The sequence below is a fragment of the Leopardus geoffroyi genome, chromosome D3, assembly GCF_018350155.1.
Source record: "Leopardus geoffroyi isolate Oge1 chromosome D3, O.geoffroyi_Oge1_pat1.0, whole genome shotgun sequence".
Lineage (NCBI taxonomy): Eukaryota > Metazoa > Chordata > Mammalia > Carnivora > Felidae > Leopardus > Leopardus geoffroyi.
Window position 1 is genome coordinate 1,423,191 of NC_059339.1, and position 70,391 is coordinate 1,493,581.

Below are 70,391 nucleotides of genomic sequence, written 5' to 3' on the forward strand. Positions count from 1 at the left end.
CACACGCACATGCACAATAAAAACACCTCTACAGGGGTGCCTGGGTTGGTTAAGGGTCCGACTTCGCGCTCAGGTCCGACTTTGCGCTCAGGTCATGATCGCACAGTTTGTGAGTTTGAGCCCTGAGTCTGGCTCTGTGCTGACGGCTCAGAGCCTGGAGCCTGCTTCAGATTCTATGTCTTCCTCTCTCTCTGCCCTTCCCCCACTCGTGGTCTATCTCTCTTTCTCTTAAAAATAAACATTAAAAAAAATATTAAAAAATTAAAAAAAAGCAAACACCTCTACAAACGAGCAGCTTTGTCATCAGCAAAACCGGAAATAACCGAACGTCCATCCCCAGCTCACTGGCACCTGCTCAGCACCAGAGGGGTGAGCCACAGACATGCAAATCCATGGACAAGGTCAAAACCATTATTTTGAGGAAGAGAAGCCAAAGTGAGTACCAATAGCAGGACTCTGTTCACATAACATTCTAGGAAGTCGAAGTACATCATGGCGACCTCACGCAGAGCACCCACCAGAGCCAGTGGGTGACAAAAGGGAACGAGGGAAGTTGAGGGGTGCTGAATGTGCTCATCACTTTTTTTTTGTTATTTTATAAGCATCGTTTTATTTTTTTATTTTATCTTTTATGAATGTAATTTATTGTCAAATTGGCTTGCATAAACACCCAGTGCTCATCCTCATAAGTTCCCTCCCTCAGTGCCCATCACCCACTTTCCCCTCTCCCCCACCCCCCATCCACCCTCAGTTTGTTCTCTGTATTTAAGAGTCTCTTGTGGTCTGCCTCCCTCCCTCTGTTTGTAACTATTTTTCCCTTTCCTTTCTTCCATGGTCTTCTGTTATGTTTCTCAAGATCCACATATGAGTGAAAAAATATGTGTGTCTTTCTCTGGCTGACTGATTTCACTCAGCATAATACCTCTGGTTCCATCCATGTTGCTGCAAATGGCAGGATTTCATTCTTATTGCCAAATAGTATTCCATTGTATATATCAACCACATCTTCTTTATCCATTCATCAGTTGATGGAAATTTATGCTCTCTCCATAATCTGTCTATTATTTATTTATTTTTTATTTATTTTTTTTTTTTAAATTCAGCGTTTATTTATTTTTGGGACAGAGAGAGACAGAGCATGAACGGGGGAGGGGCAGAGAGAGAGGGAGACACAGAATCGGAAACAGGCTCCAGGCTCTGAGCCATCAGCCCAGAGCCCGACGCGGGGCTCGAACTCACGGACCGCGAGATCGTGACCTGGCTGAAGTCGGACGCTTAACCGACTGCGCCACCCAGGCGCCCCTCTGTCTATTATTTAAAGCATTGCTATAAACATTGGGGTACATGTGCCCCTATGCATCAGCACTCCTGTATCCCTTGGGTAAATTCCTAGCAGTGCTATTGCTCGGTCATATGGTAGTTCTAGTTTTAATTTTTTAAGGAAACTCCACAGTGTTTTCTACAGCAGCTGCGCCAGTTTGCATTCCTACCAACAGTGCAAGAGGGTTCCCATTTCTCCACATCCTCGCCAGCATCTGTTGTTTCCTGAGTTGTTCATTTTAGCCACTCTGACCAGTGTGAGATGGTATCTCAGTGTGGCTTTGATTTGTATTTCCCTGATGATGAGTAATGTTGAGCATCTTTTCATATGCCTGTTGGCCATCTGGATGTCTTCTTTGGAAAAGTGTCTATTCATCTCTTCTCATTTTTTTACTAGATTATTTGTTTTTCAGGTGTTGAGTCTGGTTAAGTTCTTTATAGATTTTTCATACTAACCCTTTATCTGGTATGTCATTTGCAAATATCTTTTCCCATTCCATTGGTTGCCTTTTAGTTTTGTTGACTGTTTCCTTCACTCTGCAGAAGCTTTTTATCTTGATGAGGTCCCAATAGTTCATTTTGCTTTTGTTTCCCTTGCCTCCGGAGATATATTAAGAAGTTGCTGCGGCCAAGGTCAAAGAGGTTGTTGCCTGCTTTCTCCTCTAGGGTTTTGATGGTCTCCTGTCTCACATTTAGGTCTTTCACCCATTTTGTTTATCTTTGTGTATGGTGTAAGAAACTGATCTAGTTTCATTCTTTTGCATGTTGCTGTCCAGTTCTCCCAGGACCATTTGCTAAAGAGACTGTATTTTTTCCATTGGATGCTCTTTCCTGCTTTGTCAAAGAGTAGTTGGCCATACATTTCTGGGTCCAATTCTGGGTTCTATATTCTATTCCATTGGTCTATGTGTCTGTTTTTGTGCCAATACCATACTGTCTTGATGATTACAGCTTTGTAGTAGAGACTAAAGTCTGGGATTGTGATGCCTCCCAGTTCGGTTTTCTTCTTCAATTATTACTTTGGTTTTTCGGGTCTTTTGTAGTTCCATACAAATTTTAGGATTGTTTGTTCTAGCTTTGAGAAGAATGCCGGTGCAATTTTGATTGGGATTGCATTGAATGTGTAGATTGCTTTGGGTAGTACTGACATTTTAACAATATTTATTCTTCTAACCCATGAGCATGGAATGTTTTTCCATTTCTGTGTGTCTTCTTCAATTTCCTTCATAAGCTTTCTATAGTTGTCAGCATACAGATCTTTTACATCTTTGGTTAGGTTTATTCCTAGGTATTTTATAGTTCTTGGTGCAACTGTAAGTGGGATCAGTTTCTTTATTTCTATTTCTGTTGCTTCATTATTGGTGTATAAAAATGCAGCTGATTTCTGTACATTGATTTTGTTCCCTGTGACTTTGCTGAATTCATATATCAGTTAGAGCAGCCTTTTGGTGGAGTCTTTCGGGTTTTCCATGTAGAGTACCACGTTGCCTGCGGAAAGTGAAAGCTTCACTTCTTTGCCAATTTTGATGCCTTTTATTTCATTTTGTTGTCTGATTGCTGATGCTAGGACTTCCAACACTATGTTAAACAACAGTGGTGAGAGTAGATATCCCTGTCGTGTTCCTGATCTCAGGGGGAAAGCTCTCAGTTGTTCCCTATTGAGGATGATATTAGCTGTGGGCTTTCCATGTATGGCTTTTATAATGTTTATGTTCTTTCTATCCCAACTTTCTTGAGGGTTTTTATTAAGAAAGAATGCTGTATTTTGTCAAATGCTTTTTCTGCATCTGTTGACAAGATCGTATGGTTCTTATCCTTTCTTCTATTAATGTGACAGATCACATTGATTGATTTGTGAATACTGAATGAGCCCTGCAGCCCAGGAATGAATCCCACTTGATCATGGTGAATAATTCTTTTTATATGCTATTCAATTTGATTTCCTAGTATCTTGTTGAGAATTTTTGCATCCATGTTAATCAGGGATATTGGCCTGTAGTTCTCCTCTTTTTGTGGGGTCTCTGTCTGGTTTAGGAATCAAGGTAATGCTGGCTTCAAAGAATGAGTCTGGAAGTTTGCCTACCATCTCTACTTTTTGGAACAGCTTGAGAAGAATAGGTATTAACTCTGCTTTAAATGTCTGGTAAAATTCCCCAGGGAAGCCATCTGGTCCAGGACTCTTATTTGTTGGGAGAATTTTGATAACTGATTAAATTGCTTCACTAGTTATGGGTGTGTTCAAATTTTCTATTTCTTCCTGTTGGTGTTTTGGTAGTGTGTGGGTGTCTAGGAATTTTCCATTTATTCCAGGTTGTCCAGTTTGTTGGCATATACTTTTTCATATATTCTCTGATAATTGCTTGTATTTTGGAGGGAGTGGTTGTGATAAATCCATTTTCATTTGTGATTTCATCTGTCTGAGCCCTCTCTCTTTGTCTTTTGAGAAGTCTGGCTAGGGCTTATCAATTTTATTTGTTTCAAAAAGCCAACTCTTAGTTTCATTGACCTGTTCTACTGCTTTTTGTTTTTTGTTTGGATTCTATATTGTTTATTTCTGCTCTGATCTTTATTATTTATCTTCTTCTGCTGGGTTTGGTGTTTCTTTCTTGTTGTGCTTCTAGTTCCTTTATGAGTGCTATTAGATTTTGTATTTGGGATTTTTCTTATTTCTTGAGATAGGCCTGGGTTGCAACGTATTTTCCTCTTAGGACTGCCTTTGCTGCATCCCAAAGGGTTTGGATTGTTTTGTTTTCATTTTCATTTTTTTCCATATATTTTTAAATTTCTTCTCTAGTTGCCTGGTTGACCCATTCAATCTTTAGTAGGATGTTTTTTAACCTCCATGCATTTGGAGGTTTTCCAAACTTTTTCCCGTGGTTGCTTTCAAGTTTCATAGCATTGTGATCTGAAAGTGTGCATGGTATGATCTCAATTCTTTTGTATTTACTGAGGGCTGTTTTGTGACCCAGTATGTGATCTATCTTGGAGAATGTTACATGTGCACTTGGGAAGAATATATATTCTGCTGTGTTACGATGAAAAGTTCTAAATATATCTGTCAAGTCCATCTGGTCCAGTGCATCATTCAGGGCCATTGTCTCATTATTGATTTTCTGTCTAGATGATCTGTCCATTGTTGTAACTGGAGTATTAAAGTCCCCTGCAATTACCACATTCTTACCAATAAGATTGCTTATGTTTGTGATTGTTTTACAGATTTGGGTGCTTCTGAATTCGGTGCATAAACATTCACAATTATTAGCTCTCTTGATGGGTAGATCTCATAATTATGATACAATGCCCTTCTTCATCTCTTGTTACAGCTTTTAGTTTAAAATCTAGTTTGTCTGATATAAGCATGGCTACTCCAGCTTTCTTTTGACTTCCGGTAGCATGATAGATAGTTCTCCATCCCCTCACTTTCAATCTGAAAGTGTCCTCAGGTCTAAAATGGGTCTCTTATAGACAGCAAATAGATGGGTCTTGTTTTTTTTTTTGTTTTTTTTTTATCCATTCTGATACCCTATGTCTTTTGGTTGGAGCATTTAGTCCATTTATATTCAATGTTATTATTGAGAGATATGGGTTTAGAGTCATTGTGATGTCTGTAGGTTTCATGCTTGTAGTGATGTCTCTGATTCTTTGTAGTCTTTGCAACACTCATGGAGTCCCCCTTAGGATCTCTTGTAGGGCTGGTTTAGTGGTGATGAATTCCTTCAGTTTTTGCTTGTTTGGGAAAACCTTTATCTCTCCTTCTATTCTGAGTGACAGGCTTTCTGGATAAAGGATTCTTGGTTGCATATTTTTTGTACTCATCACATGAAAAATTTCCTGCCACTCCTTTCCGGCCTGCCAAGTTTCAGTAGATAGGTCTGCTACTACCCTTATGTGTCTACCCTTGTAGGTTAAGGCCCGTTTGTCCCTAGCTGCTTTCAGAATTCTCTCTTTATCTTTTTATTTTTCCAGTTTCACTATGACATACCATGCAGTTCAATTCAAGTTACATCTGAAGGGAGTTCTCTGTGCCTCTTGGATTTCAATGCCTGTTTCCTTCCCCAGATCAGAGAAGTTCTCAGCTATGATTTGTTCAAGCACACCTTTGGCCCCTTTCTCTCTCTCTTCTTCTGGAACTATGATACAGATATTGTTCCATTTCATGAATCACTTAGTCCTCTAATTCTCCCCTCGTGGTCCAGAATTTATCTTTTTCTCAGCTTCATATTTTTCCATATTTTTATCTTCTGTTACACCTATACTCTGCCTCTTCAATTCTTGCTGTCAACACCTCTAGTTTATTTTGCACCTCATTTACAGCATTTTTAAATTCATCATGACTATTTTTTAGTTCCTTGATCTCTGAAGCAATAGATTCTCTGCTGTCTTCCATGCTTTGTTCAAGCCCAGCGATTAATCTTATGATTATTGTCTAAATTCTTGTTCAGTTATATTATTTATATCTGTTTTGAGCAATTCTTTAGCTGTCATTTATTCCTGGAATTTCTTTTGAAGAGAATTCTTTTGTTTCAACATTTTGGCTAGTCTTCTGTCCCTTATGTGTTTTAAAAGCTTGTTAAGTGCCCGGAGCCTGCGAGCACTGCCATATTAATGAGAGGTCATACATACGCTCATCACTTTGACTGTGTGATGGTTTCATAAGGATACACACTTGCCCAATTTATCAGCACACGCCTTCTCTTTTACGTGCATGGTAACTCAGCAGAGCAGGTAGAAACAGAGAACAGAAGCAAAGTGGGAATTTCACGGCATTTCTCAGAAAGGCCAGGTACCCACAGGTCTAGCCCGTGTGAACTGAACAAGCCCACGCCAAGCATGGTCGTTCTGACCCGTGATCTCAAGGAAAGTGTTGGGGACAAAAGGGCCGAATTAGGGAGCACGGGGGCCTGCCCAAGCCCCTGGATTCCCCGTGAGTGATGTCAGAGGGTGCGGTGCTGCCCTCGGGAACAGGCTGTTGGGGGCACATACCCTGCTGTGCAGGTGGCCCAGAGAACCTGCTGTGCCTGAGCTTCTGGAAGCGGGACGAGCAAACCCATGGTTCGCAAACCTGATCTTAAAACTGTAGATTGTGGGGCGCCTGGGTGGCGCAGTCGGTTAAGCGTCCGACTTCAGCCAGGTCACGATCTCGCGGTCCGTGAGTTCGAGCCCCGCGTCAGGCTCTGGGCTGATGGCTCAGAGCCTGGAGCCTGTTTCCGATTCTGTGTCTCCCTCTCTCTCTGCCCCTCCCCCGTTCATGCTCTGTCTCTCTCTGTCCCAAAAATAAATAAACGTTGGAAAAAAAAAAAAAATTAAAAAAAAAAAAAAAAAAAACAAAAAAAAAAAACTGTAGATTGTGCTAAGTGCCCGCCCTCAGGAGGAAAGCCTGTGGAAGAGAGACTGGTTTTATTGTATGTGGGAGGCTTAGTTTATCCGTGTCGTCGTGCTAGACAGCCATCACTCAGGGCGTTCTCCCTGGCAGGGCAGCAGGTAGACCTGCTCTCAAAGGCCATTTCTGGCTCAGCCCAGACAGCTCATCAGCCTGAAGCCAGGTGCTCTGCACCAGGAGCAGGGGGCCCTCTGTGCAGTGGTGGCGGGGAAGATGTAGCTGGAGGGGCACAGGCTGGCGGTGCTCAGGGAGCACAGTGGGGCTCACCCAGGGGAGGGGGGTGGAAGCGGCTAAGCCAGGTGAGGCTCCTGCTGAGCCGCAGGCCTGGGGTCAGATCCTGTGACTCCTGTCCTCCTGGGTTAGGGGGCTGGCCGGCAGGCTGTTCTCAGGGCTCACCACGGAGTGCTTTTCTAACTGTGGTGGCATCCCTCTGCAACGGGCCCAAACACATCACGTGGCTGCACCCGATGTCAGGCCCATGCCTGTGGGAGCACGGACAGGGTACTTCTGAATGCTTCCCAAAAGTCCTGTAACGTCCTCCAGAACACAGCGCATGCGGGCCCGGGGCCTCCAGGCAGCTCTCCCAGCCCAGACCCGCCTGTGTCCTCGGCTGGCTGGGGGGTCCCGGCCCTCACTGCCCCATCATGGGGACTTGATGACGTGGTAGGCTGTGTTGCCGCCCTCCTAGGACGACTGGATAAGCACGAAGATTCTCACCAGGTCCGTACAACCTGCCGCAGGCTCTGTGGCCTCGGGGTCCCCACATCAGTCCAGCGCTGGCGAGGAGGGTTAGAAGTCTCTTCCCCAGGAACGGGGACGACTTCTCACCATGTGACGTGTTACCTGCTTGATCGTCCACCCACTGGGGAGGGTTTTCACGGGGGAGGGTGGGGAGTCCTGCGTCTGAACATAAAAGCCCGTTGCGATCCGATCCCCTGCTGTGGATAAACACGCTGCACGTCACCATCCAGGAGGAGGCTTGGTTGGGGACAGTATTTTTTCGCACTAACTCCTGAGCAAAGATAGATCATTCCCATAATGCAGTCCTAAAACCTTCATAAGCAATAATTACGTGTTTATTACAGGAGGTGTAAATTGCCCGTTAAGCGTCTGGAAAGCAGTGGAGCCCGACAGCGCCTGGTATCCTCACTGATGCGGTAGGGAGGAGGCTCCCCCAACTTTTCCAGAGCTGCTGCCTCAGTGGGGTGAGCGGCCAGGCACTTGTAGGACCGGGACGCCCACGTACTCCTGGCTGCCCGGACTGGAAGGGGACCCTGTCGGTCAGCTATTGCCACGGAGTACGGCATGACTCTCCCCGAAACAGGCCCTGAAACAGCAGCCATCTGTCTTCACGGGCCTGCAGATCTGCTGAGGTCGGCTAACCCGGGCCTTCCTCGCAGGGGTTTCCAGTGGTCTGGCGGGACCCACTCACGGGTCAGCAGTGGGGCACCTCTGGCCTGGTCTGAACCCACACCACGTGCCTCGTCTCCCCAGGACCGGCGGGCTAGCCTAGGCCTGTCCTTCTCAGGACAAGAGCAGAGCTGTAAGAGGACCCAGGACACATCCAAGGCGTCTTCAGTCTCAGCGTGGAATCGGCCCCATCTCATCTGACTCGGTCCATCGGCCAAAGCGAGTCGCGTGTCCAAACCCAAAGTCTGGGACGAGTGAGGACGCGGGAGGGACGAAGACCCGGGAACAGCACACAACTGCCCACATTCGACCCTAAACCGTCAACCTTCTCCTCAAATGAGCTTGAGTCTCAGTCACAGGGGACGCGGGCAGGACTGAAGGAGAGGAGGTTCAAAGTCCAGACGTGTAAAATCCCGCGCCATTCTGAGCTGTGCCGGCTACCCCACGCTGCTAGTGAGCGTGTGTGCACATGTGCGTGCAAGACGCCCGCAGTCTTCCTGATTTCATCGTACTCTTGAGGAGTGAGTGACTCTCAGGGGTCACTAAGGGAAGGAAAGAGTTTTTGGTTTTTCTGGCCTGCATGTAAGTCGTGAGAGCAACATTTTCCCTATAGACAACATCATCATGTTTACAAAAGTTTATAACATCCCCAGTCTGACACCCAGATTATATTCTAATTCTCCCAAACATTCTCAATAACCGTTTTCTGTGTCCGTGTGTTATAGGCAAGTCCTAGCCAGGACCACCGTTACTTTGTACACTGATGATTCCAGAGACGGGACTCAGCCACTCCTGCCTCCCAATGGCTCTGCTTCGCAGGAGAATGGCAGCCAACAGAGGTGGCAAACAGGTATGACCAGATGCCACTGTTTCACAGCCCTCAGGGGAGCTGAGTCACTGACCCCAGACGGTGTTTCAACTGGGGAGGAACCACCAGGTGAGATGTGGACGGACAGGACACTCACGTGTGCCCATTTTCCCTGACCCTGCGTTTCCTTCTGGCAGGGGTTCCCCTCCCCTTCTGCCCAGTCTGTGTCCCAATGGCCGCGGATCCCACGGCAACCTCCAGCCGCCCAGCCTGTCTGGGAAGGTCATTCTGATTCCCTCCTGTGACCGGTGGCCCCAGGCTGCATCTCCAGCCCGGTAGGCTTCCCAGACTCCGTTCGGGTCCCACCTCTTCCCAGCCCTGCCTTCTTCCGCACCTGTTTCTCCTCCAAATTGGGTTGGGGGTATCGGTATTGTGACCAGGAAGCTCCCACGCCTGCTGGACGTGCTGGCCAGAGGCAGGAAGACACTGGGTGCTCAGGCGGGGTTCGGTCAGAGGCCACGCCCAGGCACGACCAAGGCTACTGCGCACGCTGGGTCCAAGTGCCCATTCCATTCTAGGCAATAAACACTGACTTTCGTCCTGGACACAAAACGACAGGATATAGGATCAATACCCAAGAGGGGGTGTAGACACCCCAGATGAGGCATAGAAGGACCCTGCCCAGGTGTTGGCAGGAAATGAGGCGGCCAGAGCTCTGTCACCACCGAGTCAGAGCGGGAAGGAGCAGGTCCATCCTGGGGCTGGCGGAGCGTGGGACAGCGTGACCTCAGGGTCACACCTGTGACCTCGGCAGGAACAAGGGTCATCGTGGGGCCATGTCTGTGCCAGACTCCCACCTGAGCCGGCTCCTTCCATCCCAGGGGCCACCGCCGTCTTCTAGCCGAGGAGCCCCGAGAGGGCAAACTCGCCTTCGTAAAATTACAGACCCCCACGCTGGCAGCAGACCGGACTGCAGTCGCTTGTGTGAAGTTGTCTCCCTCATGAAATTCTGCTTACCAGGCGTCTCCCGAGGCCCAGCAATTTCTAGCACCGAGATCAGCAGCAAATCCACCGAAACCGGCGTGTATGGGATGTGGCAGGTGTGGTTTCCGGGCGCTAATCCCAAGTAAACCGACTCGAGCCCACAGAGCAGTCCAGCCTCCTCCACCTGCCGCAGGAAGGCCCCTCTGGCAGAAGCCTCCTTCTCAGCAGGCGCCTCCCCAAGACGCCCCCACTTTCCACCCCAACCCTGCCTGACTTGGAGACACGCAGGGCCCCCAAACAGGACCCAAGGACAGATACCACTCAGGTATGAATACATTGAGTGCACTGACCTCCAGGAACGAGGGCCCCGCAGGGGAGGGTGGACGGAAACGGGACGGCGCTGGGGCAGGGGGAGCTCCCGCTGGTGACAGAGGCCTCCTTTAGGACCGTGTCCCATGGGAGGAGGAGACGGTTCCTGAGGGACGTGCCTCCTGCCTGACGGGACACCAGGTATGTCTGCAGCCGAGCAAATACTACAGTGGAACCCTGGCCCTTTCTGACCTCAGGGAACATTCCAGCAGCCAGTGCCCGATTTCTCCCAGAATTGTAGAGACAGACGAAATCAGAACACTGATGACGGGCATTTGTTTCCTTCCTGTGTCCATGTGAGGCCAGCTCCCCAGCGACGTTCTCTAGGCGGCTCTCCCCACACGCCCGGCTCAGAGGCCCCGAGGGGAGCTGATCGGAGCCAGACTCATTCCCACCGTTAAGCAGGATGAGCCGGAGCTCACCGAGCACCCGCTGGGACACGCGGGGACCTTGCAGGTACTTCAGGCTGGAGCCAGGAGGCAAGAGCTCGGGGGACGTTACCGAGAAAGCAACCAGCTCAGAGACCAGGCAAACAGGAGTGACGGGCACAGCCGATGGGCGGCCAGCAGTCAACACGCATTTGTCCCCGTGTGGACCCGGCTCCGCGTGAGAAACGGGACACAAAAATGCCGGATCCACACCCTCAGCGGCCCCACGTTACGGGGGCCGGTAGGGCCGGACGTTGTGTTGTGCTGGAATATCATTTACAGTGATCCAGGGAGGGAGTGACGGAAGACGCACGCTCTCTGCCAGTCACGGAGCCGACGTCACACCAGGTAAGAGACACTCCCCTTCGGACAAAGGCAGGCTGCCTCCGTGGTTTCCACGTTAGACGTTAACTTTCAGGTGACACACGGACCCCTTCCTAGTCTGCCATCCTGGCGGGGGGGGTGGTTCTCGAGGAAAACGTCTATGGTAGTCATCAGTCGCACAGACGAGCCTGAACACCTTCTCCTTATAAAGCCAAAGCTTAACTACTGTGGCTCTGACGACGTCCCCAGGCAACCCGCGCCTCGAAGGACCCTGTCACCTGCACCTTCAGGGAAGGCCTTGCCGATCGGCGCTGTGCCCTCCCACCAGAGACCCCCACAGACGCACAGGGCACACGGGGAATACACAGCCGAGAAGTGTCCTGGACGCCTGGTGCAGGACGACCACCACCTTTCCCTCCACCTGACTGGGCCTCACTGTCAGTTCCCCGGTGGTGACGTCGTTGTGCTACACTTTTTCGCAGATGTCACCGCTGGGGAAAACTGGGAAACCAGTGCCTACCATCTCTCCGCATCACAATAGCGCAAGCCTACAACGGTCTTGAATCAAAACCTCCACCAATATGCACGTCCAGACTCTTTCCTGTGGTCTCAGTTCTGTGCCTGGTCTCTTTGGGCCTGTGTCTCAGGCACCCGGTGCACAATGCCACGCGTGCCTGGTAACAAGCCATGCTTCAAGGATGGATGCATGACCACGGGGACACCAGGAAACTGAATTCTGAAACTCTCCGTGGACCCAGCGGACAAGTCAAGCACTTCTGCCGGGGTTTCCGAGACTACGCTATAAGCCTCGCAACCTTCCAAGGGGTCTTGACACTACGTGAAAAGCGTCCGTCCGAGGATGCAGCGAACACAGAGGCAGGCTGAGGACCGAGGAGAGAGAATCCCCAGAGACGCCGACGGGTCTCCTAGATCCATCCGTGCCTGCAGCTAATTACCCACGGACGGGTCAGTTACCTGCATCAGTGAACATTTCTGTGTTTAAGCCAATTCTCGTCAGAGTTTCTGTCACTTACAACCGGAAGTTCTCATGCCCTGTTGCACCTCCAGCACCCACACGGAGGAAAGCAGAGCCAAGAGGGGTAAAGAGACAGCATTCTGATACCGTAAGCTGATGTCCTAGATCTAGCCGTGCCTGAAGCTAACAAACGATGGAGAGCTAGCTCATGTCAGTCAACACAGTCTCTGTCTTGAGCCAGTCTGAGCTGACATTTCCGCACTTACAGCTGCGGAAGTCCAGACTGTCCTGCTCCACTGCAGCTGGGAACACTGGTCAGCATCAATGAACACTTGGGGGGAAACCGATGGAAACAAGAATGAACGTGAACGTGTGTGACAAGACCACCACGTGCTCTTGCTGAGCACCCAGAGGGGACAGACGAGGGCTCTGGGAGGACCCGGCACATCTCATCTCTGCACCTGGGAGGCTCAAGACTGGTGACCTGTGGAGACCACACCTGGGCTGGGACTTCAAAGAGGAGTAGGGTTTGCAGGGAGGACTCCTGAAAACAGACAGCATGAACAAAAGTCCTGGGGCCTGCTTGGAGGGTGATGAGAGCCTGTAGGGGTGGGGGTGGAAGAGGAGGAGAAGGATTTAGAGGCCTGAGTCCTGGTGAGGAGCACGCACACCAGGGTCCAACCAGGTAAACAGCAATCACTGCGGGGGCTCCAACCCGGGGAGGGTTAATGCAGGGGTCAGTGTGGAAAAGCCAAGAAGCCAAAGGTCAGTCAGCGCAGCGACCTGCCACCAAGCACCGGGGTTAGAGAGACCGAGAGAGGGGTGGGGTTCCCTGCGCTTGGCCACAGCGCCCACCCCAGCCCTGGCGGAGATGCAGCCCCTGCAGGAACAGGTGCAGGCAGAGGGGATACTCCGGGTTCTCCGCCCTGACCCTCCACCACTGCCTCTGATGGACTAGTCCAGGCAGAGACCAGCCCAGCCCAGGGCCTGGGAAATGCAGGGGGAAAGGAACGGGGCCTGGGGACCCAGAACGACGCCCTGGGCAAACGCTGAGACGCGAGAGATTTCTGGAAGCCCCCAAGCGCGCAGCTCTGAAAACATCACTCTGAACGAATGGGGCAGACCGCCTTTAGAAGAACAGCCATCTCCTTAGAGCAACAGGAAATGTAGTTAAATAATCAAAATTCAATTCCTTTTAGTCTAGACGTAATGAGATTTCGTAGAATTATAATTTCAAGTGCAGTATACTACATAATGACTCTCTCAAATGTGATTTTCTTCCCCAGAAATGGATTACTGGGAGAGACTTGGCCCGGCTACAAACGGTACTCAAAGCCGATCAGGAACACGCCAGGTCTACTCCTCTCGGTACCGAGGCCCCTGCCGACGCACGAATGGCACACGCTGTGTCACCTCCTGGGGTCCCAGCCCGCTCTGCTCTGTGCAGGCCCACCCCCCCCCCAAACATCCTGCGCGGATAATAGGATAATAACCTATTAGCGTTTGATACTTAGCGACGTGCGGCCAGTGGAGCTGAGCCCAGTGACCCTCCCCCTTCCCCTGAGGCAGGAACTAGGACATTCCACCCGGCCTGGGGCTGGGGCTGGGGCCGCTCCTTACAGTACCCTCCCCCCAACACCCCGCCCCGTGGACTTGTGGGTGTCCAACGTCAGTGCAAAGGTCGGACCAGGGGCATGAGGGGCGGAAGTCCGGCAGGCTCGGTTCACTCAGCAGTTCCAGGGAGGCGGGGGGCCACGTCACCCCAGCCCGTGTCTCTGTAGCTCTGCCCGTGTGTGTAAGTGAGTGAATGTTCCTGGATTGGCGCGCCTGAGTCGTGTACGTGCTCGGGTCTAAGTGTGCAGGGGTGTGGCCCCCGGAGTCCAGCCGCAGGAGGGACGCACGCAGGGAACACCGGGTCCCTCTCCCCGGCGGGGTCCCGCCCGCGGCTCCTCCGTCATCAGGGTCTTACCTGTAGCGACAGGAGCGCCGACAGCGGGACCGGGCACGGCGCAGGGCAGATGCTCCCACAGGTCAAGGCGCACACGCGGCCCCTGCGCCTGGGGGACACGTGGCCTGGGACGCAGGCAGTGTGGGCGGGTCTGAGCCCGCGCATTTCAACTCGCCCCGGGGAGGTGGCCCTGGGCGGCCGCTGGGGACGTCGGGACGCTCCCGGGCCCGTCGTGGGCAGAGACTCGGGGGCCGCATGCACAGGCTCCTCGACGGACCCCACGCTGCCGTTCGGCCCCCGCCCCCCGGGGACACCGTCTCCTCAGGCTACGCGGCCTCACAGACCCCGGCGCCATCTTTCTCTCCGGCTCTCTTCCCGCGCGGAGGCTCACGGGAGGCTTCTGGTTGGCGGGTGCGGGTCACGTGGGGCAGGGCGGCTGCAAGGGACTTCGGGAGAGCGGCGTGGCTTCCACCCTGGACGTGTCCACGTGGGAAGGGAGTGCCGGGAGGCGCGCGGGCTCGTCCCCGTCCGCGCAGGCTTCTCCTCGAGCCCGAGCCCGGGGACGGGACCTGTGGGCCCCCCTCTGCGCCCACCACGCATGGTCCCCTCCCCGTCCTAGTGCACCAGGCCCGGCCCCACCTGCGTTTCTGGAACTCTCTCCCTACAGCCCCATCCAGGACTAGCTCCCGTGCCGCCCCCCCAGAGAGGCTCCCGCCAGTCCCGTGCTGGCACCCGCACCCCCGCCATTGCCGGACACCACACCAGGCCCCGAGCGCTGACCACGCTGCACACGGGGTTCACCACGCCCTCCCTCTTCCAACGCAAGATCAAAACGGGGCACGTCCTCGCTCTCGCAGACGTCAGGACCCCAGCAGACGCCCGCCACGGATGCTCAGGGGCAGCTTCCCAACAGACCAGGGCTCCTCCCAGCAGGGCTCCTCCCCAGGCTGGGCCTGGGGATACACCGACCCAGTGTGCTCACAGATCTGTGGTGTGGGGGCCCTGAGTGTGCGGCTCCCTCGGCGGGCGTGGCTGAAGTGCCTTTCTCTCAGGGCTGGCCACACTTCTCCTTGACCCCAACCTCACGTGAGCGTCATCGTTAAAGGGCCCGACCTCCGGCCTACACCGACAGCGAAGATGATGGATGATGGTGGACGCTGAGGAGGTCCAGGGTCAGGCCCTGTCTGTCGGTCTGTCTCCGGTTAGACACTGCGAATGTGGGCTGGGTTCCGGATGAATGCAGGGAGAGCTCTGCAGGAGGGTGAGGGAGAAGCCATGCTGCATGTCGCCAGCAGTTTGTGTCCCCAGGCTCCTGTCTGGAGCCCAGCTCTGCAGGGAGGCGGGCAGAGCCTGGCCCCTCAGCTGTAGCCTCCCCGTCTACAGAAGGGTACGACGGGCTGAGTCAGCCCAGACCGGTGTGAACCCGCCTTCACCATTGACGCCCGCTTTCTGAGGCCCACTCTGCCCTCTGCTGAAGCAAACAGGGCAGAGGAGGAAGATCCATCGGTGGTGATGGCAGCTGGGCCACTGGAGGCCATCGCCCTGGCCTCTCAGGACAGTGGAGCATTCTGGAGTCAGCCAGGGGAGCTAGTGATGCATCTGCTGGTTTGTCTCCAGGAAGGCTGGGGCAGGGAGGAGTGGGGCGGGGCTCTGGCAGCCTGGAGCCCACTCCCTCCCTCCTGTGGGATGAGGGGACAGCAAGGAGAGAGGACAGAAACATGCCTGCACCCCAGGGGCGCTGGGAAATCTGGGCAGGGCCACACCGAGAGGCATCCGTACCCACCGCGTTCGCCCATCCCTCGGACGCAGGCTCTGCGTCGTCCAAGAATTCTCCGTGGGACGTTAGAGGAAGCTGTCGCCGGCCCCAGACCACAGAGGACGTTCTGGGGTCAGTACCGGAGCACGTGCAGCCGGTGTTGACCAGAAAGTGGGGGGAGGTTCCCAGGCCAGACAATAAATACTGGCGTGTGGGGCAGACTTGCCCATAGAGACAGAACGAGCTGTCCCTGAGAACCTTTACAAAATGTGTGAAAAGCACAGAACATAAAGACTAGCTTTCTGAACAAAATAAATCTTCAGACGTTATCATTTTCACAGCTAGGGCACAAAGAGGACAGCCTTTTAGAAAATAAAGTAACTTGAGCACATCACACATTTTCCCAATCCCTGTCCTTTCTCGCCACTTCTCGGGGGTTGTCTGTGGAACCTCTGCCCTGTTTGCTAAGCAGAGGGCAGCGTGCGCGTCAGAAAGTGTGTCGTCCACAGCGGAGGCTGGTTCCTGGTGGGGGTCTGTGGTGACCCAGCCGGTCCTTCACTTCAGCGGACGGAGGACCTGCCCTGCTCACCGCATCCACCTCTGTGTCCCGTCCCCACGTCACATCCACCCCAGCACCTGTGCGCACACCTGCCGTCAGGGTGGGGCACCTTCCGGTCTGTGCCAGCTGGAGGTCGGCTTCTGCTGTGCTCCCCTCATCTGGACACAGGACCCTGGGCTGTTGTCACCCCGTCTCAGGCCTTCCTTCTGGAAGTTCTGCCAGAGTTTCCACTTCATTAGATAGCACCTCTGGCTTCACGTGGAGTGGAGAACACCAGAGTCCGGGTTCACGCCGGCACCCACATCCTCAGTCTGCGGCTCTCTGATAGGGAGCCATGCCTGTGGATGGCGAAGCAGCTTCCAAAGCCAGGCATCAGGTTACTAATCCAAATCCATTAGCGTGTGCAGACCTTCCAGATCGCGGTACGCTTAACTCAGTACACAAGGCTGGGATCTTCACAGATCTTCAGGCTGATGTACTGAAGCCGAGCCTTCAGACTAGGGCAGACACAGACCCGTGGAGGAGCACATCAGGAGGGGGCTTGGAGGGGCGCTGGCCCAGGCTGAGGTTGGGGAGAGGGGCAGGGGACCTGCAGGGCAGAGGCTGGGCTTGGGGAGCGGGGCTGGGGATCTGCAGGGAGGAGGCTGGGCTTGGGGAGGGGGGCTGGGGATCTGCAGGGTGGAGTCTGGGCTTGGGGAGGGGTACAGGGGATCTGCAGGCAGAGGCTGGGCTTGGGGAGCAGGGCAAGGGATCTGCAGGACGGACCAGGGACCGGATAGGACCAGGCACGGCACAGGGGCAGCTCCCAGGCTCCAGCCAGGACTGTCCGGGAGGCTTAGCCCTGCACATCCGGGCTGGGCTAGGGAAGCAGGTCTCAAAGATGTGAGTCCACGCCCAGAAGTGAGGAGGAAATGCCCCAGTGGTGTCCCCTTGTCTCCTTAGGTCAGGGTCCCTCGGTGGGAAGGGCTGGGGCCTGAGACATTGACCCAGGCTCTGCGGAGGTCACTTGCAGGTGGCGTCCCAGCATCCACCTTTCCTTCTAGGTCCACCCATGTGTCGTCTGGAAACACAGTCCCCGAGGTCAGACCCGCGATCCAGGGACACCTTGGCCGCAGGGGATTTGGGGACCCAGGTCTGGTGAAGGAAGGCCCACACTGCCTACGGTGATTGGGTCCGGGACAGTCACATGTCCCTTCCCAGACCAATCAGAGTGAGCATCAGCGTTGGTCCCAGGTCCAACAGGAAAGGCTCTGGCCCGTCCCACTGGCTGCAGGGATTGGGTCACTCCCAGTCACGTGCCTCCACCCCATCCAATCGCAGTGAGTGTCGGGCTTTGAGGCTCGCTGAGGGGAAGGCCTGGCTTCCTGGAGGAGCTGAGGACTCACACCGACCGCTGCTGTCTTGTCACCGTGCAGGGCCCGGAGGTGTGAGGTGACGGACCCCCTGGACCCCTGGGTTCCAGAACCCAGACCCGACAAAGACCAAGATTTGAGAGGGACGTTCTGATGCCATCGCTGGAGCCCTGGATCCAGCCGTGCCTGAGTGTGCAGGGCAGGGCCGGTCTGCGGTGGCTACTGTCACTTCCAGCGCGAGGACCCTCCCTGCTGCCTGCGGTGGGACGATCGGGAGCCGCATCTGGGTCGCGCTCCTCCCAGCGCAGCCCTGAGCCTCCACCGTCGGGCTTGTTCTCAACCTTCGGGGACGTGAGCAGCGCCCGGGCTGTGGGGACCGAGGGGCAATGCCCGTGGTCTCCCTGGTCTCCGCGGACTCCCCGGCCCCTCTGGTCTCTGGTCTCCCCAACCTCCGTGGCCTCCCCAGTCTCCGTGGTGTCCCTTGTGTCTGTGACCTCCCCAGTCTCCGGCCTCCCTGGTGTCCGTGGCCTCCCCTGCCTCTGGGGCCTCCTCAGTCCCCCTGGGGCCCTGGAACTCCCGAGGAGACAGGACACGCGGGACTGAGCGTGTCAGCAGCTGGAGTGACGTCCACGCGGCACGAGCAGCCGGACCATGGGAGCAGGTGGACCTGAGGGCGCTCAGAGCCGCGGACACGGGTGTGGGCGGTGCAGAGAAGGTGGGGGTGCTACATAGGCGAGCGACACCACAGCGGGCCGTGTGCAGGTCCTGCAGGTGACCCAGAGAGAGCGGGGACACGGCCGTCACAGACTGCAGTGCGAGCATCCCACCCCCCTCCCCAGTGGGGGCACCTGACAGGCGGGCGGTCACGGTGTGAACGCTCAGGTGGAGCCCGGGCAGAGCTAGCAGCACGCGCACGAGGTACGCGCCAGGTAGCACGGAGGGAGCGTGGGATCAGGGGACACGGCGACAGCACCGTCACACGGTAGGACGTGCGCAGGTGACACACGGCCCTTCACACCCAGGGGAAGTTCGCGGGCGAGCGGGCGGGCCCAGGCATGGCCCTCGATTGGCCGCACCGACAGCGCAGCTGTGACCCACACACAGGCCGATCGACACGGGCCCCTGGACTCGGAGGGACTCGGACGTTAAGTGGGAAAGGGTCACATAGGGGCCCGGTGATCCCTTCCAGCCTGAGAGCGGGACGCTCGGGCCAGCCGAGTTGGGACACCAGGCTGTGGGGTGACAAGGACCCTCAGCGCGTCTTCACGCTTGCTCCGCAGGGGGAGATGGGGTGCCGCACTGAGCCTCGTTTGCACCGCTCGTCACCGTTGTAACTCGTTACCCTTCGATCGTCCGCAGAGAAGAACGTCAACACGTTTGTGTCAGACATTCGTCGTGTGTACGCTTCTCTCTGAGCTCCGGTGGTGCAGTGAAGATTTGCAGTGAAGCCTTTATCTGTTAGATAAAAAAGAGCTTATGTGGAAGTTCCCGGTTGACTTCTGCGTAAATCCTCCCGGCCTCCTCCTGCCGCCGGCTGGCCCAGCGTCCCTCCTGTAATCAGAAATGGGGCTTCACTGGGAGGTGGGAACCGCCCAGCTGCCGGGTGGAGAACCCCCAGATCCTGGGGGCCCGGGCATCCCCGAGGGTCGGGATGGGGGCATCAGGTGGGGGCACACCAGGTCACGGCGTCCAGCCCTGACGGCTCAGAGAGAGGCCGAGCGCGGGCCCTCACGTGAGGCGGGTGCTGGTGGAACCGTGGGGAGCCGGGCTGTGCTGGGACTCTCCATCCTGGGACTGGCTCTGTTCTACCTGCCAGTGCCCTGGGAGTGCTCCCCCTGCCCCGGGTCATTCCAGGGACGCTGGGGATAACTCGCCAGGCTGGGCCATGGAGGACTCTGTCCCTGGGAGGTGGTGTCGTGGGCCAGGTCCCCGAGGAACACCCATTCACCCAGGTCGGGGCAAGGAGGCTGCTTCCTGGATGTTTGCCCCTCGGGCCGCTCTGAGCCCGGTTCCCGAGCTCCCCTTTCCTTCACACTGTGCACAGGGGAGCAGAAGCGGGGAAGGACTCTGAGTTCTGGGTGAAAAGCCATTAAATCTCCCAAGTCTTCTTCCAGGTTTTCTGATACTCGGCGCCGGAGGAGCCCGGGTCTGCAGCTTGGACCCAGAGAACCGTGACCCATTCCTGGCGGACATGTCACCCGTGGGTGTGTGGCCTTGGAGTCGCGGTCCTTGGGAAGTGTAGGCCCCTTCTGCATACGTCCACGACTTCTCCAGCTTGGCCGCGGTAGGGCGGGGACTCCTCGCCCCCTACACACAGACCCCGCATCCCCCAGCCCCCCCACCCTGGGACGGGCTTGGGGGCTGGGCCGTCCCCTGGGGACAGTTCTGCCCGGGCTCACCCTCGGCTCTGCTCCCAGAATGTCGCTGGTCCCGGTGCTGCTGACAGAGCAGAGGGAGCTGAGAAAGAAGGCTCTGTGCGAATTCACAATGCAGCAAGGCTTTGAGAAGACATCAGAGTCTGTTCTGATTGTCAAGAGCCAAACCCACGTCCGGGAACGTCACTGCAGTGACCTCGTGTTTTCGTCGCCAGGCCCTCCCGGCACGTCTCCGTTCTCTCAGGTCTCACGTGGGATCTTAGTGCAGACCGATACCCGCCTCAGTTTTCATGAAAAGCTCATAGCGTCTGAGAGTGTTTAGAAGGAAAAGGACACCGTTCTCTCCTCTGAGATTAATTACGTGCTTGTTGGAGCCATTTAGTGCATCCGGGGAGTGTATGACAGCCCACGTGTCCCCTGTGGACCTTGCTGGACTTTGTCACTGCCTGCAGGTGCTGAGCGGGTCCAAGGACGAGAGCTTTCCGGGTCAGGTGATCGAGACTATGGACGGTCTACAGTCCCCAGACTGCTGCGGGTTCACAGTGTGGCTCGAGGCCCCCTGCTGCAGCCCTGAGTGCTTGGACCGCGGCTCACAGCCCGTGCACCGGGGTGACCTCGGCCCTGGAATCGCTGGGGTGTCAACCACAGTCAGGCATCAGGCACATTTCTCTAGTAAAGAAGCTGTGCCTCCATTACCAGAGTATATAACTCATTCATTCCGAATGTATTTTCTCAGGGACCAGATTCTGTCTTTGATATTGAAGCTATAAATCCTAGTAGCAAAACAGATGGGTTCCCCGCCTTCAAGTTTACAGTTTAGAGAGGGATACAGAATTACAATAACTACTCTAAAGACATCGAATTGCAAAGTGTAGTGGATATTGAGCTAGAAAACGCAGGGGTCTTTGGGAGCATTAAACGGATGCTTGGGGAGCTGACGTCTGAAAGAGCTGGAATCAGCATAGATGACATTCCAGGCAGAGGAAACAGCAGGTGCAAAGGCCCCGAGGTGGGAGGACCAGACCCCTTAGACACAAAAGTCATTGTCATAACAACAGCTGGCACTAACACAGGGCTCACTGCTTTAAGTACGCCTCGCATTTTAATTCCCACCGCAGCCCGAGCAATGAGGCAACGAGCACAGTAACACCGACACCCCCACGCTATAAACGAGGACGCTGAGGCACGTGGGGAGTAATGGCCGCCTACACTTCCATCGACAATGAGTGGGAGGACCGGGATCGGAACCAGACCATCTGGCTCCCCGTGCTGAGCTTCTGTAAGATGTTTGTTTCTCGAGTTTCGAGAGGACAGGGAGCACGGTGTGCCAGAGACTGGGGGAGGGCAGGGCCAGGTCACGAGGACCTGCTGGTTCCGAGTACGTCAGGATCCTTTCTGCCGGCAACAACAAAAGGAAACCCACACCAAACCAGCTCAAGTGAAAGGAGATACTTGGTGCACGTACCTGAGGTATCCGGGCTGGGTTTCAGATCTGGCTTGATTCAGGGGCTTAAGTGATGTCAACGGGGCCCATCTCCTCTTGTCTATACTGGCTTCATTCTTGGAGCATTTCTGTCCAACAACTCAAACCTTACCATCCTCTCAATTCATAATTCAAAAGCTTCAAGAAAGATTGCCCACCACTTGCCAGCCATTCAAGCATAATGTCTGCTTGGGCTGAAAGTCCTGGTTTGGGTAACATGCCTGTCACTTTTCCTGTCGGTGTGGTCCAGGTGGAATGTCTGATTGGCCCAGGCCCGGATGCATGACCCACCCCTGGACACCAGGAGTGAGGCCACATCTGAAGTCCTGGGCCATGGGAATGGCCCCAGAGAGAAATGGACACCTGGTTATGAAAAGGGAAATAAAGGCTGGATGTCCAAGAGACAAGGGTCACTCTTTGGACTTTGACCAGGGATGAGGGCTCTAGGACTTTGACCTAGGGATGAGGGCTCGACCCAAAGAGGGCATGTATTCTGGGCTCACTGGCCCTTGGAGTCCATGGCTCTGGGGAGGAAGGAGGAAGGTAAGTAGGTCCTGAGAGGAGAGCTGGAGACTGCCCCAAATCTCTGCTCACTCCCCACTCCACCCTGTGCTTATGGTTGGGTGGGAAAGAAACCTCCAGAGCCCAAGGAGGACAGAGGGGCTCTAATGGTTCTCAAAGTAGCTGCCCATTGGCATCACCTGAGAGGCTTTGGAATGGCCAGAGATCTTGATGTAATTGGTTTGAGGCACAACTGGGAAGGTGGGATTACGTGAACCAACCATGTCTCAATTCCCCAAACAATACCAGGGGATCCTACTCTATTTTAATTGTCTCACTTTAATCCATCTTACAAGAAACCTGTTCATTCGATGACTCACCTTAAATCCCTACTGAGTTTTCACATCCTCCTTGGGACAAATGAATGTCCGACCCGGACTGCCCCTGTTTCCTTTTGTGATGATTTCCTCAAGATGTTTTTGGTGGTAGTGAGATTGTGGATGAAGCCACATAGGTCCTTGCCTTTGAAAGGCTGGCCACTGCTAGGAAGTGAGAGAGAGCCGGTCACTGAGGCCTGAAGTGGGGTGTGGAGGAGAGGGTCACAGACACATCATACACCACTGTGCACATCCCTCCACCCATCGATCCTCCATCAGTCCGTCATCCCGCATTCCCTCCACCCGTCCATCCTCCATCAGTCCATCATCCCCAAAACCCTCCACACCCGTCCATCCTCCATCATTCTGTCATCCCTGCATCCCTCCACCCATCCATCCTCCATCAGTCCATCATCCCCGAAAACCTCCACACCCATCCATCCTCCATCAGTCCCTCATCCCTGCATCCCTCCACCCATCCATCCTCCATCGGTCCATCATCCCCAAAACCCTCCACACCCGTCCATCCTCCATCAGTCCCTCATCCCTGCATCCCTCCACCCATCCATCCTCCATCGGTCCATCATCCCCAAAACCCTCCACACCCATCCATCCTCCATCATTCCGTCATCCCTGCATCCCTCCACCCATCCTCCATCGGTCCCTCATCCCTGCATCTCTCCACCCATCCATCCTCCATCGGTCCATCATCCCCGAATCCCTCCACTCGTCCATCCTCCATCAGTCCATTATCCCTGATCCCTCCACCCATCCATCCTCCGTCAGTCCATCATCCCTGCATCCCTCCACCCAACCATCCTCCATCAGTCCCTCATCCCTGCATCCCTCCACCCATCCATCCTCCATCGGTCCATCATCCCCGAATCCCTCCACTCGTCCATCCTCCATCAGTTCATCATCCCTGCATCCCTCCACCCATCCTCCATAAGTCAATCATCCCTGCATCCCTCCACCTGTCCATCCTCCATCAGACCATCATCCCCGAATCCCTCCACCCACCCATCCTCCAGCAGTCCGTCCATCCTGGCATCCCTCCACCCATCCATCCTCCAGCAGTCCATCATCCCTGCATCCCTCAACTGTCCATCCTCCATTTTTCTGTCCATCCCTGTATTCCTCCATCCGTCCATCCTCCGTCAGTCTGTCCATCCCTGCATCCCTCCATCCGTCCATCCTCCGTCAGTCTGTCCATCCCTGCATCCCTCCATCTGTCCATCCTCCGTCTGTCCATCCCTGCATCCCTCCACCCATCCATTCTCCCTCATTCCATCATCCCTGCATCCCTCCACCCGTCTATCCTCCATCAGACCATCATCCCTCCATCCCCCCACCCATCTATCCTCCATTAGTGCATCATCCCTGCATCCCTCCACCCATCCATCCTCCATCAGCCCGTCATCCCTGCATCCCTCCATCCAGCCACCCACAAGGACCAGCTCCGGATGGACATCTCCACAGGTGTCTGTGCAGAGGGAGCTGATGGTCATGAAACCAGATGCACCCAGACCCACATCTCCTGTGAAGAAGGGGGAGGTACAGTCTGACTGAATCTGATTGTGATATGACACATTTACTCAGAACTGACCAGGTCTGGATATTGAATTGGATGCAGAAATTTGGATTAGGCAGAATACTAAAAAAGTGAAAATAAAAATTCATTTTTGCATGGCTCTAAATTTCCCAAATTTAATACAATTAAAACACTCACATCTCAGAAACAAACTGTCACGGACCATTTACCTTCAACTTTAGATCCTGGAAAACCTGTATGGAAGAGAACCGGTCATGAGAAATGGGTCACAAAATATGCTGGCTTTCTCTTAAAAATTGAAACATCAAAACAGAAGATCTTGGGGAGAATACGTCCAGTTGAAGCTCCCTGAGGCCTCTTGCTAACTGGGCCGGGGCTGTCGGGGTCCCCTCGTCACGTGTGGAAGGAGCAGGGTGGGGGGGAGTCCCTCCCCAGAGACACCTGCTCCTCCTGCAGACGGACCAGCCCAGGAGCACCTCAGGCAGCTGCACCAAAGGAGTTTCCTCCATGCGACAGCCCTTTACAGACGGGAGAGCAGGGGGCTGCTGGCAGGGCCGAGGCAGGACAGAACCAGTGATCTTCCTCCTTCACCCCTGCAGGTGGCCTCTCACCCCTGGGCCATTGGGTGCAGGACACAGGGGCCACAGTGGTCAGGTTGGCAGCAGAGGTTCCAGACACATGGAAATGCGCTCCTGATACCGTCCCCTCGGGGAGCAGGGATGCAGCGGTGGAGGCAGGAGCTGCTTCCTGGGGCCATGATGGGGACAACAGGGGACAACAGGGCACACGGTGCGGGGCGAGCACACAGCTGCTCTGGGCGGTGAGAGCTGGGAGCCTGGTGGAGCCGGGCTCAGGCAGCAGAACCGGTGCTTCTGCTGGAAACCAGGGCTGGGGACACTGGCTGACTTGGAGCCAGGCTGCAGGGAGGGCGGGACAGGCCAGGACACCGGGGGGGGGGGGGGGGGGGGGGGGCGGGGACAGGCCAGCCTTGCAGTATGGCACTGCCTCCTCCCGCCAGGGAAGAGAGACAGACGTGCTCCCTGACCCGGGAGGCCCTTCCTGCCCCCCGGTGCTGCCCTCGCCGGCGTGCGGAGGCTGAGAAGGCCCAGGAGGCCCGTAGCCACTTGTCAGTTTAATTCACGGTGTTTGGGATTCATTACAGAATAATTGTCTTATCGATTTGCGGCTGACATATTTACTGCTTTTGCTTTCAGATCAGAAAAGATGCAGTGTAGCTAAAGCAACTTTAATTATGTGGGTGCTTGGGAATCATAAGAGTTGCGGGCATTTCAAATACTTTATTTTAAATTCTGGAGCATGGCAATGACCGTCCACGACAAAATTTCAGGCCAGCGGGACGGGCGCCCTGAGAAGGCCCTCTGCGTTCTCACACCTCAGGCCCCTTCCCTGCCCCCAGCCTGGCCCCCGGGCGAGGGTCCCCCGTGCGCCCAGCCCGCCGGCCGCAGGGTGCGCTTGCCCACGCGTCCCCTCTTGTTCCGGAAGCCTCATTCCAGCTGGGACGCCTATTTATCTATGACGCACTCAAGGGGGAGGCGGCCCTGGAAGGGCACCCTGCGCGGGGGCTCGAGAGCATATGGGGACGCCGCCGCCCCCACCCACGCACGTCCCGGTGCAGGAACCAGAAGGCCGGCGGGCTGCACGCTCGCTCGGTCAGACAGAGTCCTGGGGCCAGTTCGCGGACGGGAGGGTGCCGGGGCCAAGCTGAGCAGGGAGTAAAGATCCTGCCCTGGGTCCGGCACGTCAACCGCCCGCACAGATGGAACCCGGTCAGGTCTAAGCAAGGCGATCCGAGGTGGTCCCAATGTGCACACGCCCTCGACCGGGGCCACTCTGAGGCCCTCCCAGTACAGGGCGTGACGATGACCAGGCAGGCCCCCAGCTGCTCGACCTGGCTTCGCACAACCCGGTCAGAGGTCGGAGGCTGTAGGACAACACGGAACCCCCCACCACCTCGGTGTCTGGAAGTTACTATCAGGTGCCGAAAATAACCCGAGGGTTTCCACGGACAGTTCGGCTGGGTCACTCGCAACTACCCAACTCCCTGCCATGACCCACAGAAAGCCAGGAGGAAGGCTTGGGAGGAGGAGGAGTTCTAGAAGTTTCTAGAACTCCACCGCGGGAGCCTGCCTTGTGGACTCCTCACACAGTTTCTGGCCGGCGTCTGGCAGACGCTGCCTGAAAACAGACCCTCAACCACCAGAGTTATGAGATGTGACTCCAGGAATTCCGGAGAGAAACCAGCTCCTCTGCTATTTCAATTCTTTCCGGAGCATCAGGATGGCCAAGAGCCTGGGGCTCCCCAGGAGAGGGCACCCCCACATCTGGGGACAGTCCTGGGGGCCCTGACCAGTGGCCGGGGTCAGGCCACCTCCTCCGCAGTGGATGTCCCCGCGGGCGGCCTCGTTCACTCCCTCCACCACCGCTCACTGAGCAGAAAACTGCCTTGACTCGTGTCCAGTTCCGTTCGGTCATTCATTCTCCTGCCCAGTAAGCGCCAACGGGACTCCTGGGAGCCACGGGCGTGTGTGCCAGGAGCTGGCGTCACAGAGCAGGTGCCAGTGGAGATGCAGGTCCCGAGAGCTGGTCTCACAGAGCAGGTGTCACACACACACTGGGAGGACAGCGGGGGGAACGGGCCGGGTGTGGCCTGCAGACACGGAAGACGGGGTCCAGCCCGAGGAGGCCCGGGGAGGCAGGCAGGGCCACACGGGTGATCCGGGACGAGAAGGATGACGGGCATTCGCTGGCGTTGCTGGATCCGCACGCAACCCACGCCCTTCTAGTAACGGAGCCTGCATTTTCCCTGGAGCGCCATCGCCTCCGTCGTTCTGGGCGGTGGGGGCTGGCTCCTCCCCTGAGCTGGGATGGCTCTGTGACCCAAGCCCAGCTAACCGCATCATCAGATTCCCCTGCCGGAGACTCACCCGGCGGCGGACACGGAGCCCTGGGCGGAGCACGACACTCTTGATTTTTCACCTAAATGACTGAGAATGAAGAGCGCTGAGCTTTCTAGAAGATGCAGGTATTCGTGAGACTCGGATCCCACATGGAGACCCACGGCACGAAAAGGGAATCAGATTTGTGAGACAGAAAGGGAAGACAAAACCGCGGTACTGTCGCAGGAGCCCCTGATCGAGCCACGTCTGAAGCCGCCACCCTGGACGTTTCTGTTATACGAGGCAGTGAATTCTAGTGTTTGCGAGAGCTGCTTTGAGTTGTGTTTCTGCCACTCGAGATCGTATTACGACAGAGACAAACCTGCCTGGTATTTTTCAATGCCATGTCAGAGTCTGCTCGGGGACTGGGAATTGGAAGAAACTCTCGCACTAATAACGAAGATTTAAAAACTTGCTCTGGATCAGCGTTTCCCAGAGCTCTTAGTCATTCTGTATAAAGAGCCCCAAGTTCAATAGCACCCTGGGGAGCTCTGGCCTGACCACGGGGAACCTCTCTCTTCTCCTCTTCTAGAGGACACTGGGTTGCTTAGAGATTTTATGAGCTAATGTGTTTATGAATCTCAAACAGGGAGGGAGAGACACAGCACTTCCCAGCCCAGTTGTCCTGGGAGTTTGTTTTGGAGGGCACACACGGAAACACAGCGTCCTCCACGCACACGCACACGCACACGCACACATGCACACACACGAGAATTTGGAGGTGAAACCGTAGGAATCCAAGTCTATTTCTGGAAACCACCTACTCTGGCGACAGGGGACATGGCGCGTCCCCGGGGCTCTGTCCGTCGGGCACCTGAGCACCCGAGCCTCTCTGTCTGCTCCCCTGCAGCGAAGGGAAGTGAGCAGCAGAGGCTCCCGGCAAGATGCTAAGACGTCTGCAGCGGAAGCCTCACACAGTCGTCCGAGGAACCGCCAGCCTTGTGCCCGGTCAGAGTGTCTGCTTCCTGGACACGTTTTCCCAGCTCAACCACATCTCGGTGCGACATTCTTCCATCTGGGATCCGACGCCCACGCGTTTGCCCCACGGCTCTCCCGCTTGCTGGGTCTCCAGATACTTGAGAGACGGTCTCTGTACGGAGGAGGGGCCAGGTCACAGGGTAGTGGCCTGTGTGTCCGGGAGCGGGGTGGTCCTAATGACCCCTACCGTGGGGCCAGACTCCCTGGTCCAAATGCAGGCTCTGCTCTCCGTGGCTGGGTGGTGTTGGGAAGGTGAGTTTACCTCCCTGGGGGCTCAGCTGCCTCACGTATAAAACGGGAATGACAACGGCCCTCCTGTGAGAACTACGTGAGTAGCTTATCCTTCCTGGTAAACAGTAAGCATTCAATGCGTGCTACTGGGAGGATAATGCAGGAGGAGAATGACCATTGGATGTACAGCATCCAAGATGAGTGAGATCCCTCCTGAGAGTTGCTGAGTAACTGAGCTCACTCAACAAGTGAGTGGGGGGAAGTTGAGGTACGTGAATGTGTGCAAAGGATGTAGCCCAGCTCCGTGTAAACAGAAGTGTCCAATAGGTGTTCACTGTGACAATGATGACGATGATGGTGATGGTGGTGACGACGGGATGGTGGTGAGGGTGGTGGTGATGGCCACGATGGTTATCGTGATGATGGCGCTTATGGTGGCGGCGACAGTGGTGCCGATGGTCATGGTGGTGATGCAGTGGTAGAGGTCGTGGTAATGGTGATGTCACGGTGATGTGACGGTGTGACAAATGAGTAGGCGGATGGGGAAGGGCAAGGAGAACCCACCAGGCGCATCTATGAGTGACCGCACGTGTGACCCTGCTGATCACAGCCGGATAGATAAACTCACCTACGTAATGAGTATTTCTCCAGGACTCACCAAGTGCCGAAGGATGTTCTAGGACTTTCTCCTACAGGGAGGCTCTCACGTGTGCACAGTAGGTCAGGTGTGAGGCTATTCTCTGCGGCCTTGACAGAATAGCAGAACTGGCCCCAGCACCCATCGGCAGGAACACGGGGGAGGCACGGAGGACCTTTCCCCGAACTCCACGCTGGAGGCTCCCCCGCCGTTTCTTCCCACGTCCCCCTCCGTCCGGCAGGGGCCGCCCCCCTGGGGCAGTGACAGAGGGTCTGTCCGAGAAGAGGGTCCCCCACTCTCTGCGGTCTCTGAGGCATGTGGCAGGAGCCCAGCACCTGGCTGAGTGTGTGTGTTCAGAGGCGGGAGAACGAGGGTGAGGAGATAGCCAGCAGGCAAATCTTGGGCTCTGGGGCCACGGGATGCCTGGCTCTGTTCCCAGGGCCGCCCCAGACCCGCTGTGTGTCCTCAAGGAAGTGCCTGACCCTGTCGGAGCCTCCAGGGTCTCCCTATGGAAACAGGCCGTGAGTGTCTTCCTCATGAGCTGTTAGGATGAAAGGGACATGGTCACGCGTCATAAGATAGGATGCTTGATGTATGAGGCTAACGTATATGATAAGCTTACTCTTCGGAACTGTCCCCGATACTGTCACAGACTTCCAGGGGACAGGGGTGTTTGCACCCCCCACACCCCTGCCAGCTCAGGATCAGGTGCTCCCTTGGCACTCATCCCCCCGCCTCAGGTTGTCAGCGGGTCGGAGCCAGAGCAGGGCGGACACCGCGGGAAGAAGCCTCTGTGAGAGGGGTGCTCCTGCGGCGCCATGTCCCCGTGCCCCGGGTCAGCCTCTGGCACTGGCTTAATTAGTAACTGAAGGTCAAGAGGGCCCCGCCACCCGCAGGCTCTGTGTTTAGGCCCCCAGCTGGTTCTCACCCGAGCAGAATGAAAGATGCAGTTCTCCAGCCCTGAGGAAATTCATTCCGGGGAAGCCGACGTGAAGACAGATGGGGGTGTTGGGCCTGCAAGAAGCCAGCCCCGCCGCACGTGCAGAGAGCCCCCCTCGGGGCCAGTGCGGGGGTCCCTCCTGCGCCGTGCCGGGCACTCGAGCTGCTTGGCTCCAGCCAAGTGCTGTCAGTAAGGACAGAGTCTGGGTTGCTGGCTTGTTCAAGACAGACTCAACGTGGAGCGTCGACGTGTCGTCTGGCGTCCTCTCCAACCCTGTGCGGCCCACATGGAGCATTGCAGGCCGGACTGAGCTGACAGGTCACTGTCTTGTGGCCCCGGCCCGCGACAGGCTCTGAGATGGGTGCCCCTGACCATGGAGGCCGGCGGGGGGGCGAGACCTGCGAAGGCCTCCATTTCAGGTCAATGAATCCACTGATACCTGTGTGCTTGCCGTGCCCGTGAGTGTGTGTGTGCGTGCACGCGTGCACACGCACCTGGGGGTCCCATCGAAGGACCCTGCAGAGCTGGTCAGTGACCCCCCAGGGGAGGTACTCAGGGAGGAAATCGCCTCAGGGCCCGACACCTCTGTATGTCTGAGGTGTTCTTTTCTGGGAATTCTAACCCAAATCGAAGCTCTCGGCTTCACAGAGTTCAGCTACTTGCCCTGCAGAGCCTCAGCGTGTTCCGTCGACCGCCCGGTTCCCTCCCGAGCTGGGCGCCAACACACCACCACCCGATTGCTCATCCGCCAGAGACGCCTGAGCCGAGCTGCGATGACGGGCCCGGGGAGGGTGGCGATCGGGGCGGGCAGGGAGCCTCGGGAAGCGCACGGACCGTGAGCACTCGGCCACAAGTCCTCCGGCTGTCTGCGACCTGGTTTAGAGGGGCAGACATATGCGGGTTTCCGGGGTCTCCACCGAGAAAGCGAGAGTGTGAATGTCTGAAACAGGCCCGGGCCCGGGGAGGGATCAGGTGGGCCGGTGGGGCCGGTGGGGCCGGGCCCTCCTCCTCTTGTCCCTCACCTCCCTCACTTCTCTTGCGAAACTAGCCGGCCTGTCCGAGCTTCACAGGACCCAGTCCACGTGAGCTGGTCTTCAGTCATTCTCCACTCTGCTCCAGCCAATGGGCACCTGTGGGAAACACGCAGAAATTATGAAACAGGCGAGAGGCGTCTGCTAACGGTGGAGCGCGTCCACGTGAGGGCGACGTGAGGCGTTAAGGCGTGAGCCGGGTGAAGGCTGTCTTCCCCAAACAGGACGTCAACAAGACACAGACACGCAGGTACCCATAAGCATGTCTGTCAACAGAAACTGTTGCCTAAAACTGCCCACGCCACTTGTCCCAGCCAGAGCGTCCTTCTGCCAGATCAGAAAAGTAACCACAGTGCGAGTGTCCACAGCGATGAAGCCACCCCAAGCCCCAAACCACGAGGAGCATATCTGCAATGGCCGTCCTGCCCTCTCCGTGCTGGCGAGCCTACAGTCTGCTCGTTCCTCTGGAAAGATCTGGGGTTCTGCTCAAATACCTGATCACTAAGTCCAGAGGCAGGGAAAGAACTCAAACGCCCAGAACCCGTACTGGCAGTTGAAACACCAGTGGCTAAGACAGTCGCTCTCCAGGCTGTGTCCGGCCGTGCAGGCCGCGATCAACCACAGCAGACACAGTCTTCTAGGACAGACACTAACGTGTGCAGATCGCTCGGCCCCTCAGCACCCGCACCTCCCTCCGTCTGTCCGTGTCTCAGAGTTTCCTTGGGGTTCAGGAACCCGTCCCCTGGTGGCCCTTACCCGTGGTGTCAAGGGTTGGAGGGTCTGGCGACGCTTCCCCGAAATCTCCCTCTCGACGGGTTACTGACGCAGACACCAGAACTAGGCTAAGGCGCGGAGCGGAGGCTGACTGCGTCTCCACCAGGCGGGGCCCCTTGCTGCACCCTGCAAGCCTCGGCTCAGAAGCCACCTCTCGGCCGACACAGGGAGGCCCCGCAGAGCCACTCTCAACTCCCGCAGGCCCTGATAGTGCCTGAGCAATGCGCGTGCCCCTTCCCTCCAGGCGACAGAACCCCCTGGGAGGTGCGCATGCCCAGATGACAGACGACAGAACCCACTGGGAGGTGCCCCTTCCCTCCAGGCAACAGAACCCCCTGGGAGGTGCGTGTGCCCAGCGGGGCGTATCTCTCAGGCACCTGCATGGTTCCCACCAACCCGATGGGGGCAGAAGAGCGGGAATCCTAGGTGGCAGGTTCCTTTAAGGGGTGGACTCGGCCTCACTGTTGTCTTGCCAGGAACACAGCTGTGATGGGAGAGGTGGAGCAGCCCTCTTGTAGCACAGAGGAGCATGGGATGCCCAGGCCACACGCCGTGGCAGATGCTCAGGGCACCTCGGCGTCCACACCAGCCCTGGACTGCCCTCCTTGGGTCCGGTGGCGAGCAAAGTGAGTTCCCATCGGGCTGGCTGTTGGTTCTGAACAAGCACAAAATCACATACTTCTCACCCTCGTACCCTCAAATGCCGCTGCTGCCAGGGGAGACTAAGAGGGAAGGGAACCAGAAGTAAAACATCAGGCCCTCACAGAACTTAACACCACGTATCAGGCTGTCGGCCCACAGGACCCCTGTCCAGATACCGCCCGGGAGAAAGGCGGCTGCCCCAGGAGAGCACATGGGCAGGTCTGGCCGCAAGGACAGCGATGGGGACGCCCACTCCCCATTCCCCCTGTGCCGAGCACCCAGGCCTGAGCACGGCCCGCAGAGTCATGCTGGCCTGGTGCTCAGGCAGGGCCTCACAGCCCCTCTCTGCTGAGGCTGAGCAGCAGGGCCCAGGAGCACGAGTGAAGTTCAGCAGAGCTCCCGCCGCCCCTGCCCCACGGGATGTTCTCACAGGAGCCGTCCCCTCGCCGCTGTGGGGACTCCACCTGGGGGTCCTGGCTGGAGGCTGGAGGCCCCGTGCTCTGGGAGGTGGGAGGAGAGGTGGCTGCGAGGGGGGCTGGAAAGGGGGGATCCACTGGGGTCACATGTCAAATCAGTGCCCAGAACGGAAGCCCACTCTTCACTTGGATGCCGAGGCTACACGGGTCCAGCGGGCTGGGGCTGATGGGGTGTCAGACCTCATGCTCTCCACCCACGTCAGTCCGTGGCTCTCCCAGGCCCCTTCCACATGCGGGCGCTGTCTCTCCGGCCCCGATCTCGCACTCCCAGCCTCCGGACTTATGGAGGACACATCTACTGCTCATGCTCACCCCACCGGCCATGTCCTGTGGCAGTCGCCCGAGGGACCAAGACACCTTCCACGACCCTTTGGTCCCAAGCATGCCTTGGGCCACCAGTCGGCTCAGACCCACGTGATCCTTTTCTGGGGCCGAGGCCGAAGCTCTCCCCATGTGCCACGGGGGCTCCAGGTGGGCGCAGCTGGGCCTGCAGACTGTCACCACACCAGGGGACAGCAGAGCCATTTCCTTACGTTAGTGTGTCACGGAACCAGCCCTCCTGATTTCATCCAGCTCTTCTGACAGCTGTGGGCGACCCAGCCTCAGTCCAGAGTCCTCTCTCCTGGGCTCAGATCCCGCCCCCTGCGGACTGCCCACCTGGAGTCGGGGGGTGGCTGACGTGCCCTGGCCCTCCTCTCCCACCTCCTCGGCCATGGCGGATGCTGCCCGCACTGCTTGCTTCCTGAGATCTGTGACTTGTTTTACTGTGGAACAAACACCTCAGGTGAGGCCTTGGCATGGATGCAGGACCACGGCCGTTCCGCCTGGGGCCCATCCTGGGGCCCCCCGAGGTCTTGTGTCACATTCCACCCTCCATCTGCATCAAAAGCATCCCAGCTGTCGCTTCCGGTCCTCCTTCTGGAATGTTCTCTCCAGGTGCCTCTTGCCCAGATTACAAATCATCTATCCCAGACACCCTGGGTTGACTTTCTCCAATGCAGACGTTCTAACACGTCATTCGCTGAGCATCACATGCGGCTTCCAAAGTGACCTCTGACCTTTCCACGCTGTGTCCTCCCCACTCCCACTCCTGAGTCATCGGCTGCAGGGCCGGGGCAGCGGGCTTTGCGGCCACATCCTCTGTAACAGTACAGGGTGAGCACTAACCATCCTAACCGCTTGTTTCCAACAGCATTTCTCAGGAGACACACATTTTCCACAGCCAGAAAAAAACCTTCCTTGGTAATTTATTAAACTGCTTTATAGCCTAGGTCTGACCAAAAGAGTTTATGATCGATATAAGTAATCTCTGTCTCTCTCTCTCTCTGTGTCTCTCTCAAACGGTCTTCCGCTGGGAAAAATATTGTTTTAATAACACAAACTGCAAAGCGGACTTCCCTAACACGTCCTCGGATGGAACATTTGCGGATACCCAGCTCCTCAACCAGAGACACGGCCCCGAGGGGCCCGCAGCGGCACCTCCCGAGGAGATAATATTTTCTATTCTGTGAGAGCCGGCACAGGTTTAAAACACTGCGAGAGGCTGATCTAATTTAGAGCCTGGCTCCAGGGCTGTCACGAATAACAAGCCAAACGTTTCCATTTTATTTTCCGCTAACGGCGATCAGTTCCACTCAGAGTGGAAAGTAGGCTTTAAGGGGCCTGGCTTCTGCCCCGCGCAGCTGCCCAGGAGGGTCCTAACCGGTGACCTCCATGCCCCTCACCCGCTGACTCACATTTCTGTCCATCCCTCTGCCTCACGTTGACCTACTAGCGCCCCGCTGAAGGGGTTCACAAGTATGTCACCTGCCCCCCCGGCCCCTCCGCCCTGTGCCCACGCCCCGCCCACCCGCCTGGCCCAGAGCTCAGGAGAACTTGCACCCGCATCTCCAGACCCACCTCCTGGCTCATTGCGCCCTGATTTTCACCAAGGGCACCAGCCCCCTGGAGGGGACTCCTGCCACCAGGGACCCAGCCGGCTGTGCACCCTCTATCCGGCTGCAGTGAAGCTGCCACCAGAGCTGGGAGGGGACGTTCTGATGGCATTCGGTCAGCCCTGCCCCCACTGCCCTTCCAGGTCACCCGAGCTGTTTCCTCTTCTGCGTCAAGCAGCCAGGGTCAGTCAGGGTCACTCGTGTTCAAACATCCTTAGCGATGAAGACACGAGAGGAGAGTGGAGGGGAGACGCTGCCCCATCACCAGCGTCCTCAGGAGGCTGCCTCACCATCGCCACCAGGAAGCACTCCTGCACTGCAGCCCCACTCTGCCGCCCCCTCCGTCGGACCCCAGCTGGGCCCTGAGCCAGCGGGCCGCAGCGGGGACTCGGCGCCCTCAGACATGGGGAGCGAGCCCCTGGCCAGGCCCCGGCGTGAGGACACTGGTCCACGTGGAAAGGGCGAGCAGGGTTTCCAGTCTGCCGATGCGCCAACAAGGGCCTGGTGAGTCGTCCACACGTGCTTCAACAACTGGAAAAAAATCACAGAAGAACCAAGTCAAAGCACCTGATGTTGCCGCCGGGAGACGCAGGGTACTTGTGAGCACACGCGGCTCCACGTGCCTGACCCGAGCGGGCCAGCAACCGGGCCACACCGGCCACACGAGACTGAGGCGGAGGGCGCTTCAGTGACACGACACAATCCACGGTGACCGTGACATGGTGACTCTCCATGCAGCGACCCTGCCTTCTCCAGTGACGCTAACAGCAATGAACCGTGAGAATAAAAGCTTTACCCGTGTCGTCAGTACCGTCTCAGAGAATCACCTACACCCTTAACAACTGAGCAGTTTGTGTCTCAACAAAGGAGCATACACTCCCAGGCTTTTACTGTGAATCATCAATTTTGTATACAGTTTTTTCTCAAAAGAGAATAATAGTCCCACAATTTAAGTGACTGACTTTGCAGTGTACCTGCCTCCAAATCTCTTGATGAACTGAGCCTCCTGGGTGACTAACGGACGTGTGTGTGTCGTATTATGACTCAGGAACATGCCACGTTTGCTTCTTGAGGCACGAACAGCCATGAGAACAGAGACCCCGCAGGCGGATGCAGACAGACGCCGGAATCCTCCTCCGGAGAGAACAGGGAAGGGATGGGTGTGTGTGAGGACGGGGGCGGCAGAGACCTGGGGTCTCAGAGACCTGTCCTGCGGCCCCCACAGCCTCGCTCTCGCATTCACCCTTTCTAGCCTCTGATTTCCAGCTACGAGGTTATTATTTGTACCTCACTCATTCATCCTATATGTATTTAATGAATTCCTACGGTCACTGCTGTGCATCTCGTGACAAACAAAAACACATGAGCTGACAGTCTAGTGGAAAAGACAAATAGGAAGTGAAGGACGCCATGAGGTGTGTAAGTGTCACCAAGGAAAAGGAGACCACACGGTCATGCCCACCTGGTCCAGAAAGGACAGGGAAGGTCCCTTGGGGAATGACAGCAGAGCTGAGATGGGGGACCTCTGGGAGTGGCCAGGAAGGGGAGCAGGGAGGGTGTTCCAGGCAGAGGTAACAGCATGTGCAAAGGCCCTGGGGCTGGAGCAGGGATGGACAAGGAAGGAGGTACAGGCGAGGCTGAGATGGGCAGGCTGGGCCTTGGGCCTTACTTACTCAGGTGTGAGGGGAGCAGTGCAGGTCCCCAGCAGAAGGGGCAAAGGACAAGATGTGTTTCTTTAAAAGCTCATTCAGTCTGCCCCAGGAGTGCAGAGGGGGTGAGGGAACATCTGTGGAAGCCACTAGACCAGTCAGGGGGCTGTGCAGGCACCAGGCAAGACACGATGCTGTGTTCCCTTGGGGTGGAGGCTGTGGAGATGGGAAAAGCAGATGGATTCCAGGCAATCCAGGGGATTCTGGGCAAGAAATGAACAGGTTAGTGACGGGTCAGATACAAGGGGAGTGAAGGAGACAGAATACAAAGGGACGAGTAAGTCGGTGGACCGGGGTTCCGTTTACTAAGTCGGAAACGCCTAGGGAGTTCCGGAATGAGGGAACAGAGCTTGCTCCTGGCTCGCTGACTTTGCTGCACACGAGCGGCCTGCTGCGCACGTCAAGGGAATGCCGGGACGTACGCACGTGCAGCTAGAAGACAGGAATGCCGCACACACGTGGATTTCGGGTCCCTCAATGTGTGGGCCGTCTCGAAGGCCGGGGACCAGAGGAGAGTCTGTGTGGGACACACAGGCCGAGGAGGGAGAGCTGGATGGGAAGACTGGGCGCATGTTGCAAAGCCATGTGTGAAGGGGGTGCACAGAGGGAGGGGTGGCCGGTGACGGTGTCAGGTCTGCGGGGCGGCCCAGGTGCGCACGGGGAGATGGATACAGGGACTCCCGGGCACCGGTGGCCTTGGCAGGATGCGTCTGCGTTGAGTGCGGAAAAGAACCGGAACAGAGTGGGTGCCCTGGTGAGGAGGGACGAGGCCAGCCGTGAGCAGAGCTCCGCGGAAGCATGCGGCCACAGGCAGGGCTAGCGAGCGGGACAGACTGGAAATGGAGGGTAATTCCTGCCGGGAAGCAGGGTTCAATTCAGGGGCCAACAGGCCGGGAAGGTGACAGACAATGAAGCGGGCAGGGCGGTGTGCAAATGGAGCGGTGCCTGCCGGCAGCTCCGGCCGTGGAAATGCAGGCCCAGTGCCGGCAGATCCATTGAGGGGTTTTTGTTTCTGTTTTAAAGCTGAGAATCCTGCAGGCTTAGCTGATTTTCAGGAGAAACGCACATCTGCAAGCAGCTGCCGGACAGCCCGATAAAGGGAGGAGGGGACCCAGGTCCCCGTGTGTCTGCAGGAGGTGGTGCTCAGGGGAGGAGGGGACCCAGTGTCCGTGTGTCTGCAGGAGGTGGCACTCAGGGCTCTCCGTGCTGCTTGTGCGACAGCCACTTCTCAGCGAACTGCACCCCCGTTTCTGCCACTAGACCAGGGACCGCACTGGGTGGTCTGTGTTTATCCTCCCCCTTCACACTCACATTCTTCTCCTGCAAGTCCTTCCTCAAAGAGCCCTGAAGGCTCTTCTTCTGGGTCCCCGAAAACACATGCTCGATGTCAAATGCCCTGAAAGCCACAGTGGCCTCACTGACACGGAGCAGGCTCTCAGCTCCGTGTTCCGGCGGGTCCACGGGAGATCCGTCTGCTCAGGGCTCCAAGGAACCTGCCAGGAGGAGACAGCACTTGGCCTCAAGTCACACTTGCCCACCAGGAAAATCCTCTCTCCGCAGGACGTGTGTTCTTGGCGACACCGAAGACATCCTGAAACGCGGGAGGGCAGCACAGCAGACTCCTGCACGAGCCAGCCGAGACCTCCCCGAGCCTGCTTGGCGGGTGTGTCGCCCGGGGGCATTTCGGATCTGCAGAGCCAGTCTGCGGTCCTCCCTACGGACCCCGCCTCCAGTGGTGCTCCAGGGACAGTGACAGAAGCACGGCCTGGCGGTGACATACCCGAACCAGGAATGTGGCTCCACAGCTCACAGAACAGTTCCACTGCATTCTGACTTGATAACTTGGGGTGCTGACTGATGCTCAGACGGTCGGAAATGAGAAGATGTGAAAACACATGCATCTTCTCCTCTTTCTGATGAAATGCCAAGTTAAATCCCACTTTCAGCGGGAAGAGCAGACTCTTGGCTCATTACCCAGATATAAGTTGGCCGTGCTGGTCGGTTTAGCCCCATTTGTGACAAATACGCTACCGAGACTGGTGCGTTCAAATACATTTCTGATGCTGAAGTCTGGAATCTCCCACGCTGTGAGGAAAGACAGAAGAAATTTTCCGTTGGTTAAAAAAAAAAAAAAAATCTCTCTAATAACTGCTGTCTCGCCTCCAGATCTCCTGCACCAGAAACGGGAGACTCCACCTTACTCCACGCTCTCCTCTGCTAACATCCTGTCTGAAATGTGACAGCCGGCAGCTACTGGCCGGGGTGCGTGCAGGCCGCTTGCGCGGTCTGCAGAGGACGCTGGTCCCAGTGGCTGATCTAGATCTTAGCCTACGGGAAAGCCTCACTATTCCTGTTATGAGGTTTCCTGCTCCCAGACGATGAGAATTAAGAAGCTAACAAAGAAACTCCAGCAAGCAATGGCTTGTAAATGCCTAAATTCACTATGCCGATCACCGCCACTAAAGAAAAGAAAAACGAGACTAACGTAGAAGAACGCATATAACTGGCCAAAACGAGAACAGAGTACGTTCCTCTAATGTTAATATGACAATCTCCTGCCATCTCTCAAAATAAAACTCAGCATAATAAAAAAGAAACTTTAAACGAGGCAAAAACATGACACCTAGGTTCTAAAGTCCACTGGCAACTGACTACAAATGGCAAATTCTGACATGTCTGTTTCGGAAGCCATCAGCCGCCTCGTCCGATGCCTGGCGGAGAGCGTGAGATGGGCTGCGTCTGCCTGCAGGGAGGGTCTGTAGGAGGCCTTCTCTGGGAGGTTCTACCAACACCTCCAGGGTGGAGAAGGGAGGGCCACCGGGACTATGGGAGGAGTAGCCCACAGCACACAGCTTTAGAAGGGACCCATGGAGATGGAGAAAGGTGGGTGGAGACCGGGAAAGTTTGGAGGTCAAGTCAACAGGTTAGAAGTGGGCTGTCTAGGAGGGAACCTCACCCAAACGGAAAACCTCAGCTCTGCATGAGCCCATGTGAAGAGGACGGAGAGACAAGCTACAGGCTGGAAGGAAACACTGGCAAACTGTACATCTGACAACGAAATAATGTCCAGAATATGTTAACAACTCTCAGAGTTAACCAGTGAAAATACAAACAATCCTATTAGAGAGTGCACAAACCACAGGAACAGACGTCTCACCAAAGAGGACGTATGAATGGCAAATAAACCCATGAAAAGATGCTCCACATCACTAACCATCAGGAAAATGCAAACAAAAACGACACATCTATCGGAACGGCTAAAATGGAAAGTTGCGAGTGAGAACAGCAAATACTTAGAAGGTGGGGAATCAGGTCAGTCACACGTTGCTGGCGGGAACGTGTCATGGTACAGCTGCCGTGGAAACCAGTTTGGCAGTTTCATATAAAACTAAACCTACAACCACACTATCCCACGACTGCGCTCTTGGGCGTTTCTCCCAGAGAGAAGAAATGTTCCTACAGGAAACTGCACGTGAATGTTTCCAGCAGCTCTATTCATAATAGCCCCAAAACCTGAGACAGCCCTGCTGTCCTTCAACGGGTGAATGGCCGAACAAACTACACCCGGGCCGTGGAACACTGTGCAATGATGGAAAGGAATGAATTGGTGACGTATGCAAAAATTTGGATGAATCTCCAGGGAATTATGCTCCAGTGAGTGTCGTGGGGAGGAAAGGTCCTCAAGTATGGACCCAGGGAGGCTGGAACGGGAGATGGCAGTGAGAGTGACAGTCCTCATCGTCCTGAGTGCAGTCAACCATCTATGACTCGACCAGTGGCTGTGGTCTTCTCAGAGATGGGGACGGAAGGGTGACTACTATAGAGACAAAAGGGGCACTTGCATAGATTTGGTGTCTGGATGTGGCAAGACATTAACAATCATCAGAGGGATGGAACGGAGTGCATGGAACGGAGTGAATGGAATGGGTGAAGTGAGTGGAAGGGGTGGGATGGAACAGAATGAACATGTGGATGGAACTGCATTGAAGCTCCTTGTAAAACTTCTTTAACTTCTCTTCTATTTATTTATTTTTTTCAACATTTATTCACTTTTGGGACAGAGAGAGACAGAGCATGAACGGGGGAGGGGCAGAGAGAGAGGGAGACACAGAATCGGAAACAGGCTCCAGGCTCTGAGCCATCAGCCCAGAGCCTGACGCGGGGCTCGAACTCACGGACCGCGAGATCGTGACCTGGCTGAAGTCGGACGCTTAACCGACTGCGCCACCCAGGCGCCCCTACTTCTCGTCTCTTTATCATGCATACTTGCCTTCTCCTCGGTAACTGTCTCGGTAAGATCACAACCTCAAAGCTAACAGGCGTTTCAGGAACACCCTGAACTGTAGCTGCAGTGACTGCAGATAGGAAACAAACACAACTTTTGGGAGAAGGTTACTAAGTCAGCTAAAAAGAAACTTTTTAAAAAGCGAGCACACAGCTCACACCTGCGTTATCAATTACTTGGGCATTTTCACCCATTGAAAGAGAAATCTGCCGTAGAAGGGAACTGAAGTTTTGATGCAACAGGGCCAACCTTAACAGCCTAGTCTACGTTCCCAAAAGTGCTTCTCAGGTAGAGGGCATTGCTTCACTCGCCTCGGACCGTCACACAAGGTCACTGAGAATTGGCCAATTTATCCCCATTCCCCCAAGAAAACATATTCTCCCGCCCCCAAACCACATCTTTTCTATTCATTCACACATTCCTCGTTGCAGGGCCACCATGTGAAATCTTCAACATGGCCTCAGATGCTCTTTACTCAACGTTAACACCCAGAGATCAGCCCTCGCTGCCACTGGAGGGGCTTTTCTGCTACAGACGGAGAAAAGGAAGGAGCGCTTCCCCGTTCGGCCCACTGCGCACCGCACCCCTCCTCCCCCACCCCCCGCCACCAAAAGCTCTCCTTGTGATCACGAGGAAAAACAACTGTCCTAAATGCAAAACCAAATCAGAGAAGGGAAAGTCACCCATCTCCACATGGCGTGGCTGGTGGTGAGGTAACAGCCTAACAAGTCCTGGGAGAGTGGGTGGTGATGCCTCCAGGGAAAGACGGTAACCACTTACAGGCATCGCAGGGTCTTTGAAATCCACTGCCTCAGCAACCCTTGAAAATAAAAGGGACATTATTACAAAATGGCAAAGGAAGGCATTCAGCTATAAAATGGGTTTAAAACCTAATATTAAACTTCAAATCATCGAGCCAGTGATCCTTTTGGGTGAAATTTTCAATTCTATCACTGAACGCTACTCTATTTAAGACTCTGTTCTGGAACCTACGGGGATATCCAGAAAGATGAAATATAATCCCTTGGCCACAAATAACAGACAATTTAGTTAAGGTCCAGCAGAATGGCCCAGGAAGCTGACGGACAACAAAAAGAGTCCACACAACTGGGGACACAATCTCAGCAATCCCACATCACCATCTGTGTGACCTTGGGGAGACCACTTGTACCGCCAGAACTTTAATTTTCCTAATTATAAAATGGTGTGATAAATAGTAGTGGTGGGTTGGGGAAGAATACAAAATCTTTTCTCCCCTACACCTCCCAGCTCCACCAGCTGGGCCTCGGGAACCAGACTGGCCACAGAGAAACGAGAGAAGCACAAGCAGAAGTTTCCTCACACGTCCACCAGAGCGTCCAGTGATGAGCAACTCCAAGGGCGGCTAGTCGCTGGGCTCACGCAACACGTAACTAAAAGAACAAGCTTTGGGAGAAGGACAAGGACTTCTGAGTTTCCAGGGCACCATATTGTGGGAAGGGAAACATACAGGGGAGCTAGGGAAGATGAAGACAAGTCCGTGAGCCGTGTTCTGTAGATCCCGAGGCGCGATCCCTGGGCTGGCGAGGGTCCACGTGTGTCCCTGGAGATTAGCTCCTGTTCCTCCCAGCAGAAAGGAGACAAAAGACACCTCTCTGAGTCGATGTCCTCACTTTAGGCAAACAGGTGCAGAGCAGGGAGTTTTCTTTTGTATCCGCTTCTTCATAACTTCCTATCACGCCTTCAGCCTGAAATAATCCGCACGTGCCAGTGGCACCTCTTGGGGTGGCACATCTGAACGCACTTCAGGGGACGTCTGCTATCCCGCTGCCCAGCTGCCCCGTTCTGCTGGTAAAGGCCCTCAGTTTCCCTCCAGGTGACCGCCCCTTCCCTTACCTGCAGCCCACGTAAGTCGAAGTTGACTCCATCCGTGGCTGGGAAGCAACCCGTTACGTGGCCTGAGTTAACAGCGCGCTGTGTCCCTCAGGCCGCCGTGCCTATTCGGGGATGAGTGCGTGACCCAGGCAAGTCCAGGAAGGAAGGTGCAACAACACTTGGACGGAATGCTGGCTCAGGGACGCGGTGCCGAGGGAAGAGGCCTGGGAAGGGAGAGACCATGAGCCGCTCAGAACGGAGAGGCTTCCCATCAAGTGGACGTGGAGCGGAGCTGCGGCCGAAGCTCACGTACCCACAGGCCTTGCCAACCACACGTGCCAAAGAATGAGTCTGCCTTTGCTTCAGACACTTCAGGCTGGGTCTTCTGTCATTTATAACGCAATTACAATATCCCACCTGGTACGGAAAAGCCGATGCAGGACTGAGACGGCACTGACGGTATACAGTAGGTGTTGAATACATGACGACTGTGCCAATGTTCCTGCCACCTGGAATCATTTAACCCCTCCCCCGGTCACTCGGCCACCTGCTTCTTCTTTCCTCATCTGCACCCCTTGTGCCTCCCAGCTCAGTTGTCCAAAGCGCCCACTGAGATTTCCACCCGTCCCCGTGGGGGCGAGTCCCGTGCCCTGGCCGTCATCTGACATTGAACAAGGCCTGTGTTTCCCTCCTTCAACAACGGGTTTTCTCTGAAAGACAGCCTGGAACAGCCAGGATGCAGCCAGGATGCCCCAGTCACACAGTGAGGCCGTGCTGGTCCAGAGAGGCAGGGGGAGTGGAGGCGGCTCGCAGCACGCACCCCTGCCCCAGCACTGCCCCAGCACTGCGTCCTGACTCCTCCCACGCTTCCCGGACGGAGAACGGGCCTCCAGAAAGCGCGCAGGGGTGTCCCAGGGGGAGAACAGCCGGAGCCTCCCCTTCTCCGGCTGGGCCACCCCCTCATCAGGAGACGCGACCGAGGCAGGGCAGGGTAGAACCCGGGGCACCGCGCATCCGAAGCCCCTCCCCCCGCCCGAGACCGCCTGGGAAAGCGCGGCGGAGACACGCAGCGCCGTGTAATACACACCAAAGACACGCGTCGGGATGAGATCCGACCGGGAGCCCCTTTTCCCCAGTGACTGCCCCCCCCCCAGCCCCTCTGCCCCCCTACACGCGGTGCTCACGCCGGACAGGACGGCTGCTCCCCGCGTGGGAAAGGAGACTCCGCTGGTGACCTTGGGCTGCAGGCTGCGGGTCCAGGCCGGGGCGGAGCCGCGACCGTCCGCCGCTTCGCACCGTGAGGCTGGTCCGCGAGGAGGCAACGACAACCTCACGTCACTCCGGTGCTTCGAACGCGCGCAGACGGGCTTCTGTTCTGTTGCCACGTCCCTGCTGTCGAGCATAACGACAGGCAGCATTTCTCGTGTGCTGATCGCGGGCCAGCGTCTGTCCTCACCGCCAGCCGAGCACAGAGGTGACGTCACCACCCATTTCTGGGACGGGGAAGTGACCAGAGAGGTCACACAGAGGAGCGGGACAGTGAGCCCCGTCCCGTCAGCCAGGCCAAGGGGCTCCAGACCGTCTGCACCGAGACGAGCGGCCACTGCGGGGCTGGAGGTCAGGAGCAGGTCCCGGCCCGACCTTGGGAGCCCCGGGGTGAGACGGACGCAGCCGGGGCCCCTGTGTCACTGCGTGGAGGGCACCCCCACTGACCCTGCTGGACCCGGCACCGGTGAGAAGTAGACGCCTCAGTGCTCGGCCTCCGACAGGTGACCTTGATGTGTTACTGCGGCAGCAAGGGGGCCGGCGGTGGCGAGACTGACAATGACACGCTTCCTGTTTGGATCCCAGGCTCCGACGCAGACATCAGGAGGGTGACACCGTCCACACACCAGCATGGGGGTGGCCAGCCACCCTGTCACCCTTCTGGGAAGCCCCGCCCAAGTGGGCATCTTCATCCACGCTCATCTGGCTTCGTGGAGAGTCCGTGTGCACATCTGGCCTTGGCCTGACTCCTGCCTGTCCCGCCCTGTCCCCAGCTCCTTCCTCTCCCCCCGACTCCGATTCTCCTGCGGTCTGTCTCTCCCCATTTCCCACGCCCACACCCCGATTTTCCACACCCCGCTATTGTGCGGCTGAGGCTACCACGGCACCCACCCGGTCTCCACAGGCCAGGGGAGACAGTGTGCAGGCTGGAGCGAACCACGGTGGTTCTGGGGCAGGTCTCCTAGTGCGTCCCAGAGCTGCCCCTGGGGCGGCATGGGGACTTCTGGAACATTCTTTCCACTGTACATCTGCTCCAGAAGCGCATCCTGTGGGAAGCCTGGAAGTCCTCAGAGAGGAGCAGCCTTGACCCTGCCCATAGCTTTTTATGATTGGCTGAGCCGTCGTGCCAATCTTGCGCCACTTGCCCGGTGATTGGTCTAAGCCGTCATGTGACCCAAGCCTGGCCAACGAACTGCGAGGGGCTGCCTGCAGGGGGAATCATGGGAAAGATTCTCCCGCTGGATGGGAGGGGAGGCGCCGCGCCTTGGGTTCCGCCCTGACGTGGTGGGGGGAGGGGTGTGGTCCCGGTGTCACCGCGGCCTTTCGGACGCGGAGCAGGAGGCCTAAGGCTTGCCGGGGACTGAGGCGTGTCCGCCAGACATGAGCAGGGCGGCAGAGCCAGACCCCCGCGGCCACCCGCCTCCAGGATGCCCGGCTCGGACGGTGGAGCTGTTCCGTGGCCCACACAGGGAGACTGAGGCTGGCAGAGAGAGAGAAGCGACCGAAACCCAGGCTTCTCCGACTCCAGAGTCACGGGGCTCCTGTAGCTGAGGACGGTCCCTTGTAGCACTTGTCAGACTGTGGCCCGTGTCCACGCCCTCAGCTGAGCCTCCCGTGCCTGTCGGTGGTCCTGCTTCCCGGAACCTTGTGTGCTCCGCGCACGATCAGACGAAGCCCGGGAAGTCGGGCTCCTCCCTCTGCTTCCGGACGCGCGGACACGTGGTTTGTCTTGTGACTCCGGATCTGTGCTCAGCAAAGAAAAGGCGATGAGTAAACGCTTGGAAAGTTCCTCCTCCTGTAGCGGGCGCCGTTGTGTGTCCTTACTCAGCAGGGACCCATTTAGTCGTTGGGAACCGCGGGACGCTTGGGACTCTAATGCATCTGGACGGGGTCAGAAGAGGTGCAGGCTGTGTGGCCCCCCCCCCACCCCGGACCTCTGCTGATAGGGTTTCCCTGAATCTGGCAGAGAACCACCGTCACCTCTGCAGGGCTGGAGGGCAAGGTGCCGCTGCGGCAGGGCCTCCCTGGAGGGCCGCAGGTGCCCCCGATGCAACAGGCTGCTGAGCCCAGAGATGTTCTGCAGACGGAGGTTTGCCATGACAGCTCCTAGAAACCACGGCAGCTCCTTCCCAAGTTACTAGAGCTGCAAACCGTGGTAAAGGTGGGATTTGTGTGAGGCTTTCGATCACAGAAACACAAATGGCATCTTGGTCTCAAAGTAACGACTCTCTGAATTCTAAATAAAATGCAGGAGATTCACATTTTTCCCCCTGCGCCGACACTCTCTCTAGTCCTTCTGTCGCTTCTGTGAAAGAGAACAAATCCCACTTTTCACAGTGGAAGCCAAAAGACGGAAATCTCAAAGGGCGAAAGGAACGCATGCTGGTTTTGCCAGCAGGGGATCTGTTTCCGCCTCCAGACCAGCCTGTCTGATGCGCCCTCGGGGTGCCCTCCCTTCCGTGTGTTTTGGGTAAGCCTGACCCTGCCGCCGTCTCAGGGAGGTCACTGGTGACCCCGGCCTGGGCCTGTCAGCTGGTTGTACACCTTGTCCCGCCTCTGTCTCCCCAGTCACGGTGATTGGCTCCTGGAGACACACGGACCACCTTTGCCAAGAAAAGTCAGGCCTTCCCCCTTTATAGCAGCTGTCGGAGAAGAGAAATTCTCCGTTCTGCTGAGGCTGTTGAGAGGTGAAGCTGGGACTCAGGGGCAGCGGGCAGGCTTCCGAGGTTGCCCCGCCCATAACACAGCTGCCGGGAATGCAGGAGAATGTAAATAGAGCCAAGACTCCTTGGTAACGTCCTCGGAGCTCCTGGATCAGCCGTCCCTAAAGTGACTTCTCCTTACCCCTCCTCTCTTACCTCAGTCCTTCTGGAGATGGATTTTCTGTCACTTGAAATTAAAAGAGCTGCGATTCCGTGTCAAGCGAGGCACTCAAGTTCAGAACCTGAGCAAGGGCAGGCCGTGGTCAGGGACCCAGACCATTCACCCCCTAGCCCTGAACTTGCCCCGGTGTTCTGGCTGTCTTTTCGGCAGACTTTCTGGCAGACGATCGCGTACGGAAACTCATAAGCCACAGCCCTTCTTTAAGAAGAGAAACTGCACTGTCTCCTGAAAAAATTGTGGCGGAACCGGGGAGCGGGGTGGATGGAGGGAACTGACCGAGCGAGGAGCCGCCCTGGAGCCCTGGAGCTTTCGCTGGGGTCTGGCGTGCATTGTTCCGGTTTGTCTGCATAGGTGCCGTGTGCTGGGTACCTCTCAAGCCTGCCTCACTGATGGGGGGCGGGGGGGAGAAGGGAGAAGTGTCTCCCCACGTCCCACGGCCTATCCTGGTGGGAGGAGGATCTTCTGTAGGTCGGTCCACCTGCGGGGGGGGGGGGGGGGAGGGGGTGGGGACAGGGAGCAGCTCTGAAGCACCGCCCTGAGTGGGCAGGAAGGGGGCGTCCTCGGGCATCGTGAGGCCCGTCAGAGCCGGCGCGCAGGAGGCATGTGGTGAAATTCTTGATCAAAAGTATTCAGATGCACTAATGAACCCAGAGTAATCACCACCCCAAACTTTCTATAATCATCCATCAAGTACCCCTCAAAACCCCATAACAATCAGCAAGACCATATCCGTCTCAGTGTGTGTCCGTTAAGGTGCCAGTTTTCCCATCCTGGGGAACAGGTGTTCTAGAGAAACGGCTGTATTTATGAGGTTCATTAGGATGCCTCTCAGCCTGCGGCGCAGACGGTCCCCTCAGGAGAGCGCGGAGCGAGAAATGCTAGTGAGGGAGGCGGACGGAAGGAGCCCTGTCCTCCGAGAGACGGGCAGAGCTGGCCCGAGCCCACCCCCCGTGCCCACTGTGTCCTTCCAGAGACGGGCAGAGCTGGCCCGAGCCCACCCCCCACCCCTGTGCCCACTGACCAACGGCAGCTGTGAAGTACATCGCGATCTCGTCCGGGGTCAGGGCCCGTTCCCAGACGATGAACTCATCGAAAGCTCCGACCTCATAACGCTTGGTCTGGTCCTGCTCAGACCCGATCACGAGGTTGACGCTGGGCTCCCCGTAGGCATGAGACACTTTGCCGCTTGGGTCGGAGGTGCCCAGGGACCCACTGACTAGACTCTCAGACAAACTGGAGGAGTCGGGGGATTTCCACGTGACTCCGGCAGGGGCTGGGAGAGAGAGACCTCCATTCTGAGGGTGTGGGAACCAGCTCCCCGCGCAGTCTTGTTTTCTCTTTTGAGCAGATCCCTCTTTCTTCAGATACGTGGTCGCTGTTAACCTTGACGGGTCCTAACACACGTCTCACCTCACTTCTTTGGGCACAGGAAAGAGAGTGCCCTTTCCTCACATCCCACCGTCTCAAAGGGCAGTTCAAAGAGAATCCTGGCTCTTTTAACACAGAAGCGCAAACTCAGACGCCCGCAAACAGAGCTGATGCTCAAAATGTTTGACAGCTGGCAAGGCCCAGCACTGACAAGCCAGACCGAAGTCAGCAGGTCCATACTGCAGGGTTCAGAGCCTGGGGCACGGGAGCGGGGAAAGGTACACACCCGGATGTGGTTTCCATGGCCACCGGGATGTTGGGAAGGGGACTTGATTGACAAGGGGCAGCAGGGACTCGGCCCGCGAGCAGGGAAGGATAAACCCTGCATATCACATTTTATTCCCAGGAAAAGCTAAAAATTCATGGTTCTCAAGTGTGGCGTTTTCTAACTTATGACGCTTAGCGCTATTAAAAAAGAGCCCTGCACAGGCCTACGGGGACACGAGAGCCCGCCTCCGGACGGTGTCAGTGCCCCACCAGGGATGCTGACCCCTGCTCGGCATGCCGTATAGTACATGTGTCATCGGCGCCAGGTAAGGCGAGGCCAGGGGTCGCGGCTGACATGTTTCCGGGTGGGGCGGGTGGTCCAGACCCTGGCGATTTGGCTGCAGAGTGTGTGTGTTTTTTTTCCTACTAAGCAACCTGCCTCCCCCGCTTGAGCTGGAAGACGACTCTCCTTCCGTGTCAAAGAAGGCATCTCCTGTTGGCAGAAACCTTCGGACCCCCGCCTGCGCTCCTCACTCTTGCTTCCAAACGTGACTCCCTGGAAGCCCCCCCTGCATCACCTCTCAATCCCTGGCAGCCTCCCCCCTCCATTGTTTCCATTGGGACCTTCCCTGGCCTCCAGGCCTCCTGCCTGCCTCTCCGACCTCCAGCCCTGCAGGGGGCCTGGCCCCACCTCACGGAGAGAGCAGACCAGCAGTTGGATCTGCCCTCCCTGTGAGCAGCTTCCTCCGCACCAGCTGTCAGGTGTAAACTGGTCCCAGGGGCACCTGGGTGGCTCGGTTGGGCGTCCGACTTCGGCTCAGGTTATGATCTCACGGATCGTGAGTTCGAGCCCCGCGTCGGGCTCTGTGCTGACAGCTCAGAGCCTGGAGCCTGTTTCAGATTCTGTGTCTCCCTCTCTCTCTGCCCCTCCCCCGCTCAAGCTCTGTCTCTCTCTGTCTCAAAAATAAACGTAAAAAAAAATTAAAAAAAAATAAAAACAAAAATAAACTGGTCGCACTCGGGAACCCTCGTGCTGACGACACTTACCCAGCAGCCCCCCCCACCACTTTCCTCCCCCCGCACTTTACTGCCCAGCTCCTTGCAGGTGGATGTTCCCATGGTGCCCCTCTCAGTCCCCTGAAATGTGGTCTCTGCCTCCCCCACCCGCCCCCTTGCCCCTGGGATCAGTCTACCACGGTCGGCCTTGTTCCTAAATCCAGCGAGGTCTTCAGGTTCGAGCATGTGATTCCCTGGCTGAGAACTTGACCACCGTCCCATCTAACTGGCAGGTCCCGTGGGTCCACCTGCTGGTGTTTCTGTCGGTCAGCTTCAGCCCTTCTGCCGCCACCCTGGGGAGAACCAGCGTCGTCTCTGGCCAGAGTCATCGCAACAGCCTCGGCTCGGTGCTTTCCCAACATCCAGGTGCTTATGAATCACCGGGAGCGTGTGCCGAGGAGGTTCGGACTCGGTACTTTTGGGGAGGCCGTCCGGGGGCCATCCTTGCAGTCGCCCCACCCCATGGTGAGACCAGTGCTATTTGTCCGGGATGCAGGTTGAGGAATCATAGCCACGCCCACCACCATCGCAGCCAGAGAGGGACTTCTCTGCCTGTCCACACAGGGTCCCGGCCACCTCTGCGTACAAACCCCCCACGCCTCCCGCAGAGATCCCCACAGACCTCGAAAGGCAGCACTTCTGCTGGCTTACGTCGTGGGCCTCCCCCCGCAAAGCTGCTGGTGTGTGTGTGGTGTGGGGCTGCTCCACACACGTGCCCTGCCCTCCAGGGCCTCCTGCACGTGCTTCCCTGCGCCTGGCACTTCCCTCCCTCCCTCCCTCCCTCCGTGCGGCTGACCCCTGGCTGGGCTGTCCTCCTCTGGGAAGCCTTCGCTGGGCCTCGCACGCACCCGGTCTGGCACCCCTCATTCCCGTCCAGCGCGGCATCCATCACGTGGCACCGTCTCACTGTCCGTAGGCCCTGAGCTCCTTCAGAGGTGCCCCCCTGCGGTGGCTCGGTGACGAGGGGGTGGGAGGAGAGTGGACACCCTCCCAGGACATCTCTCGTCCTTGTCTTCATCCTTCCCCTGGGACCAGAGTGTAGCTCTGGGGCCAGATCCATCTTTCCCTGGGAGACATGCCCTTGGCAGTTTGAGCAGAAAATGAAATTTGTCAACAGATGCAGAAGCCTCTCACGCTGCCCTGCCTGCGGGCTCAGGCTCCTGGGCTCAGAGCCATACCCGTGACTGCCATCAGAGCTGAGTGCCGTGAAGTACGTCGTCTCAGGCCGGTCACACTCAGGCCCCCTGAGCTCACGTGAAGACGGGGGGCGTTAAGCGCTTCTGAAAGAGGGATGTGAGATCCAGAGTCTGTTTCCCCTCTGCTTATGGCTTCGTCTGTCGATCATTATCTGAGCGCCTACTGGGTGCTGGGAACGAAGCAGAGGGGTCTGATCTTGTGGGGAGACGGCCACCCGATGACCTGTTGTTCCCTGATGCCCAGGGTGTCATCCATCCTGCCTGGGGGGCCAGTGCTGTCAAGACCCTGTCACCTGTGTGACTCAGGAGCCCCCGGCAGCATCGGCAGCTCCTGCCCTCCAGGAAACACGTGGCACCGATGTGGCTGAGTATCTGTAAGGGCCTCAGTGAAGGGAGTATACCGTGGGCCCCTCAGCGCTTGTGTGTGTGTGGCTGGGGGGGGGGGGCAGGCAATGTAGTTCCTGTGCCGTAAAAGTGTTCCAGAATTTCTATGTGCCCAAGCCTCGGATTCTTTTATTTATTTATCCTGAGAGAGAGAGAGAGCGCACGTGCACAAGTGGAGAAGGGGCAGAGAAATAAAGGGAGAGAGAGAATCCCAAGCAAAACTCATGAACCGTGAGATCATGACCTGAGCCAAAGTTGGACACTTAATCGACCGAGCCCCCCCCCCCCCCAGGTGCCCCCGAAGCCTCAGATTTTACGTCCGGGACACGTACTGTGTGCAGATTGTCACAGACTCAGCAGCGTGGATCGGAGCACATTTATTATCGCATGCTTTCTGCACGTCTGAGTCTGGACACAGCGTAGCCGGGCCCCTGCTCCCTGTCTCACGAGGCTGAAGCCAGGGTGCTGTCTGGTCTTGCTCCCATCTGGAGACTGGACTGGCGAAGGAGCCACTCACAAGCCCCTTCTGGTCATTGGCAGAGTTCATTTCCTCGTAGCTACAGATTTCACAGCATCTTTTCAAACCCGGCAGTGGAGAGAGACCATTACTTCGAGGCTCTGATTTAGGGAAGGCTGGACTCTTTTTTTTTTTTTTTTTTTTTTTAACTATTATCCTATTATCACCTGCCAAGCTTTTGTGGGTTGCCTGCCCTCAGCTGGATGATCCTTGTCTGAGGCCTCTGCTGCAGCTGTAGTCAGATGGTGTCTGGAGTGAGGATCACTTTGGAGGGCTCCAGGTCCGATGGCCAGTGCTGGGATGTTGGCAGGGACAGCCACATGCGGCCTGTCCTATGACCTTGATTTCCACATGGCGTGGAGACTCAGTGCAAGACTGAGTTGGATTCTCTTGTGAAAGAGCTCATCTGACCAGACCAGGCGTCCCCAGGATAATCTCCATTGGGGTGAGCTCACAGCCAACCGATCAGCAACCTTAATCATGTCTGAAACATTCCCTTGGGTCAAGAAAAATCTCACCTAATTCCAGGAGGAAAATTCTATCACATGCAAAGTCTCTCCCCGACTCGAAGATCGGGGTGTGGATGGGGTGTGTGCACCAGGAGGTGGAAAGCTTGGGGCACCTGCCATCCTGCCCGGCACAGATTTAGTCCGTCATCGCATTCCAGGGACACCGCTGAGTCCAGATTGCAGCCCGCCAGCCGAGGAGTGGGAGCCCCTTCACTGCAGGGAAGAGCCTGCCTCCGGGAACCTGCCTTCCCTGACCCACGGCTGCAGCGGAGGCCCGAGGGGCCCGGCCGGCCAGGGCCTTCCGCCACCTGAAGCTTTACCGGCCGGGTCCATGGCAAAGCCCGGCGCCCCCAGCCTCTCTGCTCACAGATCACCTGCCTGCCCAGCTCCCCGCGCACGGTTTTGAGGAAAAGAATTCCCAGTGAGATTCAGAGAAGAAAAATCTTCCAAATATCTCAGCTGCATTTAAGAATTCCTTTCATGCCATTCAAAGTGACATGCTGTCTGGGCCAAGTAGGCTGCTGCCCACGGAGAAAAATTAAATTTTAAACATGAACTGTCGAGTTAGGCGCCGACGGGAGGCAGGCGAGTCCACGGCAGAGGCCCGGTGCTCGGCGCCACCGGCCGCGTGATCGCTGCTGTTGGAGGGGAAGCTGGGCGCCCGGCGGGACAGAGTCCTGAGAATTGGCACTCCCATTAGATCTCACAGGAGCTCTACTCCCTTCGCTTTGGGGATCCTCAGGGTACGGAAGAAAACAGATCTGACAGAAGCAGAAATAAGCACCATCTCCAGGATGTACTTTCATTTTTTAAAACCCGTGTTAAGGTTTCGATTGCAGGCCCTCCAAAATTAAAGCGGGGGAGGATTTTCTCTGCAAATCAAAAATTCCAGAAGCCACGGAAGAAAATATCGTTATGGTTGAACGCCAGGAGCCTTTGGGCTTAAGAGTCAGGGTTTTGTCACTGCAGGTTTTCCAGTGGCCTTGAAATATCAGGAGAGGCCCCTGGAGCAAACCAGTCTCCCCCACACCCACGCAAGAACCCCCCCCCTTACCTATACCCCACCCCTGATTCCACTGGCCAATCCCCCACCCCCCACCCCCCAGGCCCCAGCCCCTGGCTCCACCGGTCCACCCCCACACCCCACCCCTGACCCAACAAGCCCAGTTATCTTCCTACAATCTCCCCCTGCCCCATTTTGTGATTTCTGGAAGAGTGAAAGTTCTAAAACAAAGCACATTTCCAGCACCACTGACTTACCTCCAAACACACAGCTCTCACTTCTCTCTGCCCCCGCCCCCATAATCTCAGGGGTTGTATTTTTTTTCCCATTATTTTCTCCAGCTACTTAGCTAGTATACCCCACTGTTTCACGGGGGCTTTTCCCAGGTCTCGGGGCAGAAGCGTGTAGAGGGCCGACACGGGTCTTCTCTGCTAGGGAAACTACCCTCCTGTGTCCTCCCCTCCAGGCAGGTTTGACTCAGAAGCACAGGGGACAGCTGGCCGGGCGCGGGGGGGGCCACCCGAGCTCACCGATGTGAAGCTGCACCTTTGTGCCCTCGCTCACCAACTGCACAAACTCACCAGCTTTGCAAACCACCTTTCCCCCATCAGGCTGTCCCCAGTCATCATGTCACCGGTTCCGCCTCATGTTCCCCTTGCGCCCTGCGCCCTGCCTGGGCCCTGGGGTCTCCTGGGCCTCCTCAGGATATGATCGGACAAGCTGTCCCGCCAGCCTGGGCGCTCCGTGGGAGCGAGGGCAGAGCAGGGCCGTTCGCAGAGTCCGCGGACAGCTGGCCACGCTGGCCTTGAGTCCTCGCCTTGTGAACGTTCACTTCATCCAGTACCCGTAGACGTGCCCGCGGGTCAGCAGAGTCGGGTCAGCTGACCTTGGAGAGTCCTTCCAGGCATAAGAGTCTGTGACAATACTTACTAAACGGGCTTGCGGGCAGCCACGACGGACCGGGAGGTGTTTGCGAACTATAAGAACACAGACAAGTGCAGGAGATCATCAATTCACCCATCACTGTGCCTCCTGCTTTTGGGTGGCGTTGTGAGTACCTCAGGGACTCGAACTTGTGGCAGCAGGTCACATTCTCCACGTGTGTTCAGCACAGGAACCAGTGGCTCTTCTCTCGCACACACTGGCTGGTCAAATGCTGACATCTGTTGGTCACACGGGTTGGAGACGGTCCTCAAGGCGTCGTGGAAGCCTCTTCCGCCCACTCGTGTCCCTTCTTCCTCACCCACTTGGTTCTCCGAGTTGTTTCCTCCTCCTGGGGTGCGTGGGCTACACGCTCTAGCCGCGGCGAGCGACCCGCGTGGCCACATCGTGGCGGTGGATGGTCATACTCCGCGAGGGCACACTGAGCGCCCGCCATCAGGCTTTGCGCTTTGTTTTCTTTAGAGCAGGAGGGGCTGGTAGTCATTTGTGCCGCTTGGGACTCCCAGGGTTATCGGGATTATCAGGATTTCTCTAAGGGCTGTTGGATCGTTGATGTTGGGTGGCTGCTTTTTCCACTTCGCCGAGTCCCTGCGGGTTAATTTGTCATAGCCTCTTCGTGTGACCAGATGGTCTGACACTTCTGTTTTATTATGAAATCCAGCGCGTGGAAGCTGTGAAGGGAGAAAGAAAGTACGAGACACGTTCGGCCCGGATTATTAAATTAGATCAACAGAAGTGCGCCAGGAAGGTCCTCCATTAACGGCATTACAGTCCTGCTGTAGATTTTTCCTGAGTGCGTTTCTGAGACACGTTCATTCTAATTAAAATACCACTGGGATTTGAGGCTATTTCCCTACAGCTGCGTATGATACAGGTTCCACTGTAATCGTTTTGTTTGCATTTCAGAGGGAATCCATCCAGTGGACAAATGAGATGGAAATAAAAACAGATTAGAGACATTTCTTCTGCCATGTGATCATTTTAAGCAACCCTGGGAATACTTTTAAGTCTATTTATGATAGAATTAAATACATACTTCATGTTCATTGTTTGCCGTCTCGTTCTAATTTCTGTGTTGTTTCTAAGGAGACATACATAATTTATGATACGATGCAATATCGTGTGTGATGTGTTTTTAAGCCTCGTTTTGGAAATTGCCTCATGGATCGAGATGCTTCCTCGCTGCTGCTTCGTGTTTGGTGTGGAGCAGGGGCTGGCCGGTGCGGCACGCTCTGAGGGCACGCTCCACGGTGGGTCACGCCAAGGTGTCACTCTGGGAACTTCTGTGTTTAAAATCCTTGGATGAGCTGAGCAGGTGGTCACTGTTGGCCTCAGTGGCTGTGGTCGAATGACGAAGAGCCTGGGAAAGACACGCCCTGCCTGGTGGGCAGGGGTGAGGCACGGAAACACGGGGACCTCTGTCTTATCCACCAACGGGAACCTGTTGGGCCCCCTTCGGTAACCACCGTGCGCCTCGCGGGCCCACCAGATGAGTGGTCCCACTGTTTCCGAGGCTGCAGGGCCCCTCCCACCCCACACCCCAAGAGCCGTGCTGGGATCAGGTCGCTGAGTGGGTTGATGTGAAGGAGGCAGAAGTCTGGTCACTCTGCGCGGTCTCAGGTGCCACAGATCTGTGACATGACCCCACCCCAGGGCGCCGGCCCTGAGGAGTCCCATCCCTGAGCATTCAGCCCTGGAACCAAGAGCTTCTTTTCTCGGACCGACCTGTCTCTTCGGTGGAGGAGACATCAAACCGTAGGGCCGCTGTGTGCGGTTCGGGAGAGCCGTCTCCCGCCTGCAGGTGGAATCTTGGAGAAATCCTGTCGTCAGAGAACAGCGATGAGGCCACTGCGTAGCAAAGCGGGGGTGGGTTGGCCCTTCTCTTCCCGGACCCTCCACCACTTGACTCTCCGGTCATCAAACCGGCCTGGGTTTTGTCCCATGTCTCTGGACCCTCCTCTGTGTCCCCCTGGCCAGCTCTCCCTCCTCCTCCTTTAAGCAACATCTAAACGCAGAAGGTCCTCAGGCCTCACCCTGGGCCCCCCTGTTCCCTCTGCATGGGCAGCGGACCCCATGGCCGAAGCTGCCACACGTAGGGCGCCTCCTGCTCAGAGCCCTGCGCTGTTCGTCCATCCAGCAGCTTCCTGTGTCCCCGCCAGGACGCCACAGGCACATCGTGCCGCGTCACACAGAGCACCTCTGGGCGCCAGCCCTCCCCGGGGGCCGTCTCCTGGTTCGTTCCCTGCTGTCCAAGCCTGAGCCTTTATCAACGTCTTCATGCAGCCTCTGGAACATCCTTCCTCCGACCTGAAGCCGCACGCCTACCTGCCTCACCCCTGCTTCTTCCAAATGTGTTCCCAGCTCAGTGTTTCCCTGTCGACCACCGGCGTTCTGAGGACACAAACCTTTGTCCTAATCCAACGCGGAACCCGCGAGTGTGAGTGGGTCACCTCGCCTCCCACGGGCCGGCCGCAGCTCCCCCACCCCACTGCCCCTGCTCTGTGTTGGGCTGCCTCCCCAGGGCCCCCTGCCCCCACCGGGTCACCTGCTCACCGGCCGCTTCTGCCCTGCCCGCGTCACTCCCCACGAGCTCCCACCACTCACTGCTCTCCCGGCACAGCGTTCGCCAAAGACCCTCGTCAGAGTCCCAGATGCCAAGGCAGAGTTGAACCATCCGTCTGAGGAAGGACTTGTGGCCCCAGCACTCTCCTGCCGTGGGGACTTGGAGTGACCCTCCTGGCGGCCGCTTTGACCCCAGGGTGGCCGTCCTCATGGAGAGAGCTGTGGCCTGGAGGTTCCTGCCCTGGGGCGACCGGTGAGCCTGGGTGACGGAGCTGGTCCCTGAGCCTTCTGGGCTCCTGAAGGACAAGGGCCGTGTGTCCCCCTACCACGTCGTCTACCTCAAAGGGCACCTCACCCTCAGCCATGCAGAGAGAGGCCACTGTCCCAGCGCCCAGGTCTGGAGTGGGCCTGGGGTGTCACCCAGGGGTGGGGAGGGGAGGGGAGAGGAGGGGAGGGCTCCAGTCTCTTCTGAACGGGGCTGACCCCCCTGCAGGAGCACAGGGAGATGAGGGCCCGGGCTCCTGATCAGCACAGGCCCCGTCCCTTGGCAGCTTCCTCAGGACACAGGCTGAGGGCTGGCCAGGCAGCCGTGTCCTGGGGGGGCCGGGGAGACCCCCGGGGAGCTGCATAGGGAGCAGGTGGGCTGTGACTAGATGGAGGGTATGAAACGTGGGAGCCAGTGCACTGCCCTCTCCTCAGCTGTGCTCACGGAAAGTAATTCTGGCTTCACTTCCTCTGTGGCCAACAGAGGTCTTGGTGTCCTGGTTTTCTCGGCGTTTGGGGTTGAAACGAGCCTGTTTTCTGCAAGTCTTGTTGAGTGGGCTCGGCAGAATAGGCGAGAGGCTGTTTCCTCAGTTTACCCTGACTGCTTCCTGCATCGTCTGGGCTGGGCCCACCCTGGGGGCCCCGGGTTGATGAGGGGTCTTCCCCCCTGTTGGGGGCCGCTACAGTCTAGGCCCAGGAGCATGTGGGGTGAAGTCCAGCCTGTGTTTGGCCACGAGGACGCGGGCTGTGATGCGGGCTGAGCCCGTGAAGGCCCCTGGTGCTAACTGGTCAGCCCAGCAGGGGGTGGCTATCGTTCCTGGCCCGAATGGTCCCCCGTGGGTTGCAGGCCTCCGTCCCCTCCGCCTGGCTACCCTGCGGCCACACGATGCGCCCCACATGTCGCATTTCTGTGCACGGCCCCACACGTTCCCTGCCCTGTGGCCACCAAGTGGCCGGCCGGCCTGGGAGGAAACCCAGAACACGTGTTCCAGAACCGGATGGGGGAGCCTGAGGTGCGGCGGGGCCCCTGGGCCATCCTCCGAGGCGGGGTCCCTGCCCCAGTCTCTGCTGGGTCCTGCCTCTTCCCTCCCCTCCCCCACTGTGGGAGCCCACCCACTCTGTCCCGCCTGCTGCCTGAGCCTTGAATTATATTTCCCCAAATTAAATTACTTTGCCGTAGGCTCTTCACTTAAAAGGCAATTTCTCTAATTGCTCATTTTGGGAGCTGATCTGATACTCCCCTGACAGGAGCCTTTGACTAGGGTGTTAGCAGAAATTAAATATCTATATCTCGAGGTCCTGTCTGCACACAGGCAAGCGCACATAACCCTCGTCTCTGTGCCTCCTGCCCGGGGCTCCAGTCCCCATTTCTTATTAGTTTCCTGCTGGCAAATCATTTTAGGTTTTCCTTCCTATCGCTGGAGCCGAGAGCAGGCGCACCTGTTTCAGGGAGAACGTTCTCATTAGGTTCGGGCCCCTGGCTCGTCCACGCCGTGCTAACCACAGAGACACCAGGGTGGGGCTCACGCATCCACGTACCATAGGCGGGTGTATCACGTGTGCCAGGGAGTCGTCCCGTGGGCTGTGGGGCGGGAGACCATGTGGCTTCCCAAGGGGCGGCTGCTGTGGCCTCCAGCTGCTGATTACCACACGGGAAGGCGGGTCCGGGGTCTCCGGTGTCCCAACATGTTGACGGACTCCAGAAAGTCACACTGTGGCGAGACCTGCTGATTCACAAGCTGAACTCCGTGGGGGTGGCTCCCCACCCACTCTCCTGTACTCCTCTCTGACCTCCAGCCAGAGGCTGCCAGGCGTGCTTCCTGCTGGCTTTAGCCGATCCATGCATGATGGGGCTCGGATGACAGTGGGGTCATCAGGATGCTGACCATAGCTGCGGGTATGGCTGAAGCCCCCCGGGAAGGACAGGGCGGGGACAGGGGACAGGTCCTGGGCACTGGGCTGCGGGTCCTCTGCCCAGCGACGTGGCCCTCACGCACGCGGAGAGGAAGCTAGGACAGCGGCTCCTGCAGGTGAGGGAGCCACGGACACCTGGGAGACACCTGCATGAGGCCTGTTAGAAACACCTGCGCTGCCCAGCACATGCGGCCGCCTGCAGCCTGATCCTCAGGCCTGATTGCGTCTGTCCTCCGTGGGCCTGGGTGCCGGCCCTCAGGTCCTTGGTACCCGGTGTGGTCCACGGATGCGGCATCAGCCTTGCCGGGGGCTCGCGGGAAGGCACAGCCTGGGGCCGGCCCCTCGCCCTGCTGGATCAGCACTCACTGCGGAAGGATCCCGGTGACTCACATGCAGACCCGAGGCTGAGGAGCACCAGCAGCCGGTCGTCAGCCGCCCCCACTCACGCCTGATACCTGGGTGTGGACCGTGAGGGTCTACACCCCCAGGTCTCCCAGGAGTCAGAAGTCCCAGCCCCAGATGCCGGCTGAGCCCACCTCCCGGGTCCTGAACACCCGCTAGAAAGACGCAAGGAGACGGTGATAGGCGTTAACCCAAGCTGATGAAGCAAAGGGGCTGGGGAGACAGGGGAACAGGGGACAGCAAATTCGGGGTGTCTGGAGCTCTCGGGGCCAGAAACCAGCAGATCCTCCCAGGGAAGCCAGAGCCCTCGCTGGCGAGAGGGGGGAGCCTTCCTTCTCTGAGAAACTGACCAGATGCCATCAGGAGGGACTTCCCAGGGGCCTCACACTGTCCACCAGGTCTCCCCTCTAGACATCGCGCATCCTGGAGCCCTCTGTCCTGTCCCCTCCCAGCCGGGCGCCCTCGTCCGTCTCTGTCTCCTGGTGGATCTCCCCCCCCTGACTGGACCCTTCGGCTTAGCCCAGCGTCCTCTGGGACTCCCGTCCCCCTCTCCCTGCTGGGCCTCCCTCCCACGCTGAGTCACTGTCCACGGTGACCGCGCAGGGCTGGTGGAGGCTCACATCTAAGGGACAAACAGCCCAGGACCCCTACAGGAAGAGTCTGGTCAGATAGGACGGCGGCTGGCCTGCTCCGCTTGCCCGGCACACCGTGGGCCTGGGCCTGTGCTCTGCGGACTGCGGCGTCCCCGCTGCTGGCCGCCAGGTCTCCAGGGAGAAGCCACGGGGAAATCCCGTGGCCGGTGCTGCTGTCTGAGCTGCAGGCTGAGCTAATTCACACCAGGGGCGGGGACGCAAGTGCTTGGTGACTTCTGTGTAGACAGTAGGTCCGGAAGAAGCCCCTTCGTGTAATTTAGTGTGGAGCTCCAAGCTAGCCACCAGAATTCCCCAAGATTCAAGCAAAATTAAACGAAATTTCCTCCAGTGCTCATTCTCCGAGCTGTCCTCAGAGAAGAGATGCACTGGCGTTCAAATACAGCAATTGCAGAAAGAGGGAGAGAGACGTGTTTCTGCTTCCTCCTTCCACGCCTGAGGCCACACTGACTGTGTTCTTGAACGTTCAGCGTGTCCCCGTCAGCAGGTGGGCAGACCCACTCACAGTCTGGGTGTTCCCGGAAGCTGGCTTTTCCCAGGAAGCACGTCCGTGGCAGGCAAGTGAGTGGAGCCAGAGAACAGCTGCCTCTCCCGGGAGCTGGGGGTCTGGAGGTGAACGGCACACCACCAGCACCGGCACCAGCACCAGCGCCAGCGCCGCCCCAGAGCTGGCCCTCCGGAGAAAGCCCGCTCGGCATCGGCAAGTGGCGGCCCAGCCCCTGGCGGACTCTCCGGGGCCCGAGTGGCAGGTGGGCGGCGCCCTCCCCGAAACAGGCTCCGCCCACGCTTCTCCTCCCCCGCGGATCACGACACGTGTGGTCCAAATCTGCACCATGTGGGCTCTGCCCGCCGGCACCGCCAGCCCCCCGGTGGCGGGACGCGGAAGGGGCTATCTCCCCGCGTTACTCCGTGGTGCGTGACCGGAGTCCTGAGTGATTCCACCCCAAGGACACACGGCCCCATCCAAGGCCCTGGTGGCCGCTGAACCCGCCTCGGGGCCGCTGACGGCAAACTGGGCTGGAAGCAAACTCGAGACTCCCTCCCCGACCCGCGTCCTCCGAGGCTTCCCCATCTGGGAGGATGCGCCCACATGCCTTCTGCTGTGACAGGCAGAGTGTAGGAGTCCCTGAGACCCCAGTGCTCCCGACCACCGGGGACACGGCTGCTACAGGACACGGTCCTGCCCCGCGCACTGCTGTCCTCCCCGCCTGGCACGGTGCCGGCACACAGTGGGTCTCAGTGAGCACGTCCTGATGACGGAATGGGTCCCCTGGGTTACAGGCACACAGTGGGTCTCAGCGAGCGTGTCCTGATAACGGAATGGGACCCCTGAGTTACAGGCACACAGTGGGTCTCAGTGAGCGTGTCCTGATGACAGAATGGGTCCCCTGGGTTACAGGCACACAGTGGGTCTCGGCGAGTGAGTCCTGAAGACATAATGGGTCCCCTGAGTTACAAGCACACAGTGGGTCTCAACAAGTGTCCTGATGATGGAATGGGTCCCCTGGGTTATAAGCACACAGTAGGTATAGCGAGCACGTCCTGATGACGGAATGGGTCCCCTGGGTTACAGGCACACAGTGGGTCTCAGCAAGCGAGTCCTGATGATGGAATGGGTCCCCTGGGTTACAAGCACACAGTAGGTCTAGCGAGCACGTCTTGATGACGGAATGGGTCCCCTGGGTTACAGGCACACAGTGGGTCTCAGCGAGCGTGTCCTGATGATGGAATGGGTCCCCTGAGTTACAGGCACACAGTGGGTCTCAGCGAGCGTGTCCTGATGATGGAATGGGTCCCCTGAGTTACAGGCACACAGTGGGTCTCAGCGAGCGTGTCCTGATGATGGAATGGGTCCCCTGAGTTACAGGCACACAGTGGGTCTCACTGAGCGTGTCTTGATGACATAATAGGTCCCCTGGGTTACAAGCACACAGTGGGTCTCAGTGAGTGTGTCCTGACAACATAATGGGTCCCCTTGGCTACAACCACACAGTAGGTCTCAGCGAGCGAGTCCTGAAGACAAAATGGGTCCCCTGAGTTACAAGCACACAGTAGGTCTCAACAAGTGTGTCCTGATGATGGAATGGGTCCCCTGGGTTACAAGCACACAGTAGGTCTAGCGAGCATGTCCTGATGACAGAATGGGTCCCCTGGACTACAAGCACACAGTAGGTCTCAGCAAGCGGGTCTTGATGACAGAATGGGTCCCCTGGGTTACAAGCACACAGTAGGTCTAGCAAGCACGTCCTGATGATGGAATGTGTCCCTTGGTTACAAGCATACAGTGGGTCTCAGCGAGTGAGTCCTGATGACAGAATGTGTCCCCTTGTTACAGGCACACAGTGAGTCTCAGTGAGCGTGTCCTGATGATGGAATGGGTCCCCTGGTTACAAGCACACAGTAGGTCTAGGGAGCACACCCTGATGATGGAACATCTCCCCTGGTTACAAGCACACAGTAGGTCTCAGCGAGTGAGTCCTAAGGACAGAATGGGTCCCCTGGTTACAGGCACAAAGTGAGTCTCAGTGAGCATGTCCTGATGATGGAATGGGTCCCCTAGCTACAAGCACACAGTAGGTCTAGCGAGCATGTCCTGATGACGGGATGAGTCCCCTGGTTACAAGCACACAGTGGGTCTCAATGAGTGAGTCCTGATGACAGTATGGGTCCCCTGGGTTAAAGCACACAGTGGGTCTCAGCGAGTGAGTCCTGATGATGGAATGGGTCCCCTGGTTACAGGCACACAGTGAGTCTCAGTGAGTGAGCCCTGATGACAGATGGGTCCCCTGGGTTACAAGCACACAGTAGGTCTAGCGAGCACGTCCTGATGATGGAATGTGTCCCTTGGTTACAAGCATACAGAGGGTCTCAGCGAGTGAGTCCTGATGACAGAATGGGTCCCATGGTTACAGGCACACAGTGAGTCTCAGTGAGCGTGTCCTAATGATTGAATGGGTCCCTTGGTTACAAGCACACAGTGGGTCTCAGTGAGTCCTGATGATGGAATGGGTCCCCTGGGTTAAAGCACACAGTGGGTCTCCGTGACCATGTCCTGATGACGGAATGGGTCCCCTGGTTACAAGCACACAGTGGGTCTCACGACTGAGCCCTGATGACAGAATTGGTTCCCTGGTTACAAGCACACAGTGGGTCTCAGTGAGTGAGTCCTGATGACGGAATGGGTCCCCTGGGTTAAAGCACACAGTGGGTCTCAGTGACCATGTCCTGATGATGGAATGTGTCCCTTGGTTACAAGCATACAGTGGGTCTCAGCGAGTGAGTCCTGATGACAGAATGTGTCCCCTGGTTACAGGCACACAGTGAGTCTCAGTGAGCGTGTCCTAATGATTGAATGGGTCCCTTGGTTACAAGCACACAGTGGGTCTCAGTGAGCGTGGCCTGATGACGGAATGGGTCCGCTGAGTTACAGGCACACAGTGGGTCTCAGCGAGCCTGTCCTGATGATGGAATGGGTCCCCTGGGTTAAAGCACACAGTGGGTCTCAGTGACCATGTCCTGATGACGGAATGGGTCCCCTGGTTACAAGCACACAGTAGGTCTAGGGAGCACATCTTGATAACGGAATGTCTCCCCTGGTTACAAGCACACAGTGGGTCTCAGCGAGCGTGGCCTGATGACGGAATGGGTCCGCTGAGTTACAGGCACACAGTGGGTCTCAGCGAGCCTGTCCTGATGATGGAATGGGTCCCCTGGGTTAAAGCACACAGTGGGTCTCAGTGACCATGTCCTGATGACGGAATGGGTCCCCTGGTTACAAGCACACAGTAGGTCTGGGGAGCACATCCTGATAACGGAATGTCTCCCCTGGTTACAAGCACACAGTGGGTCTCAGCGAGCGTGGCCTGATGACGGAATGGGTCCCCTGGTTACAAGCACACAGTAGGTCTAGGGAGCACATCCTGATAACGGAATGTCTCCCCTGGTTACAAGCACACAGTGGGTCTCAGCGAGCGTGGCCTGATGACGGAACGGGTCCGCTGAGTTACAGGCACACAGTGGGTCTCAGTGAGTCCTGATGACGGAATGGGTCCCCTGGGTTAAAGCACACAGTGGGTCTCAGTGACCGTGTCCTGATGACAGAATGTCTCCCCTGGTTACAAGCACACAGTGGGTCTCAGCGAGCATGGCCTGATGACGGAATGGGTCCGCTGAGTTACAGGCACACAGTGGGTCTCAGCGAGCCTGTCCTGATGATGGAATGGGTCCCCTGGGTTAAAGCACACAGTGGGTCTCAGCGACCATGTCCTGATGACGGAATGGGTCCCCTGGTTACAAGCACACAGTGGGTCTCCGTGACCATGTCCTGATGACGGAATGGGTCCCCTGGTTACAAGCACACAGTGAGTCTCAGCGAGCATGGCCTGATGACGGAATGGGTCCGCTGAGTTACAGGCACACAGTGGGTCTCAGCGAGCCTGTCCTGATGATGGAATGGGTCCCCTGGGTTAAAGCACACAGTGGGTCTCAGTGACCATGTCCTGATGATGGAATGGGTCCCCTGGTTACAAGCACACAGTAGGTCTAGGGAGCACATCCTGATAACGGAATGTCTCCCCTGGTTACAAGCACACAGTGGGTCTCAGCGAGCGTGGCCTGATGACGGAATGGGTCCGCTGAGTTACAGGCACACAGTGGGTCTCAGCGAGCCTGTCCTGATGACGGAATGGGTCCCCTGGGTTACCAATACATGGATGTCCTCTTTTGGAATCCTTCGGGGAGGGCCTGGGGCTCAGATTGTCGGAGTCCCAGGGACGGGGTGAGGGTGGGCTCGTCCGAAAGGTGCTTGGCCTGTGCGCCCCTCAGGGCGGGTCCTTTCCCCCCATTGCCTCCGATTTGCTGGGTCCTTTGTGCCGCCGTGTACATGTGACGGGCCCAACCGTGCAGGAGAAATTCTAATTCTAGAAGCATCCATAATTAATAATGATGGTGTGTTGGCTGATGCAGCAGCATTTGGCGTTCAGAACGGCCTCCTGCCCACGCGGCAGCCTCTCAGGACGGAAAGGCCTTCAAAGGGTTCATTCCGCATCTTGCCTTCACGGACCAGTGGCCTGAAAAGCAATTTAGTTGTGCTCCCGGTGAGGCCTCGGGAACTTCCTGTGGCCACTAGATTCCCGCACGTGGTCCCTCACGGACCTCCTGAGCTTTGCCGTTTGGCATATCGCCCCTGGTCCCGGCCCTTGGCCTTCAGTCACCCCCTGCCCCCCACCACACACACACACACACAGGCAACACTTCTGTGCCGTCTGCTTCCCGCACGGCCCCCGTCAGGATGTGAGCGCCACGATCACGGGGCCCGGGTCTGCTCACCCACCGCTCTGTCCCCAGTGAGTCCTGGACGAAGGATCTGATGAATGAGTGAGTGAGTGAAAGAATGAATGAGCGCTTCAACGGCACGCACACGGCCGCCTCGTGCCCACGCACGTGTCCCCACGCTCTGGGCCCATGAGCGACCTGGGAGCCGGTTCCATGCAAGCATCTGGCTCTCCCCGACGCTATTCTCTGCGCTGGGAGTCGGGGCTGGGTCCCGGGGATCCGCATTATTCACCAGGCCTTCTGGAGGCTTCCAATCTGACGCCAGGTGAGGGCCTCGCCTAGTCAGCCTCGGGAGGGAGACCGCTCTCCCAACAGAAGGGGGTGTGCGACGCTGGGAGGCGGGATCCCGCTCTGCCACCCACAGGGCCTCGCTCCCCATCAAGTGCTCACCAGGCTCCAAGGGAGCAGCGGTCCCCCCTCCCTCCCCGTGCGCAGCCCCTCCCCATCAGGATCCAGTGAGGACAGTGAGGACCGGCTCTGCATCCTTCCTGCTCGACCCGAGGAACCGTGTCTACACTGACGGTTTTGATGAGAACATAGAAACACCTCCCAGGAAGAGGCTCTCAGTGCCTGCAAGCAGGGGCTGAACTTGCGTTCACCAGGCTGTGTCCTCATCATAGCGGGGGCGGGCGGGGGACAGCGCATCAGGACTGGGCCCAGAAAGTGCAGACGGGATGCGGACCCTCCGCCTCCACTCTGCTCAGGGTCCGTTCAGAGCAGGCCTGCTGTGCCGCTCCAGCATGAGGCCCGGGGAGGAGATGGGGAAGGTTCTGGGCCCAGGAGGGATGGGTGTGAAAGCCCCAAGGTCAGTGCCAGGGGCCAGCTCAGCTTGGGGGCCAGAGTCCCCGGGAAAGACAACGCAGCCAGCTCTCTGCCTGCTGTCTCCTGGCTCAGGGGGTGCACAGAGCAGACGCACAACACACACGTGCACACGTGCACACACAGGACACAGGCACACAGACACGTACGCACACGAGCACAGGCGTCCTGGGATGCACCTGCACGTGCATTCACAAGCATGTGCACACACGTGCACAGAGATACTCACTTGCACACACATACAAATGAGCACATGGACAGACACACACACATGTGCACACGCACAGAGACACACGGATATATGAACACATGCGTGTGCACACACGAGCACACACGTGAGCACACGCACACACACATACACGCACACACACCTGCTGCAGGAAACCGTCACCTCTGTGCCGTCTGCATAATCCTGTTTGAAAGGACTGTTTCCTCTCGCTGACTTGTTCCACACCTGCCACCTGCCACAAGCCTCGGAGAAGCCAGGCCCCTCTGGGTGGGGACGGTCTCTGGTTCCTCTGCAGGAACCCGCCATCGAACATCTGGACAGCTGCAGAGCTCGCCGTCCTGGGCACCTCCGATCCCCTGCCTCTGGGAAGGGGCTCCCCATGGATGCCCGGAGCTCATCAAGTCACATCTCGACGACAGTCAGGAGCCTGCTTTTCCCCAAACTGGAGGATTTGCAGCCATAGGACACGGCCCGTTCATTTCAGAGAGCGGAGGGCTCGGCGGAATGTTCCAGAACCTTCTTGGACGAGGAACTGGGAGCTGCTGATGCTGGCAGTAAGGCTGGACAGGCTGTGAGAGGAACATAGCGACCTCAGGCAGCTCTGGGGACACACGGGCCCATTTACAGTGTGGCCCCCATTAGCTCATCCTTGGCGAAGCCCCAGGCTGTGCTCAGAGCCATCAAAACGTGGGCCAGCCTGTCACTGGTCACTCACTCAGTCCGTCCACTGGAACGGGGGCAATGCCCGGATGCGTTTGAATCGGGGTGTGTCGGGCGAGGACGGGCAGGATGGTGTGGAGTGTGGCCCCAGAGTGACGCTGTGTCCGTGGAGCTCTGCCCTCCTGATGCGCAGGGTGAGCCGGCAGTGGGTTCGGGGCACAGGGGGACCTGAGACCCCATCCCAGCCGGGCCTCGGTCTGCTGCCTCATGGGGCCCTTGGGGGGCACTAGAGGGGGCCCTCCGGGGAGGGGGTGGCTCGCCTCGGGCCCCAAGCGGTCAACCTGCATGTGCACAGCGCTCCCTGAACAGACGCCCCCACCCCACCTCCATCCCGGGGAGGTCAGGGCGGAGGGGCACGTGCAGACATGGACACACGGTGTCCCCAGCACTTGATCCCACGGCCACGGCCACGGCCACCAGCAGCGGGAGCCCCCGGCCATGTTCCCCCGACTGACGCTTCTCCAGCACAGCAGGCCCCTGACTGTGCAGTGGGAGAGCCCCGGGTCACCGCCACAGGTCTGCGTCTGGGAGGCGGGGCCGGGCCGCTGTGGGGTCCCTGCGGGGCTGGCTCATTCCCAGGGCCCCCTCCGGCCACCGTGGTCTGCTCCCCTCCCGGCGGGGCCGAGTCAGGGACCAGGGGAGCTCGAGGGGAGGGGCTGCAGCTGGGCCTCCTATGAAAGGCCCTCAGAGAGCCACACAAGGCGGCCTTGTTGGGGAGCAGCCTCCCCCAGCCCGGGATCTCCTCCCACGGGGGCAGGAAGGGTGACCCGGGAACGCGGTCGATGGCCCGCGCTGTGTGGGGTCACTGCCGGTCTATTTCTAGCTCCAGCCTCTGGCCGCCAGCATTGGGCCTGAATGACGCCCTTTGCAGCACGGCCCATCCGCCCTGTGGCCCTCGTGGCAGCTGTCCCCTCACTCAGGGCGAAGGTGACAGATGTGGGCATGGGGGGTTGGAGGGCACAGCCGTGACGTGGACATGGCAGAGGCCTCAGCACCAACGAGGAGGCTCCCTGGGGACCCCGGGGCACAATGCCCTTCCTCTACAACCTTCCGTGGCTCCCCGCTGCCGTGTGGGGAGTCCAAGCCCCTCCTTCCCTGAGGTCGCCCCGTCATAACCGCCCTCGGTGCCCCCACCTCCTCTGTCCCCTGGGGGAGGCCACGAGCCTCCCAAGGGCAGGGCCGGGCACCCGGCTCCCCGAACCAGGGCGCCTACGACAAGACTCAGCAGAATCCAGACGCGGCAGACAGGCCCCGCTGTGCGCGGGGTGCCGATGACAGTGACACCCGCCCCCAGGCAGGAGGTGGCAGCCACATTCCTTCCCAGCTGGAAAGTGCTGGTCCAGGCGCCCGGCCCCTCAGGAGGTGGTGGGCGCGGCGACCCCGAGGGCCCATCCGTGTGGGGCCGGGAAGGGACTCTGCCGGCAGCCAGTCCGACCCCTCCCGGACCAGCTTGGGGGCGGCAGGGCCACTCGGCTTCGCTGGGCCTCAGTCTCCTCGCCTGTGAGATGGGGACGAGAATCCCAGCAGGAGCCTTCGGCGCTGCTCTGGGGACCAGGGAGCGAGCACGCGGGGCCCAGTTAGACCCTGCCTGGCACGGGGCGCCCCAGAGCGCCCGCGGCTTCCCCCGGGGTCGGCGATGACGGGGCCACACGTTCTCTCTGCAGACTGAGCCCTCCCGCCGCTCTGAGCCCACGGGGCTCACCGGACCAGCCGGCTGCCGCCTCCCTCGGGGTCCGCGCGGGCTCCAAACCGCCCGGGTTTCAGGTGCGCCGCGCTCAGGGCAGGATTCGGTGCTCACACCGCTGGGGGAGCCCCCATCGCGACGCGGGGCCCCTGCAGACCTGACGCCCAGGGCCGCCTCCTCTGAAGACTGGAGTTGGACGCGGACCCCCTGAGGCCACGGGGTGGGCACCGGCCTTCTCCCCCAGCCCCACCCGTGCCCGTTCTGAGTGTTGTCTGTGTCCTGTCCCCCCAGGTGTGAGGAGCCCTGAGACGGAGCCTGGTCCACGACCCCTCTGCCCTCCTTCCGCACGGTTGTCGACCCGTCCTTGCCACAGGCTGAACGGGCCTCCTCTCCTCCTGACCCCTGCAGGCCCTGGGGTCTGGGGCGCCCCGAGGACCGGCTGGGGGGCCCCTCCCTGGGGCGTGGCCAGTGGTGAGGGGGCCGTGGCTGGGAGCGGCAGGATGTTTGTGGCCTCAGGCCCCGGCGTGGTGTCTGTGACGGAGCCGGCTCAGAGCAGCAGGACTTAGTGAGTCACAAGGAACACTCTAAAGGCTCCTAGAGATTTGGGGGACCAGGTGTCCGATGGGGAGCGGCTCCTGATGTCACACAGGTGGGCCAGTGAGCCGGCAGAATGAAACCAGACAGGCCCGGGCACAAAGGGGAAAGTCATGGCAACCTCGGGATGGGGCAGCTTCAGGCACAGCTTGATCCAGTAGCTCAAGCCCTGGCAGCAGGGCCTGACCTCTCAGGATTCCTGTGCCCACGTCCCCCCCCCCCCCCCCAGGCCAGCATCTCCTCCGTGTGACCTCCCCTGAAACGCGTTCTGTCCTCTCAGCAGATCCAGCCGCCTGCCACCCCCGAATTCATCCCCCTGGCCATGGGATGGAATGTTCCGGGGGTAAGGCCCAGAGTGACATGCCCTCACCTGGGGCTGGGGGCAGAGTCGGCCCCGCCAGACCACAGGGCCAGAGTAGGGGCGAGGGCCCCCAGGTAAACCAGGTGCCGTTCCCTGAAGAGGAAGGACCTGCCTCGCTTGGCTGCCCTCCAGGACCCCCGTGGAGCCGTCCCACTGGGTGTCCACATTCCTCTTGGGGACACGGGGGCTGCCACCCCCCAGGCCCAGGACGCCCGCAAGCTTTCCCTCCTCGGGAGCCCGCAGGTTCCAAGTGGACCTGATTCCAGGAGAAGGGCGCAAGGACCCCTGCCCCGGGAGGAGGGCTGAGCTCACCTTCACGCACCCGCAAGGTCGCCGTCCCGCCACGTCCTGGGCTGCCCGTCCCTTCTGTCCAGGTCACCCTGGGCTGGCCTCTGAGCGACTGCTGAGCTCACCAGGAGCAGCAGGACAGGCACAGCCCAAGGACGCTTGCTAATGAGCGAGACTGGCGCTGATTAGGGGCTGACAGGCAAATGCTGAGGCTCTCCGAGGTGGGGGAGGAAGCAGGCGACCAGAGAGGCTTCTGATGCTGGGCTTCGTCCTGGTAATTAATCGCATGGAAGCTGCTAAAGTTTATGAGGAAAGCGGAGCTGATGCAGGTTCGCGGAGTTTCGGGAAGATTCAGTTAATTTAGCTGGTTCGGGAAGTGCCAGGGGCTGCTGTTGGAGAGCGCGGAGCAGAGGGGGTCTGGGCTGCCTGCCGCGCGTCGGGGAGGGGCCTCCGGGCTGAGCAGGTGTAGCCCAGGGCAGGTCCAGGCCTCGGTTTCCCCACCGGGAAGGCGGGGGGGCGGGGAGCGAGGACAGCGCCTGCCCTGTGGGTGTCTGTGGGGTTCCTGGAGGAGGTGTCCGGGGAGCATCTGGCAGGGGGCCTGGCCCATCCCCCGCCCCTCGTGTGTCAGCAGAAAGGACCTGGAGATGGGCTGCCCCCAGCCCCCACTGCGGGTGCTGCCTGTCAGGGGCGGGGCCTGAACCTGGGGGAGCCCCTCCCCCCAGGGCCCTCGTGCTGTGTCTCCAACTACTGACCTGCCCATCCACCTCGTCTCCTCCCCATCCGTGGAGTATTTTAGTTAAAATACAAACACGGCTGTGGGATCTGATGC

General features: G+C 57.7%; 2 long non-coding RNA genes across 6 annotated transcripts; both read right to left on the reverse strand.

Moving 5' to 3' along the window:
- Positions 1 to 25,132: 25,132 nt before the first annotated feature.
- LOC123587982 lies at positions 25,133 to 27,930 on the reverse strand. The gene is made up of 2 exons (XR_006707640.1): positions 27,624 to 27,930; positions 25,133 to 26,899 (listed from the first exon to the last, which is right to left on the reverse strand). It is a non-coding gene; the product is annotated as an uncharacterized LOC123587982 (long non-coding RNA).
- A 6,502-nt stretch (positions 27,931 to 34,432) lies between these two features.
- On the reverse strand, positions 34,433 to 45,909 carry LOC123587896. 5 transcript variants are annotated; one of them, XR_006707592.1, is made up of 9 exons: positions 43,535 to 45,909; positions 42,372 to 42,574; positions 41,986 to 42,098; positions 41,277 to 41,316; positions 37,992 to 38,296; positions 37,523 to 37,704; positions 36,176 to 36,367; positions 35,477 to 35,636; positions 34,433 to 35,033 (listed from the first exon to the last, which is right to left on the reverse strand). It is a non-coding gene; the product is annotated as an uncharacterized LOC123587896 (long non-coding RNA). The 5 variants fall into 5 exon arrangements; XR_006707589.1 differs by having other exon boundaries at positions 41,986 to 42,092; positions 43,535 to 45,907; XR_006707591.1 differs by having other exon boundaries at positions 35,477 to 35,569; positions 41,986 to 42,092; positions 43,535 to 45,906.
- Between the last annotated feature and the right edge of the window lie 24,482 nt (positions 45,910 to 70,391).